Source organism: Rhinolophus ferrumequinum, chromosome 10 (genome assembly GCF_004115265.2).
Source record: "Rhinolophus ferrumequinum isolate MPI-CBG mRhiFer1 chromosome 10, mRhiFer1_v1.p, whole genome shotgun sequence".
NCBI lineage: Eukaryota > Metazoa > Chordata > Mammalia > Chiroptera > Rhinolophidae > Rhinolophus > Rhinolophus ferrumequinum.
This window is the reverse complement of record NC_046293.1, coordinates 89,879,079-89,951,167: the sequence shown is the minus strand read 5'-3', so window position 1 is coordinate 89,951,167 and position 72,089 is coordinate 89,879,079. Positions and strand designations below refer to the sequence as shown.

At 39.6% G+C, this 72,089-nt stretch overlaps 1 protein-coding gene and 1 pseudogene across 1 annotated transcript; both read left to right on the top strand.

Moving 5' to 3' along the window:
• Nucleotides 1–14,372: 14,372 nt before the first annotated feature.
• On the top strand, nucleotides 14,373–66,255 carry DCP1B (decapping mRNA 1B). Its single transcript, XM_033118398.1, is given in 11 exon segments — nucleotides 14,373–14,543; nucleotides 20,092–20,132; nucleotides 24,139–24,266; nucleotides 48,232–48,301; nucleotides 50,601–50,755; nucleotides 58,937–58,960; nucleotides 58,963–59,045; nucleotides 60,655–60,738; nucleotides 60,740–61,498; nucleotides 63,638–63,886; nucleotides 66,158–66,255. Coding segments are annotated over 11 exon segments (1,824 nt in total). The 5' UTR covers nucleotides 14,373–14,393; the 3' UTR covers nucleotides 66,239–66,255.
• LOC117028265 (RNA transcription, translation and transport factor protein-like) lies at nucleotides 35,895–39,107 on the top strand (annotated as a pseudogene).
• Nucleotides 66,256–72,089: the final 5,834 nt, after the last annotated feature.

Sequence of the window (72,089 nt, the reverse complement as noted above, 5' to 3'; positions counted from 1 at the left end):
ACAGTCCTAGACACCCCACATTCCACGAGTGACCCTGGACAACTTACTCAATCTTTCTGGCCCTCATTATTTTATGTGAAAAATCTGTATAATATTAGCACCTACTTCATAGAGTTTTTCTGATGTTTAAATGATGGAATGCATGTGAAGTGCTTAGCATGATATCCGGCACAATGAAAGTTAGCAATTATTTTTATTGATGTCCACCAAAGAGCACTTGCTGATGGGATCCTGTTCCTGTCTACTCATCAGCTTCCAAGTGAAGTAGTGTGTATGACTCTGTGTGTGTGTGTGTGTGTGTGTGTGTGTGTGTGTGTGTGACAGAGAGAGACAGAAAGACTGAGAGACAAAGAGACACAGAGAGAGAAGCTCTCAAAGAATTGTATATGCTTTTCATGTTTGTCGTCAATACCATTTTCAAGATTGCCCCCATGTTGATGGCATAATGCTACATACTAAGAAACATAAAAAGAAATTTAACAAATGATCCCTCTTTACAGAAAGTTAAAAAACATGAGAAATAAATAGAAACATAAAACCATCTACTGATATCTTAAGAATACCATTAAGTGGTACATACTTCATATTAAATACTATTTAACATATTATGTCACTAAAAACTGAATCAGTCTGTGAGTAAATCAAATGAGCGCTGCAGTTAACAGTATCCCTTCACAAAAATAACCTGTTATATTACAGGCCATCCCGATTCCATTTCCCGTCCTCAAGCAACTCCACCTCTGCACCTCCCCTTCTTCCTTCCTACCAAGCCATCAATTCTGCACCATTCTAGGACACATACAGACACATATTTTAGAGGTGAAGCAGTGACTCTGACTCAGGGTGATACCAGCTTGGCTTCTACTTTTTTCCCTTTCAGTAGCATCTTCAGAAATCCCATCTGTTAGTTGAAAGTGATAAATTTTACTCCTTCGTTAGGCAATGTTTAAGGGAGAGTTAAATTTTTTTTTTTTAATTAAGGACTTGGGACCACTGCTTTAGTTGGTTTCAGTTTATTTGCATGTTTGTCGGAGAGCTAGATTAGAAAAGAAAACCCAACATTATGGTAAGGGAAAAGCTCTATCTTTTGTTTTACTATGATTGTTTTACTCACATGTAAATTTGAGTACTGCATTTTTAAAATCAGATTTACCATATATTATGTCACGTTCTCTGTCCATGCCAGCTTTTGGTCAAACTAAACTGAGTTTTCTTCCCAAATTAGTTGAGCGTCTTAAGCTAGAGGGACCAAATTAGCTCTGTAATGTCAGATACTGTCTTGTGCAATGCCTGTGCTGGCATGCATCTCAACTGATGGATCAAACGTTTGTCCACAGCCACGAACTTCCTCTTTCCTCACTCCTTCACTTTTACCCCAACTGCCTTTCCACAATCTAATCCTTTCTCCTAGTAGCAGTGTTTTGGAGCCAACTGGTACCAGCTTGTGAGAGAAGATTGTTAAATTTTCAGAAATTATGTGAGCCAATTGTTAAACATAAGCCAGTATTAAAATTAAATTATGAAAACTTTCAATTAAATAAATTACATTAAAAACAAAGGGAAGAAATACTCGAAAATTCATCACTTCCTAGCTAGTTTACCACATTACACCATTATCTGTGTACTCAGAGTTATTTAGGTCTATTGCGTCTGTGAGGTAGAAATACTACCCAGTACGTTGTATGCTACTGTGCATCTCTCCCCAAGTCCACCTTCCCAGCATGAAAGAGTTCATGCTGTTATTTGAAGTCAATCACAGTGAGCATATTGAAAGCAGAGAAATCAGCAAACCGACACACAAGCCCTTGTTGTGTTGTGTTAATTGTTTAGACCGCGGCTCTGCAAACTCTGGCCAGTGGCTCGTTTATGTATGACCCTGAGGTAAGAATGGTTTTTATATTTTAAGGGTTGCTTAAGGGAATATTCTGAAAAATATTCAGAACCTCACTTTGGTCAAGACATCAGTACTGTGTCGTGTCAGTTTAGAAGGCAACCAGTGGTTTTTCTAATTTGTCTTGCCCTGCCCTCCAGCGAGACCCTGAGCCTCCTGCCTCCTTCTACCTCCACACTGAGGATGAGTCTGGCACTAAGACTAACTGACAATGGAATGTGATGGACACAAGGGACATGAATCCAACCAGCTCACTACCAGAGTCACATTAGCTCCACAGACCCAGTAATGGTAAAAATATGTTTTGATGGGTAGAAACATTAAATAAGTCCCCCCTAAAAAAAACCCCACAAATAAACCCCATCATCACATCAGGATGTTAAGTAGATATTTGGCAATTATCCAGGTAATTGGACCAGCATAAGTAGCCAGACCACCATTTTTCTCCTCTCTCCCTGAAAAATCTAGGTTGTACCCCGGTTTTCGAATGTCTCTGTTGACAAACATTTCGGTTTACAAATTTTATGGATCTATGGTATCATTAGACAATAAAACTCATGCTAAATTTGCAGTTTTAGGGGTTGATTTTAAAGGTCTGGAATGGATTAATCCATGTTGCATTACTTTCTATTGAGAAACTGTGCCTCGATTTTCGAATGTTTCCGAACTCGAATGGTCTTCCGGAATGAATTACGTTAAAAAACCAAGGTACCCGCTATGGAAGGCACTGTGGAGGTTCCTCAAAAAATTACGAATAGAATTACCATATGATCCAGCAATCCCTCTCCTGGGTATCTACCCAAAAAATCTGAAAACATTTATACATAAAGACACGTGTGCTCCAATGTTCATTGCAGCTTTATTTACGGTGGCCAAGACGTGGAAACAACCAAAATGTCCTTCAATAGATAAATGGATAAAGAAGTTGTGGTATATATACACAATGGATTACTATTCGGCAGTAAGAAAAAATGAAATAGGACCATTTGTGACAACATGGATGGATCTTGAGAGTATGATGCTAAGCGAAATAAATCAGACAGAAAAAGCAGAGAACCATATGATTTCACTGATATGTGGTATATAAACCAAAAACAACAAAAGAACAAGACAAACAAATGAGAAACAAAAACTCAGAGACACAGACAATAGTTTAATGGTTTCCAGAGGGTAAGGGGTAGGGGGGTGGGAGATGAGGGTAAGGGGGATCAAATATATGGTGATGGAAGGAGAACTGACTCTGGGTGGTGAACACACAATGTGATATATAGATGATACATTACAGAATTGTACAACTGAAATCTATGTAACTTTACTAACAATTGTCAGCCCAATAACTTTAATTTAAAAAAGAAAAGAAAAGAAAACCAAGGTACCACTGTATTTGGGAGCTTACTGATTTACTTTGCCCAAATGATCTGCGTAATTACAAATCTGTGTCCTTTTTTCTTAAGGGTGGTTACTCACCTCTATATCATTCTGAAATCCCTAAATGCATGCTAGTTCATGAAGGAGCTGCCCTCAAAGGCCAACCTAATAAATATCACTAAATTCTTTACATGTTACCAAGAAGGCAACAATGAAACTTCAAAGCTGAAAACCAGCAGAAGCAAAACGCTATAGTTTCTCTACTCCTTACCTTTGCCCCTGTGTGCCCAGGTTTCTGCCAATACCAGCATTAGAGTCCTGCTGTCCTAGTCTCATTTAGGCCCTTTGTGTCAGATTCCCCCTTACAGATTACCCTGTCGCCAGCGCAACCTGTTTTCTACACCGCAGCCAGAACCATCTTTCTGACACTTAGATATCACTTCTCTCTTTAAAAACCTCCAACTTGGCCCCATTACCCAGAGAATAAACTCCCAATTCCCAAAGTCTAAGCCAGGTCCTGGTAAGTCCCCTAGCATCTAGCTCCAGTTTCTCTTTCCAGAGTTCTGTCCTTAATGAGCAGGCCCTTCTAAATCAGTGGTTCCCAGACGTTGATGTACTTTAAAATCACCTGTGAGCTTCCAAACATCCCAGTGACCCGGTCACACCCCATTACAATCAAATCAGAGTGTCTTAGCAGGTGAAGCCAGTATCTGGCAGCTTAGGTACGGTAATACCAAAACTACAATAGTATTTTGGCCACCCAGATTGCCTGGAGGACTAGAAACTGTTCTTAGAATGTTTTTTCCAAACCTGTTGTTATAATAAACACATGGTACAATAATTTGTTTTAATGTATCTCAACTATTAAACTCTAAGCTCCTGGAAGGCAGGGTCTGTCTTTAATATTTTTGCTTCATTGATAATATTTAGATAGTACTTGGCGCCTAAGCAGCACCCAGCAAAGGTTTGTCAAATAAAATAACAAGTGAATGAACAAGTAAATAAATGAAGTATAACAAGCAGGAGCCTGGACTACAGTCAAGTTTAAGAGGCCTTAAAAATAAGGAAGAATCTTCTTCACCTAAGAAACGAGGCTATTCATGTCTTTTTTATAAAGAGTGTGGGGACAGAGTCCCAGAGAGCAGTTTCCAGACTCTTAGCCTCACATGGAAAGGTGCTGGCTCAGGTGGTGAATGACCTTCAACTGTGATTGGTTGGCCATCAGCTGTAACCAGTTAGCCAATTGGCTGCTGATGTAAATGCCGTAACTGCGTTGATTGGTTGGTTGGTTGGCAGGCAGAAGAAGTGAATGGCGGTCTGCAGATCGTGTGGATCCTACTGCATGTGCCTCGCCGAACCGCCAGCGAGAAAATGATGGTATGACTCCCCTACTTATGGCTCCGTGGGTGTTCCTTTTTGGCCTCACCATATCCTGCGTTCTTTTGTGGAGAGCAGGACCAGAGACCCCGCATGACACCCTGCATGACAAAGGGAATCATTTTAAAGGATGGAGCACCCCATATTCCACTGAACTAATCACGATAGGCCTTGAAAATGATCATGGTAGAAAGAACATGTGTCATGCAGGGACTCTGGTCCTGCTCCCCACATAAGAAAGCAGGATGTGGTGAGGCCAAAAAGGAACACCCACGGAGCCATAGATAGGGAAGTCATACCACTATATTCTCGCTGGTGGCTGGGTTGGAGACACAAAAGCAAACATCTGCCAGTACCCCAATCTGGGGGTCTTCCTGTACCCCAGTCTCGCTGGTAGCTGGGCGAGACACACAGGAAGTAGGATCCACACGACCCACAATCCGCCATCTGGTTCTCTGCCTATCAACCAACCAAACAGCATAGCCATGGCAGTTATATCAGTGGCTAATTGGCTAACTGGTTACAGATGATGGCCAAATAGTCACAGCTGATGGCCATCTACTATCCGAGCCAGCACCTTTCCAATGAGGCCAAGAGTCTGGAAACTGCTCTCTGGGACTCTGTCCCCACAGCATGGCTTGGAAATCAGGGGACCTGAAGTCTAGTCCTGTTCTGCTATTACCAAAAACAATTTCAGTAATTTGCTTTTATGAGTGCTTAATATGTTTCAGGTGCTTTACTTGTATTTTCTTATTTAATCCCCAACAACACTCCTACAAAGTAGGTATCATTAGTAACCTCGTTTCATAGAGAAGGAGACTGAGGTTTACACAGGCTAGGTAAATTGCCCAAGTTCCCACACTAGCGGAGCCAGATTTGAACCCAGGCAGCTTGTCCTCGGCACAGAGGCTGCCACCCAGGCTGTCCAGTTCTTCATCCTGGCTGCTCTAGCCAGCCTGGTTCACGTGGTCGTCACTGCCTCTGATGGCCTTTAGAATCACTTTGAGGAGATTTACCAGGGCCCAACCTCAGAGTTTGATTAACTAACCTGGGTGAGCCCTGGTTGTTGGTACTTGGTTTTCAATTCCTTCCAGCAGTTTGAATGTGTGACCAAGGTTGAGAGCTTCTGATCTCTGCTCTCTCTGCCCTAAGCTGGTATGCCTGCACAAAAGCCAGCTTTCTGGCTTCGGTTTCTTCCATACAAAGGTGGCTGAAACCACTTATCCTAGTGATAATTCAAGTTTGAATCCTTTGGATGTATCCCTGCCCCTCTTCCACCCCCAACATCATGCCCAGGTGAAGAGGAGGCTCCTGGCATCTCCATACATGGACTCCCAGTCAGCCTCCTCCTGGGTCTTTCAGCCCCCACTAAAGAGAAATTGAAGCTGACATTATAATACACTTTGTGGGCCTCAGTGAAGGAAATAAAAGCTGCCTAGCTCCTTAGGAAGAATCAGGAGGAATAAACATAGCCCAATGAGTACCTGTTGGTCCTACTGAGGATGCTCTTTCAGCCCTGGGGAAAGGGACAAAGAGCACAGGTGATTCCACTAACTGGTCAAATAGCCCTTTCATAGACTTCCATGGTCTTCTCCACCTGCCTCAGAGTGATGTATGGAGATATAGAAAATCCAGCCTGTCCTCTTCGGAAGGGAATCCCCAAAGAGAAGCATAAGTGAGGGCTGAGCCAATGGAAACTACTGGTGGTTCAAGCATGTACTAATCACATAGGTGAATACCTGGGCCAAGACCTGGTAGTCCCCAAGGAGGAGGGGATTGCCCTTGGGAGGGTCTCTCTTAGTCTGCTGTGCTCCGAAGACAATGTGGATCAAGGTGGCTCCAGGATGATGCCTACGGAACTATTCAGACACAGATCTAGCTCCTCTGTAAGGCCAAAATCTCAAACCACCCAAGAGAAGTCTTATGGTCTAAGAATGACCAGGGCCCAGCCTCTAATTCTTGGGGCCATTCCGCCTGGGTCTGGGCACAAAGACAGGATATGCAATGCCTTTGTTTTGTTCAATTTGGCAACTCATTTACAGAACTAAAACCTCTCTGTGCCTCTGCCATGTGCTCTCTAATATCCCTAGTATACTAGATACTAGATATACTTAGTATACTAGTATGCTCTCTAGTATCTTTTCACATAGCACCGACCCTATATATGTGTCCATTTTTCCAAACTGCAGGAGGGAGTGGCACGCCTGTCTTGTTCAATGCAATGTTGTCAGCTCCTCGTCCAATGCCTGTCCCTTCATAAGAGCTTGATATTCATTGAGTGAACAAATGATTAAATGTGAAGGTTATCTGACAAATGAACACAGCAACACTGGCTACCCCCTTCCCTGGCAAGTGGTGAGACAGGAGCTAATCTGCTTATGACAAGACTCTCTCAGTTTAGACTACATATGGCTTATGTGGGTTAAATACAGATGCTTTTCTGACAGTTTCTTGTTTTCTTATAAAGCCCGCATAATTCTTATGCTCAATAATTCTTAATAACAAAACCAAACTATGGCTTCAGTGTTTGCAGTTCTTTAAAAATGTATTAATACCAAAGTCCATGAGAGGCTGTGACAACCACGTGAACCAGGCTGGCTAGAGTCATGGCCGCTGCTCCTAGAGTCTCCCTAATGGCAGTGAAGGTCAAAGCCCTGGAGAAGGCCATTTATTACCAGCAGGAAATGCAGAAAACACCCTGCCCTTTACTCTTCACATTACCTCAAGGAAAACAAGAAGCAACGCTATCATCTTATTCGTCTACAGAGGAAGCAGAGCCTCCTTTGGACACTCAGACTCTGATTTTAAAGCCTCATATCTTATGATTACATCAAAACACTTAAAGTGTTTTAAAGACTTCTTTCAGCAATACTCACAACAGTCACAAAATAAATGTTATTATCCCCTTATTACAGATAAGGAAAACTGGTCTGGTTTCTACGATTCCTTTTATAATCACAGAAATGGGGAAAACCAGGGATGGTGCCTTGCAATGCACAGGGCTAGTCCCACTGCCAACCTGCCTGAGCACTGGAGACAGTCACTGCAGACCCTGAGAGCACCCAAGATTTCTGAGCACATCCGATCTCTGTAGGTCTGTATGTGCATTTTTATACAGTGCTCCCTGTCCCAAGGTGCCCAAGGATATCACAGAAATAAATTAGGGGCCTGGCAATGGTGACAATGTAAAAAATTAAGAATCACAACCATTAGTAAACTAAAAAACGGGGAGCAGTAATTTTGTACTTTGCATTGGTACATGAGTGTCTTCATAAATGATAAAGGACTGATTTTTGTTCTGAAAATAAATGTAAGTCTCTTGTCCAGGATACAAACCTTGCTGTCATCGAGAGCAATGGTCAATGACTAAACTTTCCTGGAGCCCTACCTTTGCACCAGGCACGATACGTTCTAAGCACTTCACATGCATTATGTTGTTTGATTCTCACAACAACCCGAAGAGGTAGGCAGTATTATTGTCACTAATTTTTTGGATGAAGAAACTGAGGCCCAGAGTTTTACAGAACCCTTCAAGGTTACATAGCTAGGAGGAGGTGAGGCCAAGATTTAGACCTGGGTCTCTTTGACTCAAACGCTCATGTTTGGGAAGCCAGTTGGCTCAGTGGTTAGAGCGCAGTGCTCATAACACCAAGGTTGCCGGTTTGATTCCCACATGGGCCAGTGAGCTGTGCCCCCCACAACTAGATTGAAAACAACAACTTGACATGGAGCTGATGGGTCCTGGAAAAACACACTATTCCCCAATATTCCTCAATTAAAAAAAAAAAAAAACTCATGCTCTTAATCATTATACTACATTGTCTCCAAAAAACAAAGACATTGTGCCACTCTGACTAGAATCAATTCTCTGTAGTTTAGGGAGACTGAAGGAATCCCAAATCCCAGAAAAATCAGTCAGCTAAAGTTACTCAGAAATATTTTTGGTCCTTAAGGTATTCCCTAAGTATGAGGCGAAAAAATATCAGGGACTTAAATGACACTAGAGTAGAAATACAGTTCAGATCCAATTACAGTGGATCTCAAGGGGGCTTCCATGTTCTTATTGTGTCTTGGAACTTTATTATATTAAATATTACCTTCTCCAACTACTAGAGGACTCACTGATCTTTCTTCCCTTCCTCCAAATTCTGGTACTTGTCTATACATCATAATTTAACCCTTGATTATATATTATCTTTTATTGTTTGCCGTTTTTTTCATGCATACTAATCTTTGTCTCCTCAATAAGATTTTACATTACCAAAAGCTATAAAGTAAGCTTCATACTTTGTCACCCTTTCCAATCTATTGTGTGCTTACAATGTGCACAAACAGGGTGCCTACAGAGCATACGGAGGTCCCCAGTATATTTATTGACTTGTTTGAATAATAGACTGGGGGTCTGTCATGCAGGGTCTCTGGTCCCGCTCCCGCTCTCAGCAAGTGGACACAGAGTATGGTGAGGCCAAAAAGGAACACCAACAGAGCCATGGATAGGGGGTTCATACCGCTATATTCTCGCTGGCGGCTGGGTTGGAGACACAGGAAGCACAAGCCACACGATCTGCAATCCGCCATCCGCTTTTCTGCCAACCAACCCACAACCTTGCCAGTGTAGCCACTGCAGCTATATTAGTGGCTAATGGCTAACCAGTTACAGCTGACGGCCAACTAGTTACAGCTGATGGCCATCTGATCACAGCTGATGGCCATCTACTACCCAAGCTGGCACCTTTCCATGTGAGGTCAAGAGCCTGGAAACTGCTCTCTGGAACTCTGTCCCTACAGGGTCAGCAAATTTTTTCTGTAAAGGACCAGATAGTAGACATTTTAGGCTGTACAGGTCATCTTGTTTTTGTTGTAGCTACTGAACTCTGCTGTTGCAGGGTGAAAGCAGCCATAGCAACACAATGAACGTGGCTGTGCTCCAATAAAACTTTATTTACAACTCAGGCAGAGGGCCAGATTTGGCCGGCGCTCTGTAGTTTGTCAACCCAATAGAGCCTGTTTATGATAGGCTTGAGGGACTCGGCAGGGAAATGTTCTCATGTCTCAGCATTATGGCAGCAGATTCTACACCTCCCCTCAGGCCTCTAGCCTGAGTGTCCTAGTGTGTAGTGTCCTAGCTGCTGACCAAGCCAAGTGTTTTTCCAAAATTTTTCCCCTTGGACTTAAGTTTAGTTCAGCACAATATTTTGCAGTCCATTTTCCTCTGGGGCTTCATATATCAGTTTAAAAAGAGAAAAGAATCAATCACAAACTTAAGAGCTGACATGATAAGTTGTAACAACAATAAGTAATTAGAAAATTTTTCAAATGCATTCCACCCACGAGTCCCTGACACTTTTTCCAGACTGCTTTTTGTGGATTGCCATGTAAATCATCCTAGACGGTTTGAAAAAGCATTTCACCTGGATTAAAAATCTGCAGAGAACTCATTACCCCTTGCAGGAGGATATCCAAAACATTCATCCTCCTAAAACAACTGCTTTCCTTTGAGAATGAGAGAATGAAAGAAAGAAAGGAAAGAAGAAAAGAAAGAAAGGAAAGAAAGAAAGGAAAGGAAAGGAAGGAAGGAAGGAAGGAAGGAAGGAAGGAAGGAAGGAAGGAAGGAAGGAAGGAAGGAACCCTTTCTCTTAAAGTGTTCAGCCCTGTTTTGTTATAACATTAAAAGTCCGTAACGGGCTGCTACTCTGACCTAATTTCAATACACATTAAGATTGCTCATTATTGTTTCTGGGCTTATCTACGGGCTTGTAAAGAGAGCTGCATTTGATATAAACAGAGGTGATTCAATAGAGAACTACAAAATCTGGAATTGGCAGCACCCTTCTAATTCAATCCCTTTATCCCACAGAGAAGTGAAGTGACTTGCCTACAACCGTGTACTCTCTGCTCGAGTTAAATAATCCTAAAGCCATCCCCATGTGACCTCAGTGCTCCTACGATAAACCAGGCAGCTCTGCACACACCTACTTAATGTAAGAGGCAATTCAGATGCCCTGTTCTCAGGGACAATCTACTAACAAGCCGCTCCACACCCCTGTTCTGCCCCAGGACAAAACTCCTTTATATGAAATCAGCCATATTAAATAACGACTTTCTCAATTACGTGACACAGCGCCACTTGTGTTTTTAGAGCTATGGCTGATACTGTCTACACAACTTCCATTGTTCCTTCCACAGTATACTTGGAAAACAGGATTTGTCTTCTGCTCTCTCAACTCACCTTTCCTCATCTTGCTAACCAGGTGCTGAAATTAGTTACCACAGTCAAGCATTTGCATAATAAGTTTATTATCTCTTGATGTGAAATGAAAGGTCCTTCCTCATGTCAGCGTGTTCTGGGCATTGGGAAGCAACTAAAAAGAAGTTAGGACAGAGATCCTTTAGGCCCACCAGACGCTCCCCTGACTCTTGACAGTGCCAGTAAAATGAATTGATTTTATGGGACCAGTAGAGAGAGGTAAAGGGAGATCAAAAGAGAATGTGCATGGATGGTGTCCCCACTCCAAAGAGTGGCAATTACCCCAGGCCTTCTCGAGGTCAAACTAGCCGAGACTTAATCCAGACAGCTGCTGGGCCTAATTGAAAAGTTCTGGCCCTTTTTCCAGTCTCTAGCAAAGGCTCACCCAGCAGGCCTCTTCCTTCCCCACATCTGCCCCTTCTCATTCTGCTCCAAGTCTCTGATTCTTGTTTCGAATCTTAACCCCTTTGCAACCTTGTGGAACACAGAGCTATATCTCCTATATTATTTCTCCCTGTTTCTGGTAAGTATATGTTAGCTCACATCCTCTAGCTTATAAAAATACTGGGAATGAACTGCCTTGGGAATTAATGTGTTCTTTATCCCTTACGCAGAACTTTGTTAAGATGATTTGAGCTTTGGCGAGGTGATAGCACGTGAAGGGTCCTTCCTGGGTTTCTGTTAGAAAGAATGATGATGGTGATGGTTATAAGAAGAAGAACAGCTTTCTTTCATTTGCAGACATTTAACAGATTGCAATTTTTTTCAGGTGTATTTTCTCACTTGATCTCATTTACCCTGTAAAATTGTTAGGGCAGATGTTAGGATTCCCAAGTTATAGGTCAAGTCACCCGCTGAAGGTCACACAGACAAAAAGAGGTTAAACTCATTTCCCTTTTCAGGGTGTGCCCTTTTCACTATGCTCTGCTGCTTAAAAAAGAAATGAACTCTGCATTGCAAACAACTGATAACACACAGCTGTGATCTCTTTCCCTCCACTGGGAGAAAGAGGGCATTAATTTTTCACTTCTGTCATCCCTTAGTGTAAAATTCCTAGCAAAAAGGGCAATTCATACAGGCAACACAAGTCATTTTAGAATCACAGACTCCTACGGATATCCTGGAAGCTCTTCTTTCCCTCCATTCCAACACATTTCTACTCCAAGACAAATGCAAACACTTAGAGGCGATTTACAGAGTAAGGAAAAGAATACTGAAAAAGCACACTATGTGTTTATGTTTTTAGATGATTATGCCATAAAAGTCAATTTAAATTTGTGTACAAACATTCATATATGGCTACAAAACCAAACATTTTTCAGTTCTATTTCTATTTGCAAACAATTTAAACATCCTGTATTCTTACAGTTAACCATGATTGATTAGATGGTGAATTTTACCTTAGTCTTTACAGTGGTATAAAAGTCCCAGACCCAGACATTATTTTCTTTTCCATCATACTACAAACTTGTTTTAGATTTTGGTATACAACTTTATAATACCAAGTGTTAGCACAGATTTTCTCTCATAATGACAATTATAAAATATACATGAAACCCCAAAGTTACCAACATTTGTTCAAGGTACCATGCATGAGGTGACTTCTGAAAACACAATGGAAGCATGCCTGCACTGTGGAAGTCAATAGAGGCTGAAGTTATAAGGATTAAAGAAGAATTTGCCTATTTACATGGTCTTTTACTAATATAGGGACTGCGATTTAGTATATTTGAATAAGTAATGACAACCTGATTTTACACAGATCATTCAAGTAGAAAATAGGTAGGAGTCTGTCTTCATTCTAGAAGTTTTGAACTTGAAGAATTTGGGTAAAGACAAATTTTAAAAAGAGAACAAAGCTATGTATTTTTTTCTGAGTGTGATTTCTAATCTTCAAGGTGTTTTCTTTCTATTTTCCTTTACAATATGGAAAGTTTAAAAAAAAAAAAGCTTTCCATTTTTTTCCTGTCTTTCTCAGAATGTGAACTCAGAAAGAGCAAGACTTGCTATTGTATGCTCTTTTATCCCAACTTGGATTTCAGTATTCTATAAATCATGAGCTTAAAAAAAAAATTAAAAAGTTGAAATTTAATGAGTAAATTCAACTAACTTGTGGTTCAGTTCAATAGAATAAGCATTTACTAAATCTCCAGTCAGCACAAAGCATTGAACCAAGTACTAGGGAGACAACTAGGGTGTACCCATGCTCCCTGAAATGATCAGAAGGTAGACTTTGCCCATAGGCCCCAAGACTCAGGGATAAATTCCTGGACAAAAGAAATGTTAAAGGTTTATTGGAAGATTTTAACAAAAGTATACCTCCTGTTATGCATATACCAGAGTGATAAATATTCCCCTTTCTCCCAAGGTGTAAACGGCAAATTCCTCATTACAAACTTTCCGAATGCCCACTGACCTCATCAGAAAAGACTTTAAGTATCGAGAAGTAGTCAAGCTCATGGCAGTGGATATACGTTTTCTAAACTTCTAATTCTTACTTGAAGACTTAAAAATTACCATTGGCGACAATAATTGTCTCTTGTTTTCCTGGAAGTGGCAGGTGCACGTTATTTCCAAAAACTTGTCTGTCAAATATCTGCCTGAATAACCATAATTTGTCCATCTTTCTTTCAAGTAAAGAGTGTTCCATGAAAATAAAAATCATAACACTAGTTCAGCTTGCAGTTCAAGCAGGGAAGTGTTTTCCTGGAGACGAATATGGCGCTTTGGTCTTCGGCACACGTGCTTTGTGCATACTTCCTATTTTTCCCCACACAGAATTTAAAAAGTGTACCAAAGGGTTACTTTAATAAAATTAAATTTTTACTATTTTATCAAGACCACTTTCAAGTGACACTAGCTTTCACATTTTGGTGCCTATGCCTTGATTCCTGCTAAGATACCTGCACTTTTACCCACCACTATTTTGCACCATTGGTGCAAATGTCAACACAGAAAAAGAGTAAAATAAGTGTTAGTGTTGTCATGAAAATGGTTTTGACCTGGCAGACCCCTTGAAAGGGTCTCAGGGACCCCCTGGAGTTTCAGGATCACATTTGGAGAACTACTGGGTGTCAGCGCATGCAAAAATCACAGTTCTTTCTCTTCTGTTATTAATGCTTGACGCTTATTTATTATTGTAGGTTTGATCACTGAGCGCCAAAAGAAAAGACACACCAAGGCGTCAAACACATCCAAGAGATACATCCTATCGCGCGTGCAGCTCTAAGGCTCACCAGGAAGAAAACAGCTGGGGACGGAGTGGGGGGAACTCAGACCTCTGGCCCGGGCTTGCGGTTGCCAGTGGCAACGATCGTCAGCGGGAGGGAGCGTGGCCATCGATTAGTTGCGTCTTGCGTCCGTCGCGGAAGGAAGGGGATGGCTGAAGAAGGAAGGCCTCCCCGGACGTGTGGTCGCCGCGTGTTCTCGGTGGCGAGGCGGCTCGCTCGTTCTGCGATCTATTAGAGTGGCTTCCGAGGGCCCCGGGTTGATGTCGGGGAGGGCGGGAAGATGGCGGCCGTGGCGGCGGGCGGCCTGGTGGGGAAGGGGCGCGACATCAGCCTGGCGGCCCTGCAGCGCCACGACCCCTATATCAACCGCATCGTAGACGTGGCCAGCCAGGTGGCTCTGTACACTTTCGGCCATCGGGCCAACGAGTGGGTGCGTGTGGACGCGACGGGCCGTGCAGGCAGGGCTGGGGTGGGGACGCGTTCGTCTGACCCGGGCTCGAGCCCCCGGCGGGGAGGAGACGCGAGGCCGGGAGCTAGATGGTGGTGGATCGCGGGCCCCGGGCCGAAGCTGCGGAGCTTGTACCCCTGGGCCCCGGGGACTGGGAGGAGGGAGGCCGGTCTGTGGAACCACCTGCACCCGGGGAGATAGCCCACGTTGGGAGACCAGACCGGTCGGGGACGGGACCCTGAGAACGGAAGGAGAGGGAGGACTTGAGGCCGGAAGACCGATGTGCTCGGAGAAAGCGAAGCGGGGTTCTGTTAGCGGAAAACGGGCTGTAGAGGCAAGGAGAGGGGACACGTGAAAGAGGAGAGTTCTGGTTCTGGAACTTCAGTCCCAGATGGGACAAAGAGAAATCAGACCTTGGCAGAAGGGGAGAAAGCCGAAGTTGCGAAGTCAGGGAATAATACACCAAGAAAGAAGCAAACGTCGGGAAATAAAAGACAAAATGGGGCTGGGTCTAACACTTAAATGGAGGCTGACTCTTGGAAAGATTATTACACACAGCCCACCAAGACCAAACGTGAGGTAGATATTTGAGTCCATTTGGGAGCCTAATTATTTTAATGCTGTTCTCAAAGCAGAACCCTAATAAATAGCAATGGAACGGTATTCGGTTTTTCTCAGAATTAGAAGCGGGGTAGGAGCTAACACTTGAATCCTGTCGCAGGAATTATTGCGTGTGATTTTCTAACCCACCCAACTGGAATGTAGAGAGATGGAATTTTTTCTTTTCCTCCTAGTGATTCTTGTCCAAATAATGCTAATCCTTCAATTATATCACTGTCCATCCATTACTTTTAAATAAGTTGCAAAATGGCATAAAGCACAGAGCCTGGATGAACAGACTGATTTCAGATGATTTTTTTAAATGTATTCTCCAAGACAGTAACAAATACCAAAATTTAAGCAAGAAAAACATCCATATTGAACAAACTCATATATTTTTAAACACTCACATTCATTTATATAGCCTAATTATTCACCTGAAAATCACTAACAAAAATTAAAAGGTAAGTCCTAACATAGGAGAGAAGAGAACGGTTTTGCCCTAAATTCTCAACTGAGGAAAGTTACTGAAATGGGGCAAGGAATTTAGGGCTGCTCTGCTAGTAGCCGAGCAAGAAAAGAAAACAGGGAGAGCTCTTTAATCTTCATTCTTCTGTAGCAGGAAGTATACCACTTGGTCAGGAGAGAGGTTATTTCTCCTTAGTTTTCAGAGGAAATTTGCTGCCTGGGTCTTCATATAAAGGACATTGAACAGCATGGTGCACAATTTCATCAATGGCAACCTACAAAAATGCAAAGATACTCTCCATATGACTATCACACTCCTCTGTAAAAAAAAATGCCAAAGGCATAATGTCATAATTCTGTCAAGGTAGTTCTGTAGTAGAGAGTAGGATGTGGGATGTATAGTTCTATAAGCTGACTTGACACTAGGATTAGAGTCTGGAGAATCCTGAGAAATTAACATGTAGAAGAAAGCATTCCTCTTGAATACTGATTGTTTCTTATAGGCTTTTGACAGGATCTGTGAGATAGATACCTGTTAAAATAGTTACAGAGGTTTATTAGAGACCCAGTGAAGCCCGTCTAAAGCCTCATGAAATGGCAGAAGTGTCACAATGCATTTTTTACAGGATCATGTTTTCCTGCTTCCTGGACTTGCTTCAGACAGGGCATAATTCATTCAGTAAAAGGTCATTCTTTTCAAAGTAATCTTCAAGGCTGTGTGCTAGCCAGAAAAAAAAGAGAGACCCAGTTTAGCTGCAGACCTAGTTTAGTTGCTGGGGGTAAACAAATTGTCACCATTGTCTCCATATGCCATCACTCAGGCCTTCTGGATGGGAGCCTTTTGAATGTAAACCTAATAAAGAACATTCTTGAGAATGAAGGAGAAAGCGAATGCAAGAAGGCAGGTAGGGTGTACAGGAAAGGAGTTATTATTACACTGAAAATAGATGGAGAATGACATGCATTCAGAGCAGGAGAAATTAGGAAGGAAGAGTGGACAGAAAATGAGCTGCTTTAAGAAAGGTTATGTCATGACGGGTTGGAATATTTTAGAGCTGGACCTACTTCCCACTACCAGGAAAGACCACTTCCCCAAAATACCTGTGTGTCAAAGAATATCCCCCTGGTGTTATTTTTACCGCTCAGCCCTTAGAGCAGTAGTTCTTAACTGGCATTGATTTTGCCTCCAAGCAACATTTGACAGTGTCTGGAGAAAATTGTTGGTTGTTGCCCTGAGGGAGTGTATTGTGTTACGGACATCTAGAGGGTAGAGGCCAGAGATGCTGCTAAATGTCCTACAAAAGTGCTGAGCTCGAGAAACTGACTCAGTAACCAGTGTTCTGTTGTTTCTAGCTAGTGATTTTCTGAGTTCTGTGTGTCAAAATCTCTGGCTATGAGGCTCAAGCATTTGCTGTTTGCTGAAAGCTTCCTAGGTGACTCGAATGCTACATACATGGCTGAGACGGATTTACAGGGTAGATGGAGACCGACTTTTTCATCATTTAGAATAAAGAGTAATATTGCATTGAGTTGTTTTAAATGTTTCAAACATTGTGCTGAGTCCCAATAATTTGCAAATTAGCACTTTTATATTCTACTTATTTTAAATTTTGAACTGCTTAATTTTTCAGCACTTGTTGGATTATTTTTAATAGAGTATACTATTAGATCATTAAATTGAGCTTTTCAATTTTAAGCTAAAATTCCCCAGAACTGCGAACTAATACTTTAACATAAAAGTCTTCCTTGCTGCTTGGAGGCCTGAAGCAGGATCTAATAAAGTCGTGTTTTAACTATTTCACATACTCCCAACCCTGGGCTTTGTCCAGAAAGGAATAAATTAAAAGTCTGGTTACCTAGGATAATGCAGGAATTTGAGATGTTTTAGCCATAATAGACCAGAGTTTACACTTCCAAAGCCCCTTTTATCCAGGTGTCATAGAGCCTTTGATGAAAAATATGTTTTTTCTTGTTAAAAGATCCTGAGTGGTGTAGGCTGGTTATCTCTCTTCAGTGGAGAAATTGAGACATAGAATAATAAACTGTTTAGCCCAATATGACCTGGCGAGAACCCCACTACAGGTCCAATATTATAATCACTGAAACACATTTCCTTTCTGTGAACAAACTCATGCTTTTTGTGTGTGATGCTATATGTAAATCTCAGTTTTAAGAATTGCTTGTTGTGAATTAGTAATTTCAGAAGCGTACTTTTTACATTTCTGATTCTGGATTTTTCAAAACTAAAATTGGGTATTAAAGCCTTTTTTCTTAAAAGGTAATTTCCATTACTATTTCATTAAGAAAGGAAACAAGTCAAAACGTTTGGCTTTATTTGTGTAGATGCATGTAAATATCCCGATTTGGGTCTCTAAGATGAAACAGTCCAAGGTCAAATATTCTAGACCGGAAAGTGTTTTGACCTTGTAGCAAGAGACTGACAATGCCTATAGGTTCAAAGCCCGAGTTCCATCACCTATATCTCGGCTTCAGTCTCCTGACTAATAAATAATACTAAATATTTAATTTTTAGAAATTTATTCTTAAAGGCATTGTGGGCTGGTAAATACTTGTCAACAGTACTAATTAAACTTTAGGGACACCCACAAATACTTAGACTGTTCAGGTAGCATTTCTTGTACTGTAGTAGCCATTTTCTCAATGATTAATATTGTGGTGGTTTGAGTTTAAGTATTCTTAGAGCTTCAAGTTTGCTCAGGATATACATTTCTCAACGGGTAGCAATTAACCACATTTGTTTACCCAAAAAAAAGAAATAATAATGTTTCTGTGTAATTTTTTTCATTTTGACTTGGTATTTTTCAAAGCACAGTGGCAAATGGGCCCCATTTGAGAAATAAGTATACTTTTCACAGTACGTTGGAGTGATTTATACAAATTTCATAGTAAATCCAGTTTAAGAATGAACTCCTTAGCTTTCTTATTAATGTTTATATATTAAAGAAAAGCCTGGCTAAAATTGTTTTAACTTATAAATTATTTCTAATTGTATAGAATTCATTTCATAATATTCTATAATGAGGATTAAAAATCTTGTTACTAAGTAATTTACTCCTAATAGCTATTTGCTCTTAAAACACAGTGTTTTGTGATGTTTGACATAATTTTGGCCATTGTGGATTTTGTTTTCGTGATTCCTAATATAGTTCTATGGGTGGAGAATATGTTATTGAACTAAGGCCGTGCATACATCAGACTCACCTGGATAGCTTAATAAAACCCGAGATTGCTGAGCGGAGTTTCTGACTCCAGTAGGGCTGGGGATGGGCCCAGCATTTGCATTTCTTACAAGTTCCCAGTGATGCCTCTGCTGCCAAGGGGACCCAGTGAACTGTGAGACCCGCTGAGCCGCAGTGATCAAGATGACTGCTAACATTGAGCTTACAAAAGCGTCACGCTTCCAATTTTGTGTGTGTGTGTGCCTTTTAAAAGCTATCATTTTGATATTATGCCTTTGTTCTTAAAGAGTGGGTTTTCACCAAAATTGCCAAGTAAACATTGAACGATTTTGGTAACGGGTATTAACAGTAAAATACTGTGAGATTCAATAGAATGCTGACATTAAACCATGTAAATAGCAAACGTACATTTTAAAATTCTGACTTATGGTAGTCTGATTACTAGTTAACCAAACAAATGGGTATTTAAATTTTTTTTTCAAATGCAATGTATTGATGAACATTCTTATCAGGGCCTGGTCCTGCCTTTGTTGAAGTGGAAAAGAGCCTTTTCAAGTGAACTAAAACTATACTTTACCACTTCTCCCAGTTTCTTTCAGGCAAATTTTTTGAGTCCTAGCTCAGTAATGTTTCTAACTTGATTTCAAAAATCAGAACTTGACTCTAAATATTCCACACCCAGTAGGTGATTAATTGTCTGAAAACTCCAGCCTCATTGCTGTCTTCTATGTAGTAGTCAGAGTTATTGGCACATCATCTCCTCTCTTGGGTGACAGGATGTAGCAAGAGAAAATGAACCCAGAAAATAAAGAGCAGGGTAATGAGATGCAGACATCAGTGATTCTGCAGCTTGCCATATACCCAGTTCGGAGGGTAGAGGAAACGGCAGCACACTTACTACAATCTCTTCTTTCTAATGAAATCCATGGATCACAGTTATTTTCTTACTGTTTTAGGCAAAGGTGTGTTGCTATCCCTGTGTTTGGTAAGGAGAGATAATGATAGCTTACTTTATAAATGACAAAAGGAGAGTGACTGTTTCCTGCTGCTTAATCAGCAGAGCCACAGTCTAGTAGAGAAACTGCTTTTCTCCTTTCTCTAAGAATAACCCCTCTTAGATTAGATGGTGCTTAAATTTGGCCCTGCTGGAAACTGGGTAGAATTCCTGTTCCGTAAGAAGTTTCTGTTCTCTAACCTCTGTGAATGTTTACTGTTGATGAAAATATACGTATTTTGCTGTGTGTTTTGTTTTTATTTTTTAGGAGAAGACTGATGTGGAAGGAACCTTATTTGTTTACACAAGGTACGAGTCTTTTAGTTTTATAAAGAAACTGACCGTCATTCTTAATTGTAGTTTTATTTCAAAGAGAAGTAAAAGAACTGAATCTTAATTTTAAGTTTTTAGTTGACATAAGGAACGGAATACTGAATAATGCCACCTGGGATAGTGTGAGGCATACTAATTTCAGAATATAATTTAAACTTCAATATAGATGAATCTCTGTGTTCTTTTAAAAGTAGCATTAAATACTCTAATTCAAATGAATGATACCTCATTCTTGAATATAGTGCATTGGCAACAAGCTAGAAGCACACTATTAAGAATATTGGATTATTTAATCGATATTTAGAAAAGAGTTTTATTGATGTGTCTCCCTCCCCCTGCCCTTCCCTTTTTAAAGAAGCATAATCCAAAATTAAAGAGGTCTTTGAGTCCTCCATTGTCTAGTTAATAGAGTACATTTCAGGATAGGTTTAAAAAATGCTTTAAATTAATTATTGATAAATTTAATAATCAGCTCATGTTAGTAATTTATCAGATATTCTTAATATCACACATGTACACAGAGACATACATATATTGTCTTAATAGCTGAACTTTTTATTCACATAAAATGTCATGGCTAAACTCCATCACTCTCAATGCGGTACAAAGATAAATACAGAGGCCTAGTACAAACCCTTCCAGGGCTTACATTTCACTGGGGAGACAGAAAATACACACACACACACACACAAGTGTATATTTTTTACACGTACACTCATATTTAAAGATGAACCACAATGCAGACAGGCTATCCTAAGTGCCAGCTGATGGGTTATAAGCAAGACATTGGCTACCTAGGTTGTGGGAGGCAGTCTCCAGTAGAGGCATGGAACCTATTGTGATAAAGGGACAGTCATAAAAATGACTGGTGCAGAGAGCTTATCCTGGCTTATATTAATTAGAAGTTGACAGTGAGGGTAAAGCAGTTTGGCTGGCTTAGAATGTTAGAATAAGGATTTCGAAATTTATTTTCTTAGCAGTATGGAGTCACTGAAGGTTTGCAAACAGGAGTAACAGAATGACAGCAAAATGTGTCGGGAAAGTCTGTATCAGCGTTGTGAGGGTGCATTGGTTCTGGAAGAAACGAGTTAGGGAAAGACATTGAAAAGATGACTGCAGTGGAGTAGATATGAGCTGAAAGTATGGACCAGAGTGACAGAAGTTGTAATGGAAAGGATTTATTGAAAGACTATATATAGAGGGGATGGTGAAATTTTAAAATAACGTTAAGATTTTGAAGTGGAAGTCTCAGAGAATGACATAATCATTGATGGACTGGAAAAATAGGAGGTCAGGAATCTGGTTTGAGGACAAATTTTAGTTTTATTTTGAAATAATGGTTTTGGACTAATAGCAGGACATTCAAATAGAGACATCCAGCCACTCGCGATAAGGTCAAGGCTGGAGATACAGTTTGGAGTCATCTGCCTGAATTTGGTCATTGAAACCGTGAGAGAAAAACATGTTCTCAGAAGGAGAGAGTATAAAGAGGAAGCTGAGGAAAATTAATGGCTAGTTTTAGAGCCAGCAGGTACAGAGATGAGTCGGCCATGACGGTAAAAGCAGAGCTAAAAGAGTGCAGAGGCCAGATGCGGGCACAGCAAGAACAAGAACGGTGCAGGCAAAGCGCTAGTCTGTGCGTGGAAGAGGAAGTGGGAGTGGAAAGAAAGGACGAGGGAGGGCTTTGGAGTATGTTAGGAGGAGGGCAGTTTATTCAGTTTCAGAAGCGCGGTGGGAGTGCCCAAGAGTCACTGGCTGTATTAGTTTACATTATATTCCAAACATTCCAAAAGCATCAGAACACACCACCGAGTGAGTTTATTCAGTATAGACTACTCTTGAGAATTCCGAAGTGTGAAAACCAAACAATTGAACTTTACAGTGCACCACGCACATGATATGCGCATTCTCATTCGTTCCCATAACAGTATTATTCTTTTGAGAAGTGAAAGGAAAGATAATATTTAATATGCATTAATAACTTTTTAGGGATTTTTTAGTAGGGTTATTATTATTATTATCATCATCATTATTTTGAGTACATACGAGTAACAGATTATACAAGTGTTTTCTCTTGTACCCAAACCAAATATAGGTTTGTATTTTCAGAGACTTCTTAATTTACTTTGAGTTCCTAATGGAGCTGTCAGTTAAACAAACCATTGAATTGGGAAACAGATCCTTCCCTGTTTCTCTCTGTCTTCCCCATATCTAACCCCTCAAGAATAGGAGCCCTTTCTACTCCCTCCCTTCTTCCCCCAGAGGGGCCAAGCCCCATCCCCTGCCAGATTCTAGTGTGTTGAGATCTTTCCTCAGTAGAAAAATGACAGAAAGCTCATAAAAATCAAAAGGAGTCTTGGGTACAGGTATGGAGCTGCCAGTGATATATTTTGCTTCAGAGCAATTGGCACATTACCCCCTGAGCCCATTTGATAAATTAGGAGATGGTATAGTACCCATACTATTTCAGAGCGGGGTCCTGTTGTGATAATGAAATACTTGGAGTCCAATTCTGATTCTATATAAAAACATGTGATCCGAATTTAAAAATTATTTCCTTCTTTGTTTTCTCTCATGTCTTCTTTTCTGTAACAAAGTTCATAGAGACACCCACTGGTCATTTCTAAACTTGACACTTCCAAGGGCTCTCTGTCAGAGATTGTTGGAAGTCAATTTTCATTCTTCCTCAGAATTTAAGTTGAAATGATTGTCATGATTATTTCTGGTTTTGATTATAAAGCCTACCACTACTTTACCTCTTTGTCAAATAAATTAGGCAAGGATTGCCGTCCATCAATTTTAAAATTGGAGGACTCAAGGAAATTCTGTAAGTGGTGATGTAGCTATACTTTACTTATCAGCATCAAATGATTAGAGGTGAAATAAAACTAAGATATGAATACCTTTTCTTCCTATTGTTCATAACATTTCTGTGGGTTTATTACCCCGGTGCCCTAGTTTAAAGTAAGTAAGTGAATTCTGCTTTCACTTTCAGTGTGTATGCACGTAGTGTTTCATTTGTTACCAGAAGTTGCATTGTTGAATTGCTATATGGCTCTCACCCCAGGGTATACATATATGTTGTTGTAGAGTTCATACTGTATACTTTGGGTTCTTTCTACCTGACAGAGAGTAGGCACCAAGGTTTATTTAATGAAATGAAAAAGAGTCACTAATGCCACATTTTTATGACGAAAACTTTATAGTAGTTGATCCGTGGAGCTGTTTGCTTTGTATTAAAGAAAACAAAATATCTGCTCTTTGCATCTAATTATATAAACTTTTAATTATACTGTATTTCCTCACAAGTTCATTGACCAGAGTTTCATTATTTCTCTAAAAAAAATTAATGCAGTTTTCAATTTCAGACCAACACCAACATTTTCTATGAAAAATTTCTTTATTGTGATGTACACACTGTATTATCAAGATTCTTTAGGGAGGGGGGTGGTAGATGAGGGTAAACGGGATCAAATACATGGTGATGGAAGGAGAACTGACTCTGGGTGGAGAACACACAATGTGATGTATAGATGATGTATTACAGAATTGTACACGTGATACCTATGTAAATTTACTAATAATCGCCATCCCAATAAACTTTAATTTAAAAAAAATAAAAATAAAAATATGAAAAAAAAAGATTCTTTAAATGTAATTTTTAAAATAGTAGTTACTATCTCTGCCTTAAAGGAATTTACAATCTAGATAGGGAAACAAGATATTTATACACATAGTAAAATAAGTAGGGCTTGATTTTACCAAAGGATCAGTAATGCAGACATGCTGCATGTGTTGCATAATACGTTAATGGTATTAACCAATAGTGAAAAATCATTGCTTTGTGTGTGTGCAGTCCGCTTACACAAAGTTGTATATATATATGAAAAGGTTGAAGACCTGTAGGAATGTAGTTATACGAAAAGTGTACTATACTGAACAACTTGTCTTTTGATATCCTCCCAACCCTTGTGACTCTTAGGTCTGCATCTCCAAAGCATGGATTCACCATTATGAATAGGCTGAGCATGGAGAATAGGACAGAACCCATTACTAAAGACCTGGATTTCCAGCTCCAGGACCCTTTCCTTCTCTACAGAAATGCCAGATGTGAGTCTTTCTTACTGCATTGGGTAGTTTTATTTGTGCAGTTTGGCCAAGTATTTAAAATTGTACAGTGTATGTCTTTGTGTTTGTTTGGTATCAGTGGTTCTAGCGATTGGCATTGGCTAGCGTGGGAAATGCATTTCTAATTGAGGGAATAGCTGCCTATTTGGGAACCTTTAAGTGAATATGATGTTGTAACTATTTAAACCCTGTCTTCTGCAGTTAGACCACTTTGTAGTGTGAACCCATCGGGCTATAAGCCTGAGCAGGGCTGGGTGAGAAGTTCTTGGTCAGGAGTCTGCAGAGGGAGATGTAGGTGGTGCTGTACAACACAGAATTAGTGATTCAGCTGGCTGCACTCTTTTGTATGTGTCGCTTCTGACTGAGCCTTCTTCTGAGAATATGTTTGAATGAGAGGGATGATATTCTAGAAATGGCATCTTTTAAATATATAGTTAATGAAAAATAAAAGTCCGAAGAGTTTGGGTTCTTAAGAATTTTATAAGACTTTGTAATGTTAAAGTTATATTAGAAAACTAAATGGTCCTTGTCAGATTCTAAATGAGGTAGCAATTGCCTATCCAATATTCTGTTTCCATTTTACTCTTGTATCTTATCTGAGCACTTGTGCTGGACTATTGGGCAGCCCAGAGAAAAATTGATGAAAAATATATAAACTGCAGAAGCATTTCCATATATAGAAAACGAGAGCATACTAATAAATATATAAATGTTTCTGTGCACGCACAGGCTCTGTGCTTTGTGGATAATTTTCAAAAAGACCTTGTAGTTAAATGTTTTCCGTACATTTTCTACCCTACTCTTTGAGCTCAAGATACAAGGGTTTGCCTACTATATACTGTTCAGTGTAATCTCAATCATGTAATACAAGTAATATTTAATGTTTAAACCCCAAAGAATTGTTTTGCAGTAAGTATAACATCATTTTAATGCTATATTTTCTTATATTCACATATAATTATCATGATAGGTGTCATCTTATTATTTACAGAATATGGTTGACACCTAATAGTAAGTCCTATGAGTAAAAAATTAGTAAGATAGAGAAATATTTTGTTTTCTGTTCCTCTTTTCTGGAAAGTGTAGTTTAATCAATGTTAAGTTGCAGTTTGATTGTTTGTATGCTTATAGTAATGTCAGGTTTTATTTTCTTTTTTGAGATTACTAGATTCTGTGTTGAATGTATAATTCAAATCCTGATAAATAAAATAACCACATAAATATAAAATAAATGATTTAATTAGTGACTTAAATAATCATTTTGGTAGCTCTTATTTTGGATAAATACTTGGTCTATTTAGTATAGGTATTTTAAATTATTATATTACATATTGTATATTATATCATATACTATATCAAAAATGTAAAAATACAAACTCTTTAATGTGGTTGATTTTAAAATGAACTTTCCTAAGTCCCACAGGATTTGTCTGATAGGAAATATTATTTGGATCTGATAAACATATATGAAGCCTTATCTTGGTTCTAGGCCAATGCTGTCTAATATGGGAATCTATCTGCCTGTGGCTATTGAGCAGTTGAAATGTGGCTAGTCCAAACTGAGCTGTGCTGAGTGTAAAATAAACACTGATTTTCAAAGACGTAATACAAAAAGATGTTTAAAGAATCTCAATAATTTTATATTGATTTACCTGTCGAAATAATATTTTAAATATATTGAGTTAAATAAAATATATTATTAAAATTAATTTCACCTGCTTATTTTTTTATTTAAAATTACGTATATGGCTCACATTTGTGGTTCACCCTATATTTCTATTTGATGGCATTGCCCTAGTCGTTTTCATTTAATTTACCATATTTCATAATCACAACTTTGTAGGGTAAACATTTTCATTGCCATTTTGCTGATGAGAAAACTGAGGCTCAGTGAGGTAACAGACTTGACAGAAATTCACAAATTCTGATTTCAGTTTCATTGTTTTTTCTACACTACATGTACTGCTCTCTCTACTGTTAACATGAAAGCAAATTGAAGGCAACCTTTGGAATGCATATTAAAATGTTTCTAATGAATTTCTATAAGAAAGAAATGGAATCAGTTGTATAACAAAGAATGGAAGGGAATAGCTCTATTTATCTTTTTTTACAATAATTGTTTTATTTTTCAATCAGAGTTGACATACAATATTATATTAGTTTCAGGTGTACAACATAGTGATTAGACATTTATATAACTTATGAGGTGATCATCCTGATAAATCTAGTACCCATCTGATACCATACATAGTTATTATGATATTATTGACTATATTCTTTATGCTGTACTTTACATCCCCATGACTATTTTGTAACTTCCAATTTGTACTTCTTAATCCCTTCCCCTCTTTTACCCTAACCCCACCCCCAACCTCTCTGCTAGCTGGCAACCATCAAAATGTTCTCTGTATTAAAAAAGCATTTGACAAAATCCAACATCCATTTATGATAAAAACTCTCAGCAAAGTGGAAATAGAGGAAACATATCTCAACCTAATAAAGCCCATATATGACAAGCCCACAGCTACTGTCATACTCGAAGGTGTAAAGCTAAAAGCGTGCTCCTTAAGATAAGGAAAAGACAAGGATGCCCACTTTCACCATTTTTATTCAACATAGTACTGAAAGTTCTAGCACAAGAATCAGACAAGAAAAAGAAAAGACATCCAAATTGGAAAGGAAGAAGTGGAACAGTAATTATTTGCAGGACATGATACTATATATAGAGAACCCCAAAGATTCCACTAAAAAACTATTAGAACTGATAAAGGCATTTAGTAAATAGCAGGATATATAAAATTAATATTCAGAAATCAGTTACATTTTTATACACTAATAAACTATCAGAAAGAGAAATTTAAAAAATAATTCCATGTATAAGTGCATCAAAAAATAATAAAATACCTAGGAATAAATTTAACCAAATATGTAAAAGGCCTGTACTCAAAAAATTGTCAGACATTGAAGAGAGAAATCAAGATACAAATAAATGGAAGCATATACCGTGCTTATGAATAGGAAGAATTAATATAGTTAAAACATCCATGCTACCTGAAGCAATCTATAGAGTCAGTCCATCCCTATCAAAACACCAACGGCATTTTTCACAGGACTAGAACAAATAATCCTAAAATTTATGTGGAACCATAAAAGACCCCAAATAGCCACGGCAATCCTGAGAAAGAAGAACAAAGCTGGAGGTATCACGCTGCCTGATATCAAATTATACAAGGCTGTAGTAATCAAAACAGCATGGTCTTGGCGATCCCGGAAATAAACCCAGGCCTATATGGTCATTTAATCTATGACAAAGGAAGCAAGAATTTACACTGGGGTGAAGACAGTCTATTCAGTAAGTGGTGCTGGGAAAACTGGACAGATACATGCAAAAGAATGAAACTGGACCACCTTCTCACTCCACATACAAGAATAAACTCAAAATGGATTAAAGACTTACATGTAAGACCTAAACCCATAAAACTCGTAGAGGAAAATATAGGCAGTAAACTCTCAGAAATTACCCTTACTAATATTTTTACTGATATATCTCCTCAGGCAAGGGAAACAAAAGAAAAAAATAAATTACATCAAACTAAAAAGGTTTTGCACAGCAAAGGAAATCATCAACAAAACAAAAAGACATCCTACTAAATGGGAGAAGATATTTGCCAATGATATATCCAATAAGGGGTTAATATCCAAAATTCATTTAAAAACTCATACAACTCAACACCAAAAAAAAAAAAAAAAATCCCCAAACCATCCAATTAATAAATGGGCAGAGGACCTGAATAGACATTTCTCCAAAGAGGACATGCACATGGCCTTTTGAACATGAAAAGATGTTCAATGTCACTAATCATCAGAGAAATGCAAATTAAAACCACAGTGAGTTATCACCTCACACCTGTGAGAATGGCTATCATCAATAAATCAACAAACAATAAGTGCTGGTGAAATTGTGAAGAAAAGGGAACCCTCATACACTGTTGGTGGGATTGCAAATTGGTGCAGCCGCTATGGAAGGCAGTGTAGAGATTCCTCAAAAAATTAAAAATAGAACTACCTTATGACCCAGCTATTCCACTCTTGGGTATTTATCCAAAGAAATCCAAAACACTAATTTGAAAAGATATATGCACCCGTATGTTCATTGCAGCAGTATTTACAATAAGACAAGGTATGGAAACAACTGAAATGCTCATCAATAGATGATTGGATAAAGAAGATGTACATATATACAGTGGAATATTACTTTGCCATAAAAAAGAATGAAATCTTACCATTTATGACAACATGGATAGACCTAGAGGGTATTATGCTAAGTGAAATAAATCAAACAGAAAGACAAATATCATATGATTTCCCGTATATGTGGACTCTGAAGAGCAAAATAAATGAACTAATAAAACAGAAACAGACTTGTAGATACAGAGAACAAACTGATAGTTACTAATGGGAAGGGTGTTGGGGCCTGGTTGAGAAAGGTGTAGGAATTAAGAAGTAGAAATTGGTAGTTACAAAATAATCATGCACATGTAAAGTACAGTATGGAGAATACAGTCAATATTATAAAACCTGTGTAGTGTCAGATGGGTGCTAGACTTCTCAAGGGGATCACTTAATAAATTATATAAATGTCTAACCACTACACTGTATACCTGAAAGTAATATAATATTGAATATCAACTATAATTAAAATAGTCACAGGAATATAAAGTACAGCATAGGGAATATAGTCAATATTGTTAACTATATACAAAGTCAGATGGATAATAGACTTGTTGGGGTTATCATTTTGTGAGGTATATAAATGTCTAATCACTATGTTGTTTTGTACACCTGAAACTAATAAAAAATAAAACCAAAAATGTTCTCTGTATCTGAGTTTGTTTCTGTTTTATTTGTTTATTTTGTTCTTTAGATTTCACCTATAAGTGAAATCATGTACTATACCAAATCATATGGCATCTGTCTTTCTCTGTCTGACCTAACTCTACTCAGCACAATGCCCTCTAGATCCATCCGTGTTGTTGCAGATGGCAGTATTTCATTCTTTTTTTTATGGCTGAGTAATATTCCATTGTACATATGTGCCACCTCTTCTTTATCCATTCATCCATTGATGGATACCCAGGCTGCCTCCATGTCTTGGCTGTTATAAATAATGCAACAATGAACATGTGGATACACATGTCCCTTCAAAGTAGTAATTTGGGTTTCTTCAATAAATAACCAGAAGTGGAATTACTGGATCCTTCATTGTCTCTTGTTATAGCCTTTGTTTTAAAATCTATTTTGTCTGTTGTAAATATTGCTACCCCAGATTTTTTTTTTTCATGAAATATGTTTTCTCATCCCTTTATTTTCACTCTATGTGTGTCTTTAGATCTGAAGTGAGTCTCTTTTAAGCAGCATATGTAAGGGTCTCATTTTCTTATCCATTCAGCCACTCTGTCTTTTGACTGGAGCATTTAATCCATTTACACTTAAAGTAATTGTTGATATATATGTAGTTATTGGCATTTTGTTATTCATATTTTTGAATATTTTTTTCTCTTTCTTAAAGAAGTCCCTTTAAGATTCCTTGTAATACTGGTTTGGAAAAAGCTAACTCCTTTAGCTTTTTCTTGTCTGGGAAGCTCTTTATCTGTCTTTTGATTCTAAATGACAGCCTTTCTGGATAGAGTAATCTTTGTTGTAGGCACTTGCTTTTCATCACTTTGAATATTTCTTGCCAATCCCTTCTGGCCTGCAAAGTTTCTGTTGAGAAATCAGCTGACAGTCTTATGGGAGCTGCCTTATAGGTAACTAACTGCTTTTTTCTTGCTGCTTTTAAGATGCTCAATTTGTCTTTAACCTTTGGCATTTTAATTATGATGTGTCTTGGTATGGGTCTGTTTGGGTTCATCTTGTTTGGGATTCTCTGTGCTTTCTGGGCTTGTATGACTTTCCTTCGCCAGGTTTGGGAATTTCTCAGCAACTATTTCTTCAAATAGGTTTTCAATTCCTTTATCTCTCGCTTCTCCTCCTGGTACCCCTATGATGCAAATGTTGGTACACTTGATGTTGTCCCAGAGGCCCCTTAAACTATCCTCATTTTTTTGGATTCTTTTCTCTTATTGCTGTTCTGGTTGGGTGTTTTCTGCTACCTTAACTTCTGAATCGCTGGTTCGAGCCTCTGCTTCATCTAATCTATTGATTCTCTTTATTCTTTATTACATTTATTGTATTCTTCATTTCTGACTGGTTCCTTTTCATGTTTCTTATCTCTGTTTTTATGTTTCCTTTCTTTGTTAAAGTTCTCACTGAGATCATTGAGCATCCTTATAACCATTGTTTTGAACTCTGTGTCTGGTAGATTGCTTGTCTCCATTTTGTTTAGTTCTTTTTCTGGAACTTTGTTCTGTTCTTTCACTTGGGACATGTTTCTTTGTCTCCTCATTTTGACTGCCTCCGTGTTTGTTTCTATGTATTCGGTAGAGGTGCTACCTAAAGCTATCTCACAGTCTTAGTAGAGTGCCCTTATGTAGTAGGCATCTGCTGGGCCCCAGGGTCACAGTCTTCCTGGTCACCTAAGCCTGGTGCTCCAGGTATTTCCTTTGTGTGGGTTGTGTGTGCCCTTCTGTTGTAGTTGAGTCTTGGTTGCTGTTTGCACATCAGTGGAAGAGATTGACCCTCTGGCTGATTGGTTGTGAGGGCTGGGCGTGACTACAGTGGAGGAGCTGTTGTGCAGGGGCTGACCCTACAGAGCAGGGTTCACTTAAGCAGGGCTCTGGTGCCTGCCCAGTCTGCCTTTTGGGTGTGTCATCCATGGAGGCAGGGGTGGTGCTCTGGCTTGATTCATAACAGTCCCAAGGCCTCGTGTTAAGAGCCCCACCACAGGCTAAGTTTAGCTGCAACCTGTGCCCTGGCATGAGCCATAAAGCAATCCGCAGATGGCTGCCACCCACACTGGGCTTGGAGGTGCCTGGGAGAGGCCAAGTCTCAAACCAAGGCTGGCTGCCACTAGTGCCAGGTTTGAGGCTGCTTAGCAAGTGGTAGGGGGCATGTCAAGGCCAGCTGTTGCTTGTTTGGGTTTTGTGATGCTTTGAGAGATTTTAGGAAAATCCTCAGCATGAACCAAGACAGGCCATTTGTATGGAAAAGCCATTGGAAGCATCTTGGGTGGGCCTGCAGGTTGGATGGGGTGGATCTCAGTGAATCACCAGGGCCGGATGAATGGTATTAGGTTGATGGAGACTCAGATATGGAGGCCACCTGCATCTGCAGGCTGGGAGTGGGAGGGCTCAACAAAGAAACGATGGCTTCTGCCAGCACTTCTGTCTGAGAGAAAGCTGCCCCTCCAGCCCTCACCCTGAAGCCAGACAATTCATTCCTCACCGTGTGTCCCTGGTGCCTTTCAAGCTGCTGCCCCAGCACTGGAGCTCAGAGCAAATGGGTCCTTCAGTAAGTCCATGTGTGGGCCCTTTAAGAAGAATACCTAGGACTGTAGCGGCCCTCCATCTCACTCAGCCACAATCTCTGCTGGTTTTCCCAGCCAGAAGTTGTGAGGACTTCTCTTCCCTGGGATATTGGTGTGGGGATGGGACCCCTCACTCCTCTGGGAGATATCCCTCCCAACTTTTAATGCCACACATGGGTGTGGGATCAGCTCATTCTATGCCTTTGCCCCTCCTTCAGTCTCGAGGTGGCTTCTTCTGTATGTCCTTAGTTGTAGGACTTGTGTTCAACTAGACTTCAGACTACTTGGTTGTTCTGTAGTTGTAATTTTGATGTGGTTTTGAGAGGAGGCAAGCACAGCATTTACCTACTCTGCCATCTTGACTGGAATCATGGATCTATTTATCTTTATGGTTTATTTTGTTTTGTTTCCCTCCTTAATATCTAGTACTGATTGCCTTTGCAGCTGTAGTCATTTGGTTTTGGTTTTGTTTATTTGTAGATGCCTTTTCAATGTCTGACATCAAAGATTTACAAAAGGGGTTTACCCAAGGTGCTTCTAGAGTCATAAATACCTCAGTGTTTTCAAATAATTAAAATACTCTATATAATGATTACAGATCATTTATATATTCTGTGAGGACTGTAGATTCATTCATCACTCTTTTGACAATGAATCCAGCTTCACTGAGGACTGGTTTTTTAAAATTCTACCCCTCAAGATCTGTAGAGTGAAGAATCTCTCTTGGCATTTCACTTTGGCCTTTATATGACATAGGCCATATTTAGACATTTCAAACAGACAGAGGTAGAGTTGATAGAGGTTTGTGTTGAATTTTCTTATGGAGTTTTTTAGATTCACGAGGTTAAAAAAAAGGAGATAACTATCCCTCCCTTAAATTGGATAATAAAGAAGAGCAAAATAAAGAAGTGAAAACCTCAATCTCTCTTCATTTAATGAAAAATATAACTTTGATAAATAACTTTGGGTTTTGACCAAACACGAAATATATAGTTTTATTACAGTAAAGGTTTTATACATTTTATACTTTGTTGATTAGGATTTGACCTATATAAGCTTTAAAAGTAAATAAGATAGCTGTTAAAAGTTAGGACAAAAAAATTCATTTATTCAACAAACATTTACTGAGCATTTACTGTCTGCCAGGTACTATGTCACTGCTTTATACTGGTTATTTAATTCTTATCACTTTTTCTTGGAAATACTATTATTCTTGTTTTATAAATGAGGAAACTGAGGTTAAAGGAATGAAGTAATTTACCATGGCCCATGACTATTTTGAGATGGAAACAGCATTTGAACTGAGAAAGCTTAACTTCAAAAGCCCAGGTCCAAGCAGTGAAAGTACTAACACGTGAAAGATGTGTTTGAGCAAGGTTTACTTTTTATGAAATACTTATCTTTTTAGGCACTCCAAAGTTTAAAAAGCAAGTTCCTTTTTTAAAAAGTTGAGAATCTATTGTATTGCAGTTATTAGAGAGTAGAATACCAAATAAAGACTAATGTAACAAAAAGCTGAATTTGACCTTTTTTTTAATATCATTCCCCTTTAATAACCATTTACTGTGTTTTCCATTTCACAATTAAATAAGATCTTGATATATGGAGATATATTTTAGAAATGTATTCCCCCAAATATACCATAATGTTTAAGATAAGTTGTAGCCAGCAATGACAGATACCCTGTTTCCCTCAAAATAAGACCTAGCCAATTAGCTCTAATGGGTCTTTTGCAGCAAAAATTAATATAAGACCGGTCTTATATTATATTATACTACATAAGACCTGGTCTTATAGTATAGCAAAATAAGACCGGGTCTTATATTAATTTTTGCTCCAAAAGACGCATTAGAGCTGATTGTTCGGCTAGGTCTTATTTTAGGGGAAACACGGTAGATTTCAGAGCTAGGCCAACAGGTTGAATATATCATTGTCTGTGGTTACAGGATTAGAATGAAATTCTTTTGAACTGCTTGATTTCATCGAAGACATAAGCCTAGAGCTTAGAGCAAATCACAAAGGGCGAAAATCAAGATATTTAGGATCAAAGCTGTTTTAGAAAACTCCTCCTCAGTTTTGAAATGAATTTACCATATTGTGTAGTTTTGTAGTAAAAAATAAATACAATTTAAACCCTTTATTGATATTTGTAGGGTCTGGGGAAAGCTGCTATAAATAATGGAAAATGATACACTGAATGAAAATGATAGTCACAGACAGTTCTTATCTTTCAAATAGGCCATGTCTCTTTTAAACTGATTAATGGACTTTTGGTTAAACATGGCAGAGTGAAGCTCCCTCCTCCTTTTCATTCCACATCCATTCCAGTTCTGGCTTTCATTACCTGTTACTTGGAATATTTCATAACTACTCATAAGAAAAGATGAAGTTTCCAGCACCAGGCAAAAAAGAGTAAGTTCATTACAACATATCTCTCCCATTGGTTACAACTGAAAGTTACGGACAGAATAGTAAAAAAAACAAAACGTAACTGAGGATTCTGAAAGTAAGCAATAGCAGGCATACTGGGAAGGGAAGTCAGAACGTGAAGAACAACAAGTATGGTGGTGAATTTCCTGATTTTATTCTTTATTTCTTTATCTCCTGGCTTTGACTCAGGAGTGGGTCAGGTCACAGAATTGTGCACAAGAACAACAAAAGCCAAGAGAAGCTCCTTCTTCTAGTTTGGGGACTAGAGAAATGGACTCCTGGGAGCTACAAAGTATGAAGAGAATAGCCCTCTTTGCCCCTTTTTTCTCTCCTAGCCCTACTCTGAAGCCAGTTCCAATGCAAAGTTGAACTACCACTGTGTCAGTGACGGTAGTGACACAGGCACCCGAAGATCACAGGAAATAACCTGTCTCTGCCAGAGAAACTGGAAACAAGGGCCCTTGTGGTCTGAAGAGGGTGGGAGAAATCCAATGATATATTTTCATCTTTGTTTTGCTTCACCCTGTGAGCAACCCAAGCTATGCACACTCCCTGACATTGTGAGAATCTAAAACTCTGAAAGAAGTCCTCACTTCCTACCTAGAGGACTGGGAAAAGGGTCCCTGACAGCTGGACAATGGGGGAGACTCTAGAGTAGAGAGCTGGATAAAAAGATCCCCTAATTCTGTCTCTGAACTGACACAAGTCCTTGCCTCTCTCATGAGCTTCACACACATGTAACAGAGCAAAGAAACATTGCAAAGGCTTTGAGCACTAACGTACAATATAAACCATTACCCAAGTTCTAGACTAATGTGTAAGTGGTTTATCTTTATGGGGCAGACACAAACAGCTTTGAAAATGGAACTGACATGGGAACCATTGCACACAAAAGGCAAGACAGAACTGCCGGTCTAAATCTAACCTAATTGATTACCTTCTCAAAACAAAACAAGAAAATCAACATGCTCTGGAGGATTTTAAGAGGACTCAGTCTCACCATATAATCCAAATGTCCAAGATACAATGCAAAATTACTAACGCAGAGAAAAACCTGACTAAATCTCAAGGGGAAAAAAAATCGACAGATGGCCACCCTGGGATGGTCTGGCTGTTGTAATTATAAAATAATGGTCGTAAGACAGCCTTTATTACTTTTCCATGAAGTAAAACTGAATACTCTTGAAATCTATGGAAAGATGGAAATTTTCCGCAGAAAAATAGATATAGAAAAGGACCAGATGGAAATTTTGGAATTGAATAATAGAGTATTCAGTGGATGGCCTTACTAGCAGAATAGAGATGACAGAAGAATAAAAAATCAGTGAATTCAAAGATCAGTAGAAATTATCCAATCTGAAGAATATAGAGGAAAAGGATTAAAACGAACAAACAAACAAAGACCCAGGGCCTCAGAAATCTGTGGGGCAATATCCAGGGGTCTGAATTTGTGTCATTGGAGTCCCATGAAAGGAAAAAAAGGCTGGTGTACAAAAAATATTTAAAGAAATATGGCCGAAAACTTTCCAAATATATGGCTTCAAGGAACTCTGTGAACCCCAAACAGGATAAACCTAAAGCAAACCATGCTCATAAACATAATAATCAAACTCCTGAAAAACTGATTTAAAAAAAAAAAATCTTGAGCTGTCTGCACCTCCTCACCTCTCCTCTCCCAGCCGAAGCCTAGGGAATCAGAGGGAGAATCGGGGCCTATGTTCTGACACAAGCTGACAGCCCTCACCTTCCACAACCCTGCTGGCTTCAACTACAAAGATGAAACAATTTAGAAACTTTATCAGTTGGCTTGAAGATCAGAAAATCAAACACAACAACATTGAAGACAGAGGTAATTTAAGAAACATCCATAGCTGTGATTGGCCAAGTTCTTTGAAAAGTATCTCAAAGATGTTAATTGTCCTTTTTAAGATTCAAGATGGACAAGTAGCAATTGACTGGCTTCTTGTTTTAGCTTGGTTTAGATTTGAATATGGTGATAATGCTGAAAAATACAAGAACTTTGTACCTGATAATACAAAAAAAATGCTGACAATGCAACTAAAAATGTAGAGCCATTGTCAATTTGGATGTAAATAATCCTGATTTTAAGTCTTTTGTAATGGCTTTGGCTAACGTTCTTCAGATTCAGAGTCATGATGATTACCTGGAAATGCTTAAGGCAATTTGCATTTTGGTCCAGGAGTGACTGATGCAGGATGCAGTTGCTAAAGCAGATGTAACAAAAGAGGGCTTTCCTGTTGCTTTACATAATCATATTCTTGGTTTTGACACAAGAGATGCAGTTGTTAATGAAGCTGCTCAAGTTCTGCAATTGCTACATATAGAAGAGCTCAAGAGAGCTGCAGACAAAAATTAATAAAGCCATAGTAGCTGTTCAGCAATTATTGCTGATCCAAAGACAGACCACAGACTGGCAAAAGTTGAACATTTTAGGATTTTATTCTCTCACCTACTTAGTACAGTTGGGAATCATGTACGCTCTGGCATGTGTTTGGAAATCAAATGTCACATTTTCGAGGGAAGAATCCTAAAAAATTAACTATGTTCTAGAGATTAATCATCATTGATTTTTCTTTAATAAAGTTTGGGAAAGTGGGGGGGGGGGATCTTGAGAGCATCCAGAGGAAAGTGATACATTACATACAGGGGAACGAATGTTTTGAATGACTACAGATTTCAGGAACCATGGAGTGCAGGAGACAGTAGAGCAACATTTTAAGGTGCTGAAATAAAAGAACTGTCAACTTAGAACTCTATCTCCAGTGGAAATATCCCTTAGGATGAAGGTGAAATAAAGACATTTTCAGATAAAGGAAAATTGAAAGAATTATTTGTCATCAGACCTACTCTAAAATAAATGCTAAAAGAAGTTCTTCAGACTGAATAGAAGTATTAAATGGAAAATTGGAACTGCAGAATGAAGGAAGGTCAACAGAAATAGTAAATATATGGGTAAATAGAATGGACTTATTTTTTTCTCAAGTTCTTTAAAATACACATGACTGTTGAAAACAAAAGTAATAACATTGTCAGGAGGGGTTTTAATGTATGTACATGTGATACATGTGACAACTATAACATATATGGGAGGGTAAAGGGTCCTATGTAATTGTAAAGCCTTATATTTTATTTGAAGTGTTAAAGTAAAAACTAGTAGACTTTGAAAAGTTAGGCATGTGTATTGTAATTTCAAGTATTCCAAAAGATGGCAAGAAAGGAGGTAAAAGCATAGCAAAAATAGGGAAGAAAAACATAAAATAAAAAATAAAACAGTAGCTCTAAATCCAACCATATCATTAGTTACATTAAATGTAAATGGTCTAAACATACAAATTAAAAGACAGATTGTCAGATTGGATAAAAATCATGACCCCACTATATACTGTTTACCAGAAACCCACTTTAAATGTAGTAATATAGGTAGGTTAAAAGTAAAAAGATGGAAGAAGGCATACAATGAAGATACTAATTAAAAGAAAGCTGGAGTAGCTATATTGATTTCAGACAAAGTAAACATCAGAACAACTACAACAAAAAAATTACCAGGGATAAAGAAGGACAATACATAATGATACAAGGGTCAGTTTACCCAAAATACATAACAATCATTAATATATATGTACCTAAGAAAAGAGCTTCAAAATATGTGAAACAAAAAGTGATAAAATTGAAAGGAAAAATAAAAAAGATGTGCAGTTACATTTGGAAACATCAGTCCTTTCTGTAATTGCAGAACAAATAGACAGAAAACGACATTGTTCAGGATATAGAAGACCTGAACAATACTATCAACTAACTTGACAAAATTGACATTTATATAACATTCCATCCAACAACAGCAGAATGTGCATTCTTCTTAAGTGCACATGAAACATTCTCCAAGAAAAATTTTATGATGGGTCATAAAGCAAACCTTAAAAGTTTTTAAGAAATTGAAATCATACAAAGTATGCTCTCTGAACACAAAGGAATTGAACTAGAAATCATTAACAGAAAGGTATCTGAAACATCCCCAAATATTTAGAAATTAAACAACACACTTCTAAATAACCCAAGTCAAAGGAGGAGGAAAATTTTAAAATATCTGAGCTGAATAAAAATGAAAATACACATCAGATGAAACTGAAGTGGGCTTAGAAGGAAGTTTATAGCATCATATGAGAAAAGAAGAAAGGCCTTAAAATGAATAATTCAAGCTTCCACCTTAAGAAATTAGAATGAGAAGAGCAAAGTAAACCCAAAGCAAGTAGGAGGAAGGAAATAATTTATATTAATTCTAAAATTGTTATATGTGTATATGTCTGATGTTTTTGTCCAGCTTTGAAGACACTCTGCTTGGAGTAATTGAGAAAGAGCCACAAAGTTGCTTAGCTTTCCAAAATTCTTCCCTGTTCCCTAGTTGGTGACAAAGATGGAAAAATCTCACCTCTCAGCTAATGCAAAGCAGTAATGGAAGCTGAACTGTGTGGCTCACTCTTTCTATGGCTGAGGGTGCTAAGGAGTCCGTGCTTCTCCAGTCGTCTCCTGGACTTCAGCCACCTGGAGGGATGAAAGGTCTCCCAACTTAACCAGTTCTAATATCTCAGAACGTTATCTATTTTCTTAACCTTGGAATTAGTTCAGGCGATTATTACAAAAGCAATTTGAATGGTTAAAAGTGAATCCTGTATATATTTATTATTGAGAAAATGAAAGCCATATTATCTGCCCAGAGATAATTGAGAGTTGATTTTTCCATTCTAAGGTATTTACTGGTATATCGATAGCCTCAAGTAGTAGTTGTTAACCCTCTTTAGATCACACACCCCTTTGAGAAGCTGATGAATTTCCTTCACGCCTGCCTGCCTCCCTCAGATGATTTCTGATTGCCTACTGTGTTCCAGGACTCTACGCTTTGTACTTTCTGACCTCCAAAAACATCTGTTTGCTTATGTACACACCATTTTGCATACAATTTTAGGGATTTTATTGAACTCCTGAAGCCCTCTAGAGTCAAGAAACATCTTTAAAGTAATTATATGGCTAAAAATACTTAGCATTTTTACTAGACAGAATCTTAGATTTGCAGGAATAACAATAGAATATCATTGTATTCACAATATAAGATTGTGAAAGTAAACTCATTCAAATCAGTGCAATATGGAATGGAAGACAAGGAATCTGACATTTCGTATTTCACCAGAATAGGTAACCTATATAATCCTGAGGCTCATTTACAGTATGTGTGAGGAGTGGTTAGTTGTACTAGATAACGTCCAAGGACGCTTTCGACCAGCTAAGTCTGCTTAGTGAGAAAGAAAGAAGGCCACTGAAATTAAAATATTACAATGTGATCACTCTGTATCTATATCCTTCATTGCCATTCTATTACTGTGTTCCCCCCCCCAAAATAAGACTGAGTCTTATATTAATTTTTGCTCCAAAAGACACATTAGGGCTTACGTTCAGGGGATATCATCCGGAAAAATCATGCTAGGGCTTATTTTCTGATTAGGTCTTATTTTCGGGGAAACACAGTAAGTTGGTGCAAAAGTAACTGCAGTTTTTGCAATTATTTTTAACAGTTTAAACTGCAATTACTTTTGCACCAATCTAATAACTGAAAAATGATCAATTATGTATCATTGCCCAGAGAGCTGATGTGTTTTAATATATGATTAAGGGTTACACATCTACCATGACTTGAGCAATGAAACTTGTCACTCTGACCTTAAACCCAGAATTACTTTTTTGTACTCTTTGTCAGTGCCCAGCTCATGCTGAAGGGAAGCGATCTAAACTCTAAAGGAGACTATTCATCTAGAGAACTGGCATTCTGTCAGTTAAAGAAGGCTCTGAAAACTCTCGTGTAAAGCAAATTTTACTTGGGAGCCTTGTGATATCTCTTGGGTTTCATGTCTTTGTTTTTCCATGTGTTGAGTTGTGATACCTGACAATTCCTTGAAACACACACACACACACACACACACACAATATGGGTAAACAATACTTCTCTTCACCCTGACCACCCAATTCACAGTCTCTACATTTCCATCACTTACGATTGGGAGACTCATTGTATATGGAACCTTTACATGAATTTAATGGGGAAATGTGTATGCATCTCTAAACTTATTTAATTTAACAATCTGGCATGCTTAGGTGAGGATGAACCCATGTGACAAAGTAATATGTGATGAAGTACAGATAGATACTCAGTGAGAGTAATATAAAGAGTAATATTGTGGCTTAGAGATGGACTGTATTTTATATTTTGTTTTTGCGAGCCCAGTTTGACAAGGTAGAAGTCTAAATTTTGGCAGAGAAAACCTGGATTCCAAAACGTTTCCTGAAATGATTAATGAGTGAAGCATCTTTCAGTTTCCCTACCCTAACACTGTGGTTTGCATATAGTAAGTGCTCATTTTGGCTACATTAGGGGTTCGTGTCTGTACTTTTCTAGTCAGTTTTAATATTACTAACTTTTGTCCAAAAATCACTTAGAAAATAGTTTTAAAATAATCAATTTGAAACAACTGGGTTAATTTACTTCTTACCCCACAGAAGGAAACATTAAAATTTTTTTCGTGTTCTTTATGGGTTTTTTGGAGAAGGAAAACAATTTTAGCCAAGAGCTGGTGTTAGAATTATTCTATCTACAACCTAAGAGCTCTTATTTAATAGTAGGAACAAAACATGATTTAACTGTTTATAACATAAAGATTTTTGGGAAAAGTAGTATCTACTACATCCATAATTATAGAATAAGGTCAAAATGGAAAAAGTGCCGAAAGTCGGGCTCACTTTTGTTCAATCAAAAAGTAACATTAGTCTTCTTTTCCAAGACCACTGCTATATAAAAATCTTGGAAAGCTTTTAGTGATCATATGTGTTTATAGTTATGGTATTTTCAGCAAAGCTATTCCTATAATCATTAAACACTTGATTAAATAATCTGATTCAAATATGAGAAAGTCTGTTTTTCACTGGAATGAATTTTGACCTGTATAAATACTCTGTTTTATGTTTAGCTGAAACATATATTTCTCACTGTAGTTATATGAGACTAGACTCATTTTGCTACATTGACATTCACTTAAGATAACACGTTTTCGATATGTTTGTGTTCCTGGAATAATTAATATTGCATATAAATCTTATATTTTTAAGATAATTTAGGTACGTGTATATGTAAGCTTCAGATTACTATCAGCAGACATGATTGGAATATGAATATCTTATTTTTTTCTGCTAGATCAAAATACTGGTAGTTATACTCCGAAGGGAAACGCATGTGATTGTGCAGATTAATTGCATTCTTTGGGCTCTTCATTGCCAGTGCCTGACAGGTAGTCAGGAAGACTGGGATATGGTAAAATTGTTGTATAATGAATACACATAAAATGAGTATATTAGTGTCTACTTAGTGCTGGATCAATAGAAATATACAATCCTAGGGAGCTCATACCCTAAAGACAGAATCCCATCAAATTTGGAGCAAAATAAACCCTGAGTGAAGCTGGAAGAACAGAAGGGGCGATGTGAGGAGAGCCCCTCCCCCCCATGCTGTGATCCTTGGTAGGAGGTATGATTAGTCGATACAGCGGATCTAACACATTCTGTCTGTGATGTTCAATTAAGCCAGAGTAGTGATAACTATTAACATGAGCAATTAATAGGAGCATTGATGGCGTACGATCTTGAAGTCTTAGATTTCAGTTCAACCCCGCAGACATTTGTGAAATGTCTGCCACATGCTAGTCATTATGCTGGGCGTTGTGACAAAGGCCTACCTTCCAGGAGCTCATAGTCCAGCGGAGGAGGGAACAGTCGTGTCAATACTTAATTATGACATGTGTTTTCCTTTTTTTTACTCAAGGATATACAAAAACTATGGGAGCAAAGAAAAAATTGAGACTGTTTATCCCTGGAGGAAAGACTGCCTAAGGCTGAGTAAGAGTTCAGAGAGGGGGAAAGACACTTTAGGGAACTCATGTTGTTATTTGTAGGCTAGGAGATTTTGAAACTAATTAGCAAGATTCTGAACAAGACGGAAATATAAACTTAAATGACCAACAAAACAGAATAAGTAGTTCTTCTTTATATTTATTATTACTATGGCTTTTTCTACTTCCTAATTTTTAAAAATGTATTCTGGGGCCGGCCCGGTGGCTCAGGTGGTTAGAGCTCCATGTTCCTAACTCCGAAGGCTGCCGGTTCGATTCCCACATGGGCCAGTGGGCTCTCAACCACAAGGTTGCCAGTTCGATTCCTCGAGTCCCACAAGGGATGGTGGGCTCCGCCCCCTGCAACTAAGATTGAACACGGTACCTAGAGCTGAGCTGGCACTGAGCTCCCGGATGGCTCAGTTGGTTGGAGCGCATCCTCTCAACCACAAGGTTGCCGGTTCAACTCCTGCAAGGGATGGTGGGCTGCGCCCCCTGCAACTAGAAACAGCAACTGGACCTGGAGCTGAGCTGCGCCCTCCACAACTAAGACTGAAAGGACAACAACTTGAAACTGAACGGCACCTTCCCCAACTAAGATTGAAAGGACAACAACTTGACTTGGAAAAAAGGCCTGGAAGTACACACTGTTCCCCAATAAAGCCCTGTTCCCCTTCCCCAATAAAATCTTTAAAAAAAAAAATGTATTCTGTTAAATCTCTTAGATTAAAGGAACTTCCCCTTGAAATAAATCAAATTAGGAAGTTAGCGTATAATAAGGAAGATTCCATCTGACCTTTCATGAACCTGGGGTTAGTAGCAGACCTCCAGATTGCCATTTTGGGAGGATAATGACCTCTGTGGGGATTAGGGAGGTCTGATGACATAACATGCCTTTGTTATAAATGAGAACTTTCAAAAAGCTAAATCCGTCTTTTTATTTGAAGATAATAAATTCTTTATAGTTGGAGATACGTATTAATTTAATTCAAATTAGTATGTTTTAGTTGAGAGGTTATTTTTTGTTGTTTTTATTGTATTAACTTTCTAAGTAATTTATTTAGAAAGGAGAAGGTTGTTTTTACTTCACAGTATTTGTTGAGGTTTTCTCCTGTTTGCCCCAAAATGTTCATGAGCATTAGTCACCTATGAAATAGAAACTGCTTCTCATCTACTGTGAGTCGTCCAATATTTTGAGATCATGAGATCACTGATTTGTGAGGTGCAGTAAAACTATGTCATGTGAAAAGAACCAGACCGGGGGCCAAAGATAACAGTGTTATGTAGACTCTCAGTGGCCAGCGAAGCTTTTGTTTTCCCCGATTGTGTCCGTGTTTGGTCAATAACGCTAAGGCAGAGGTGAGTGAAGGAACATTACTTTAAAGGCATTAAAGAGCACGCCGGCAGGAAGCATTTTTAGTGCAAAGCATTCCAAACGGGGCCGAAGTACAGAACCAGCACAGCGTGGCCAAACATAGCCTATGTTTTCCAGCCGTGGGTGCCAGTATGGGCAACCTGCTTGCTGCTGGAGCATTTACTGCGTAAAAGTACCGCCAGTACTAGAAACTGCGGTTCCATTATTCCCTTCTTCTTTCTTTCCTTTTCCTTTGCTCCCTCTCTTCCTTCCTCCCATCCTTCATTTTTTCCTTTTGAAGGTCCACATGAACCTTGGTTTAAAAAAGACTAATTTCCATCTCATGTAACTAAACCTACAAATCAAACATAAAAATTGTTTTAATACTTTTTTTATTTCATCTGTGAGGCTGAGGGAGGACCATATTTTAGCGACAACAGATTGACCCAAGAAAAATGACTTTGCCTAAGTTATTTAGACTTGTTAGACCACACGTTACTCATTACAGAAATAGGTTCTTGAACTGCACACTTTTTAGCTAACTTCCAACTCTAAAATTTCGTACTTCTAACTTTCTGATTTTTAACTATCTTGGAATCTTTCAGAAAGGTGATAGCTGAGTGTGTGTGCTAACCGCCTAATGCCAGTAACTAGTCATCAATCTGGTCAAACTTATAAAAACTTGAACTAGATAAGTGGTATAATAAATAAAAAGAAATTGTATTTAAACAAAGTCTCAAAAATAAGTGTTTACACCAAATATATGGTTAGATGTTCTTGGTCCTTATATCGGGCTTATTATTCCACTCATTTGAGAAACATTTCATGAATGAAATAGGGTTTGAAGGAATTTTTTAATTTTGGGTTTATCCTTAAGTGCCCAGAAGAGATTTGTGTAATTTACACTGCCACTTTTGCTTTCCTAGTAAAAAGAGAGAATTTAAATGACTTTTTGCTGCATACTGCCTATTGTTGAGAGAGACAGAAAGAAGCATTACCAAATCAGATATCCTTATTCTGCCTATTTAAATTTTGCCTATGTAATGATGTATATCTGCTTACTAACGGTACAGAAAATATGTCTTACATTTTAAAGTTGCACAAATATTAGCATGAATCTTTGTTAAAAGATTGCAAACTACCAGTCACGATTTGGAGTTGAAAGGTATTTGGAGTAAAATATGAGAAAAACAATAAATGTCTTAAAAGAACAGATTGTATAGAAATATTTACTGGGAGCAGAATCTAGATGAGGTAAATCCCAAGAGAAGGTTCAGAATGAACTAATGGGCTATGCTAAGAAGAATCAAAGGGTTCCAAATGAGTGTGCATTTAAAGCCATTTCATATTGCTCTGATGACCTCTTTACTAGCCTCTTAAATTTGATCAGCTTTAGGTTTTCTGCTGAAGAAATTAAAAAAGAAGAAAATATTGTGAAATATAATCACCTTGCTTTCTCTCGTCAGACATGAAATCTAACGTGGAAATTTTGCTTTCCTTAATCTTTCTTGCAGAATTAAAAGAAAAGGAAAAGATTGGTGTTTTAATAGATACACAGAGGCAACATTGCATCGCCTGTTCTTCAGACCCTGCTTTTTTCCAATTGAGAATTTCCAAATCATAACATAAACCAGGACAGTGCAATTTTAGGCAGGATTTCACAACTGTGCTGTTAAAAATCCTGTGTTAAATACAAAGAGGAGGGCCAAAAGATGGGCCCTTAGAGCGGGGACTCACACATTCTGGGTGTCATTAGGTATCTCAGAGTAAATTTCAATGTGTTCTTCCTATTCTTTACTCCACTTTGGGGTCTCTTACCTCCAGGAGGGGTGTAGAAATAGTTGAGTTGAGCTTCATGCACCAAAGTGCCCTTAAACTTCCCCTCGGTCTCAGACGGGTGACTGGGAAGCGGCTGGTATGCAGGCGTCGCGGGCTGAACAAAGGCTCGAAGCATGGCGAATATCCAGATGTGCGCAAATAGGCTGAGTTTTAGAAATAAGTAAAGATCCTGCTTGTGAGCTTTTCTCCTTGTGATTTTTCAAAACCTAGAAACCATTCCCGCAGAAACATCTCAGTGCTGTCCGGTTCCTGCGGCCACGTCAATCACTGCAAATTTAGGTTGCAGGAATTCCTTTTAGAATCCTGAAAAACACAGCTCCTGCCTTGGTTCTTTTCAACCTTGTCTTTTTCTTTCTTCCCTGCTCTGCTCACTGCCTACCTACGGGTGGGCCTCTCCCCGAGTGGCTTTACAGGAAAACGGGGCTCAAAATGTGAGGTTACTGGTTTCCGTCCGCCTGTCAGCTCATCACCTCCCTAAAGCATGATGATCTCTGGTTGTCGTATGTCACCGCGAGCTACTCTGGTACACCCTCTTGTGCAGAAGAGTGATAGGTTTGTCCAGGGGTCGGGGGCCTGGGGCCTTGAGAGACAGAAAACTTCAGCCGGAATGTGCACTTTAGTGTAACTCACTGCCCCCTTCCCAGTGGAAGGCAGCGCAAGTGGCAAAACTATTTTAGGGAGAAAAAAAATAGGCCCAGTTGTACATTTTATCTTGGTGCTACCTTTCAGCAGCCAGGCCTGTTGGTAAATCCGTTCTTCCCCCCTTGGCTATTTAAATTTTATGTTCAAGCTAAATATTAACTGGAATGAAAAGAGCTATTTCAAAATGATCCATTTTAATCTGAAAGTCATGTTGCCTTAGAGATAAACGGTCAGGTCCTAAAGAAATCTCCAGAATGTCTTATATAACTTATAAACCCAGTCTTGCCTTCATTCTGCTTTGACATGTGAAAGATGTTTTACAGCATTTTCCCTCCCTAAATCTGCATTTCAGTTATCTCATGGTAGTGACATTGTCAGACTACTTTTCTATTTGTATCAACAGTTTCCTTGGCATCCTACCCTTATGAAAATCTAGTTCCTTATGTCAAATGCTACAAATGTGTAACATCAAAAAAAGTGACACCCAAAATATTTCTACTAATATGTTCTACTGATGAGACACAAATGGCTGGTTTTCCCTCTGCCCTTGGGCCTCAAATTTTTCAGTTATACTGTTTGTCTCCCATGTTACCCCCCTTTCTCCTTTGGTAGTTTTGGAAGACTCAGTCTCCAACGAAAGGGCTGAGTAACCAAAAAATAGCCTGGGCTCCTAGTCTTGTAACTAAGATAAAAACCACCCAAACACATAAACGTATTTACACTTATTGAGTAGCTGAACGTCAGTGGCCCACTTCACTTTTACTTAAAAGACCGTGAAGCTATAGGAGGGTCAGTACACAGGAATCTGTGTAGGCAGTCAGGGTAGGCTTAATGTTGATAGCCTGGAAACAACCTGGAATAAAAAGTTTCAGGATACATGTTTAATAATCTTGAGATGAAAGAATTTCTTTTTGACGTAAAGGCTGCCACGGCCCATAGGCTTCAGAACTCAGATGTTCCTTTGCAAAAGATGGTCCCTGTGTTAAAGGGGAGTATGTGTATATATTTCCAAGGGGATAAAATGGTCCTATTCAAGAAACAGCTGGGGGTTTTCTACTTTGTCCCCCTTCACACATGTAAGTAGGTAAAATAAAGATTCCTGGTACACTAATCATACAAAAAGTTAAAAACTCATTGCCACCTTTTGGCAAGTTAATAATTCAGATTTATAGGGTTCCTTTTTAAGATGTCTGCTTAAAATAGCACTAAAAAGACATTTCCTGTACCTCTTGATATCTGAATTATTACTGACAGGAAGCAGAAATTCCATACCGAGGCACTGGTTAGGTGAGTGGGGGAAAAAGTTGTAGTTAAAATATCACAGCTGTTTTAATGACCGAATAATAGTCATATAATTAAATGTTTTGAAAGCTTAAATTAAAAAAGGTTTTCCTTTCAAAAATATATTTTGTTGGTTTTCATTGCCCTGTAATAACATTGCTGCTCTTTTCAATGAAGATTTTTTAAATGTATGTGTAGTTAATGTATTATTTGCATGATTAATACTACCAGGCGCTCAGCTAGATATTTATAAATGTATTTCGGTACCGTTTAGTCTTTGCTATAAAAATGATGTAGCTAGGCACATACTAAAGTATACAATTTATTTGAGAGTTGTTAAATGAATCAATAGCAGCTATATTTCATTACATTTTTCTTTCAACACTAAATGATAGTCATAGTCATTTCTAATCTTTCAACAGTTGTAAATTTTCTGTACAGACATTTTGAAGTCAGAGATTTATTACCGCATTTTATTTTTTTCCTCCACCCTATCCTAGCTTACATCTTACAAAGCCAATTTCTCAGTTAACATATTCCTGGGAGAAGGAGAAGGGAGAGACTTCTAGGCCTAATTTGTGCATAAGCTTTCTGAATACTTAAAATAAAGATGAAATGTGTGTGAGATGTGCAAATGGAGTATAAAAACATTACGTTTCAAAGCCAGGAGCTTAGAAATTCTTATTTCATTTCAATCTCTATTCATTCATGAAGGGGCATTTACCGAACGCCTATTATGTTCAAGTGCTGTATTTTAAGGATAACATACTTATTGGGTGTGTGTGTGTGTGTGTGTGTGTGTGTGTAAGACCATTGCAGATTTCTCTGTGGGCTTAAAAAAGTTCCAATGCTAGGTTTTCAAACTTTAACTCTAATGATTGGTTTCATTTATTCAGTAAGTGTGTATTTTCCTTCAAGATGGAAAGGAAGTTCTTTTCCTTTTTGTAGTTTTGAAGATGTTTATAATTTGTTTGATGTGTTCTTTTGCAGTGTCCATTTATGGGATTTGGTTTTATGATAAGGAAGAATGCCAAAGAATTGCAGAGCTTATGAAAAGTAAGTGCTGAAAGGATAAATACTATTTTTCAGGACCTGGTGTTTTTATTTGTATTTCTAAGTTTGTGTAACTACACTAAATATATTCTGTTATATATATTCTATCATATATATATATATATATATATATATATATATATATATATATGAAAAGGACTGTTCTAAGAGTCCATATATATATATGGACTCTTAGAACAGTCCTTTTCACAGTAGTTAGGAAAACATTTACTATTACTTTATAAATGGAAAATAGGCATAAATACAACTTTTTACTATTTATCAGGTAAGATTTACCATGTGGAATGGTTCACTTCATTTTCCCTGCATACATGAAATACATGGAATATGAGTTGTTCCAGATGGCAGTTTTCCTTAATAACTTCCTTATTTGTAAATTAACAGTTTTTTTCTTTGAAAAGTTACCAATATGTCTATTAGTAAAAAGAACATTCAGAACCATTCTAAAAGGCTGCCTCAGGTTCTCTAAGACCTTTCATTTCCTTCCTGCCTAAACGCTTTCCTTAAACTGCACACACTCAGAATCTCCTCACATCTCAAATGCTCTGAGTACTTAGGGTAGTCTTTATTTTCCATTTCTTTGGAAATATCTGAGTTAATATTAGTTTAGTGATCAAGAGACAGTCCCTCTCTCTCTCTCTCTCTCTCTCTCTCTCTCTCTCTCTCTCTCTCTCTCTCTCTTTCTCTCTCTCTCTCTCTCTCACTGGTCTATTTTTCTTTTAATCTCATGCTACCTTGTGATTTGTGCCATTCTGCATTTTGGGAAACTTAAATGACTTTCTGACTTGGCCTCTCTCTGCTTCCCTGATTGCGTGGAAAGGAGGGCTCAGGGAAGCATGCTGCCTCCTCGTGATTGGTCAGTTCTTTGATCTCCGCTTGAGCCCAGGCTGCTGCTGAGGCGTGCGTGATCTCCCTGCTGTTTATGGGAGGGTTTAGATCCTCGGAATGAAATGAGTTTCCCACAGGTGCTGTATCAGGTGGTGACTAGGCCGAGCACACAGTGTGGCTGCTACCCACACGATTTGACAAAGCGGCTCCGTCTGCAAAAGAACCATTTTCCTATTTTAAATCCTGGGCAATGAAATGACTAAAAGCTGACTCCAAAAAAGAAACATGAAAGCACTTTTTTATAGATAATCATTGATTTCTGAAAATCTAGCCCGTGATAGCTAATTTTGGGTAACTAGCTCAGGTTGCAGATGGTGATTAAGTGTGTTCGAACTGCTATTTACCACTGTAACAACTGGTTCCTAGAACACTGGTGTTATTGTAAACTGTGCAATGGATAATAATAGCAGGATTTCATATAGATTAAAAAATACCCTGTATAGCTCAGCCAAGAGGCCGTGTTAACATTGTTAGCATTCTGCAGTGATTGTGTAACAGCAGGAAATTGATTGTTGACCAGCAACAAGCAGCTGATTTGTGTGGATTCCCAGCCCTTCCTCAGTTAGAATTAATCTCTCAATAAATTCTCTGATCTCTTTGACGACAGACTTCATGGCAATTTTAAAAGAAATTGAGCTGAAAGTCAAAGCACACAAAAGGAAAAAGTACGTTTCTCAACGTCACCCAGCAGCATATAGGAGCAATCTGGTCTCCCTTCTGTATTATTTTCAGGAAAACAGAAGATACGCCTCATTGCTGTTTTTTTTAATGCCCTGTCTTCTGGGATGGAGTCTTTGCTGTGTTTCTAAACGGCCAGAGGACTACAGGATTTGAATTGCTGGAATTAACCTTGCTTTGACTTTAAGGCACTTTGCAATAAAGGGGAAAATCTGATTTGCCATGCAGTTTGCTCAGTGTTTGAGAACGCTCAGTCAGGTTTCCTCAGCAATTAATGAGTCCTTTCAAATGCTCTAAATGAGGAGTTGGCAAACTTCTTCTGAAAAAGCCCAGATAGTGAACATTTTCTTTGCATGGCCATACGGCCTCTGTCACAACGACTCAAGCCTGCCATTAGTGAGCAAAAGCATATAAACAAATGAGCATGGCTCTATTTGTAACTTTCTTTACAAAAAAAACTGGGGGTTGGGGGGAGGCAGAGCCAGACTTGGCCTTGCAGATTGGAGTTTGCCCACTGCTCCTCTGGATTCATGTATTAATATCTAGTCAGTGTACTCAGGACTCAAATCTCATTTTCTTCTCTCATTCTTAAACAGCCTTATTTCTAATATAACTATAATAGAATAGGATAAAAACTACTGGGTGAGAATTGAATGGTTTTAAAAATCATTTGTGTTGAATTGGTTTTCTTGTGTGGCCCTTCCCCTCTACTTTTCTAGCCTAACTCAGTATGAACAGTTGAAAGCCCATCAGGGAGCTGGAGCAGGAATCTCCCCAATGATCCTCAGTTCAGGAGAGGGCAAGGAAGTAGATATCTTACGAATGCTCACCAAGGCCAAAGATGAATACACAAAGGTGAGTGTCTGTCTTCCCTGCTGATATGTGCTTAATTTCCACAGTGGAAATATGCTCCTTGAGAAAGACCTACTGCTATTCCTCCACCAAATAAAATTATATGAAATAAAATCTTATTTGCTTTTAGTAGGCTAAAGAAGATTGTATACTTTTAAGTGAATTAAAAGGTAACCTGAGAAATCAATCACCTTCATATATACAAATAGTATCCAATCAGAAGATTTACTAGAAGACCCCATTTACAATAGCAACAAACTAACATAAAATCCTTGGAATAAAATTACAGAAACAAGCAAAATCTACATGAAGAAAACTTTTAAACATTCCTGAAAGGCATAAAAATAGACTTGAAAAAAGGAAATATATGTCCTGATCTTGGATAAGAATATAAAACTTCAAGTTCTCACTTCCCCATAAATTAATCTATAAATTTAAGATGATTCCTAAACAAATACAAACTGGTTTCTTTTCTTTCTGGAGTCAGACACGTTGATTATAAGGTTCATGTGGAAAAGTACACAAGGACAAATACCTGGGAAAACCTTGGCAAAGAAGAGCAATACTGGGTGGGAGAGAAGGGGGAGCAAGCTCCCTGATACCTCCTACCTGTTATTAAGACATTAAAACCTAAACACTTCCAACACTATAGTATTGATGGTGCATAAACAGCCAGGTGGACCAGTGGGACAGATGAGAAAGTCCAAACTGAGTCCCTAGTGTATATGAAATTTAGCCATGTTTCTCCCGAAATAAGACCTAGCCGGACCATCAGCTCTAACGCGTCTTTTGGAGCAAAAATTAATATAAGACCCGGTCTTTATAATATAAATAAGACCGAGTCAATATAATATAATATAATATAACATAATATAGTATAATACCGGGTCTTATATTAATTTTTGCTCCAAAAGACGCATTAGAGCTGATGGTCCGGCTAGCTCTTATTTTCGGGGAAACACGGTAGGATATGATATAGGTGAAAATCTCAAATCAGTTATTTGAATAGATTTTTAAATAAATCATGTTAGGATAACTGGTAGCGATGTGGAAAAATACAAAATTGGATCTGTACCTCATGCCATATACCAGGATAAATTCCAAATATATTAGAAATTTAAATGTAAAAATAAACTATTCAAGTACCAGAAGAAACATGTATGAATTTCTTTGTAATCTGGGAAAGGGGAAATCTTTCTATTACATCTCAAAACCCAAAAGCAATTAATTTAACTATTATACATAAAAATAAAAAATAAATGTCGCATAATTTAAAAAACATACATGCAAAGCGAAAAGATATTAAAACTGAGAAGAAATATTTACACCTAAACAACGGAAAGAGGGTTAATTTTTTTATTGTATAAAGCACTTTTATAAAATCTGAGAAAAAGATCAACACTCTAGAAACATGGGCAAAAAAATTAAATTAAGAAAAATAAAAAACCCTAGAATTTGAAAATTAGATGAATAAAGGTACATAAATGAATATCATATTATGACATAATTACTTAGAAAAGAATTAGAGTGACTTCAGAACCCCTTATTTGAATTAAACACCCTTAGTGGATTATATTTTAAGGACAAAAAAGAACTGCCAAGAAATTATCAACTTCGTTCAGTAGTTTTATTGTTAGTAGTAATATTGGCATTGTAATTTTCCCGCTGTCATGGGAAATAATAAATGAGTACTGTTGACCCTTGAACAATGCAGGGGTAGGGGCCCTGAACCCCCCCCCACACACACACACAGTTGAAAATCGAGGTATAATTTTGACTGTCCCAAAACTTCACTAATAGCCTACTGTTGACCAGAAGCCTTACTGATAACAGAAAACAGTTGATTGACACATACGTTATATGTTAACATGTGTTACATACTATATTCTTACAATAAAATGCTAGAAAAGATGTTAAGAAATTCAGAAGGAAGAGAAAATACATTTACTGTATTTATTGAAAAAATCACATATAGTGTTTCTGCGTAGTTCAAACCTGTGTGACCAACTTTGTGGTCAGAACAAACTTTCAGTGTAAGAGAAAAAAATTAAGTTAAAAGTACATAATGTTAAATTTTAAGTGGAAATATCAGAGTTTGGTTGACGTTTTGTTTCTTAAATGTGTAGTTCCTAACACTTTCCCGAAAAGACCTAGAAATAAGTGACAACCTAGTAGCAATAAACACCTCTAACCCCCAGATTATTGTTTCTAAGTACTGTTCCCTCCTGAAAGGTATCAGGGCTCTTTAACGAAACTCCTGATTCCAGGTCTGGGATAGGAAAGTCAAACAAATAGGGTCCTGTGAACGGGGCACGGTATAGTCAGCCTCAAAGGACCAGTAACCAAAGCCTCAGATTCCAACACCAATAGGGATGACGGCAGTGGATTGAAATCCATGGAATGTATGAAATCTATGAGTTCATGGTGATGAAAGAGAGCAAGCAACCAAACATCTAACACAAAACAAAAAATAACTATTGGCTATTTTGGAAGTACAAGGTGTGGGGACAGAGCCAGCCAGGAGTGCAGTTTCCAGGCTCTCGGCCTCAGGTGGAAAGGTGCTGGCTCAGGTAATAAATCACCATCAACTGTGACTGGATGGCCATCAGATGTAACCAGTGAGGCACTGGCCGCTAATATAACTGCTGTGGCTACGCTAGCAGCAAATGGGGGCTAGCAAGAAGATGGTGGCTGAGCTGGCAAGAGCGGATTGCAGTTAGCAAGTGGGATTGGTTGGCAGAGAGAAGTGGACGGCGGGTTGCGGATCGTGTGGCTCCTGCTTCCTGTGTCTCCAACCCAGCCGCCAGCGAGAATATAGTGGTATGACTCCCCTATCTATGGCTCCGTGGGTGTTTCTTTTTGGCTTCGCCATGTCCTGCGTTCTTATGTGGGGAGAGGGAGCTGAGACCCTGCATGGCACCCTGCATGGCACTAGGACACCAGCTCCTTTCTCTGAAAAGTGATAGTTAATGGAAAAGAATTAAGCATTTATTCTACCTGGCCATTATGGAACATATTTCCGGTAACCAGACAGCCCTGGTTGATGAGGGAAAAGTTCTCTATCAAAAAATTCCAAGAATTCCCCCCCTTCTCACTGTAGATGGAACGATAGAAGTTAAAAACACCCTAGTAAAATAATTGATTCAGGCAATGATCATCAGTAATGTTAATGTGATGAGAAGGGTCGATGGAAACTTGACCATGAAAGGGTTAGGCTGCCATCACCTGAACCCACGGATAGCATCATTAAAAATTGAATAACAGATATTGTGTGCCTCCTAATGTGATATAATGTGAAATGTATAGCACCACCTAGAAATATTCTTACCAGAAGAGTTGATCCTGAATCTAAGTCTTGAGCTCTAACTTTCTAGTTTACAGAAAATGAAAGCGGGGAGGGGTGCAGGGCGGGTAGAAAACAAATTAAATGGCACCACCAGGAAGCAGTCAGAAAAAATCCCGAAGGACGTGAGACCTACTGAAGGCAACTGACTGGGTTTCTTTAACATGCCTTTGTTAACTCTCCTGATTGTTAGACTGAGGAGTACAAAGAACATTCCTTATTCATCTTCCTGTCCCTAGTCTTCCTCAGAGTTCCTGGTACATAGTAAGTGCTAAATAAATGGTTGTTGAATGAATGAATGACTATGAATAAACCAGAGTTTCATTACCCTTTTATCATAGGGCTTGGAGAAGGATACTTGAATCTCAGCTTCAGTCAGTAACAACTATTTCTATAATAGGTGTTTATTTTGTTTAATTCTTCATCAGTCATTAAAAAGTATGCTAATGACTTGGCAACTAGTCAAATAATTATACTTTATTAATTGTATTATGTGAGACACACTAAAGATTAATCTTAAAACGTGACATTTTACTCTCTAGGAACTTAGGTTTTATGAAGACAGCATAACAATGGCCAATAAATAATAAATGCAAATATTGAACAAAAATTATGTTCTTTTTTTCTCCTTCTCTCCTCTTAACACACACACATTGTTTATAGTTTAAAATGTTTTGACATCTCAAAAATCTTCTGTTTGGGGACAGACTCCTCCTCCCTGACTAGCCAATTCTTAGAGCCAAGAGCCCAGCCAGAAACATGCCTGTGATATGCAAAACTAACATCCAGAGCCATCCCTCCTCTATCTGGCCAGGTCTACCCTGCCTACCCCAGGGGCAGTATTCCTTGGCCCTAATTAACATCTCAGGTCAGGCCAGGCCCCTAGGGACCAGCCATGTAGTTGAGAGCCTGCTGAAAGGACTCAAACTAGCCAGTCCCGAGGTGCAGAAACCCCTGCGAAGGCTTTGTCTTTGCTTTCCCCATGCTCCTGTTCTCTGCCTCCTGACCACCCTGAGGCTTCCCCATGTGGCCCTATGTGATGGGCTGTGCCTCCTGTGTCTGGGACCTGTGAGTATAATAAACTTGTTTCCTGAGCCTCTCCAGTGCCTACTCTTGTAGCCACATCTGTCTATGTCATAAAAGAACACAGTGCACGCGCGCACACACCCTCACTCAACATGGCTTTGGAGACTTCACTTTATACTATACCTGCAACTTGGAATGGTTTTGCCCTTCAGACTCTACATGTCCTGTAAGGCCCAGTTAAAATGACACCTTCTACATGGAATTTTCCTGGGTCACTTCATTCAAGTTAATTCTTCTTCCCACTGAACTCTCCAGTCTCTTACTATTTAGAACTTACTTTGTTCTTCCTTATTCATTACATTTAAGTCACCTTGTCCCACGACACTATAAACTTGTTGAGGTCAAAACAAGGTTTTGTTCTTCCTGTGCCCCCACAGATTGGTTCTTATAATGCTGACATGAAAGTCCACATATTAATCAGTGTATAGACTATACTTTTCTATAAAATCCAACACATGTTATAGATAGAACACTTATTGCTCCAGCCTGTGAGATAAATAACAGAAGACATTGTTCCTGCTGCCATTCACAGCCTGGTGACGTGATGTAACTTTCTAGAAGCTCCTGCATGATCATTTTATTCCCCTGGTCTAAATTCTTCTTGGTTTCTCATCGCCTGGTATGTGAACCTGTGGACTCTTCAAGCCTTCCATGGCATGGCCTCAGACTATTCTTCTAAACCCATTACTTTCTACTCCCACTGCCCCCTACAAATATTTGAAACTCCTCCCAAACAGAATAATTATCTTACTTCCTCAGAGTGCCTTCGTGCCTTTTCCCATGCTATCCCCTCTCTTCTTTACCCGTCAAATATGATCAGTTTTCAAGGCCCATTTCAAATGTTCTTTGTCCATCTTGTTATTTCGGACCTCCGCACCCAGATATGTTATGCTCCCCCTTTAATGTCCATTGCATCTTTATATTTGCCTTATGTTTGTGTCGTCTCCTCTGTCACACACCATCAGAGGTTTCAGAAATGTGGAGATCAGGAGCAAATTGGTTCTGAGATATAGAAAAGGGGAGAAATGGAAAGAGGGTAAAAGAGAAAGCAAGATTTTTCCTCAGAACTCATGTTGTGAGGAAATTTTCCATTATTGGAAGTGGTCAAGAAGAGACTGAATGATTACATATTGGGAATAGTGTATGCAGAAGAATTTCACTTCTCTGCATAAGTATTAAACTAAATGACTCCTGACATCCTCTCCAACTCTAAAATTCTGAAATTCATGAAAATCCCGAAAAATAAGAGGAGGAAACATTTTGTGCATGAGGTATATGATGTTGGTAAAGGGAAACCAAGTGATACCAGGTACAACTTTTTATGTGAAGTTAAAATCATTTGAAAACCTTATTTGGATCAATATTTTATGCTTCCTCCCCTAAGAAACAACTTTCTATAAATTTGCTGTAAAGTAGCAATGATGTCAGTTTGAGCATTATCTCCTTTACCTCTTTCCTTCCAGTTGAGATGCAAATGAACACTAAAATAACCCAAGCTCAGTAAGAAAAAAGTAGGCCAGACAGGATCTATAGGCTGCATAGATGGTTCTGAGTATTCAGGAGTGGACTGTTTTGTGTTCTGTGGTTTTAGGCAAGAATTAATAGTTCTCTTCTCGATATAGCTGTGACTTATTTATGAAATTAAAGAAATTATTAACTGTTGTTGAATTTTTTCAATTAACATAAAAAAAAACGTGTAAAAAAAAAATAAAAGACCACCCATAATCCTATAACCCAAAGATGTCTACTTTTAACACTTTTAGTATATTTTCTTTCGGACTTTTCTCTTGGCATAGGTAGGTGTATGTGTTTATGTGTGATAAATAGGATTATGTGACATAGTTTTTGAGGCTTTAGAAAAGTGCCTCAGGTTCTCTATAAAGAATCCATTATACACTTTTTTCCAAAACTGGTTTTTTTCCAAGTATTTTAAAGTTATTTGGGTCAGGAGAAGAATAGAAACTTAAACAACTGGAAAATGAGCTACATACTATTGAGGTGGATGATGTTTAATTCTGACCAATTTGATAGAGAGTGATTTTTATATAAAAGCAAGGCTTCATACATACATAGAGAATTACAGTGACTTAGAAAACAGCTTCTGGCAATTTTACTTAGAAAAGTCTTACCTGGGGATTATGCACAGCAAGAGACAGAGAGCCTCTTGGCCTGTATAGATATATGCACAGTGAAGGTGGGAAAAATCTGGTTTTCTTTGCTTGAAATTCAAGGTCCCTGAATAGACAGAATAAAGAAGTACAGGGGGAGGCCAGGTAGCTCAGTTGGTTTAGAGCGAGGTGCTCTTAACAAGGTTGCTGGTTCGATCCCCACATGGGGCACTGTGAGCTGCACCCTCCACAACTAGATTGAAACAACTACTTGGACTTGGAGCTGATGGGGTCCTGGAAAACCACACTTAAATAAATAAAAGTTAGGGAAAAAAAAGAATGAAGAAGTACAGAAAGAGTCATTCAGAAAAAATAAGCCACTTTTTTTTTTTAAATAGCAAGCAGAAGTTACGGCTTTTCATGCTAAAATTTTGTAAGTGACTATATCTTAGGTTGGATTCTTATCTTGTATTGGTTAGCCACATCTTGGAAAGCCAGGCCAGCTGGTCCATGCAGCCATACCACTAACCACCATCACTCACCTAAGAAGAATTAGAAATAACATTTCATGACTCATAAGTGATTCCACATCCCATTTAATACTAGTGCCAAATCCAAATTATTGACAGAATTCTTGGAAGAAATAATTAGTCCTTTGTACAGTTCATTTTACAAACCTAAGTGAACACAGTGGTAATTGACACTGGACCTCTAAATCTTTGAATTAGCAAATGCAGCCCAGTACTGTAAAACACACTAGGAACCTTGGTTTCTGAGGGACAAGACTGTTAATAGCTCATTCCAGGTCAGGACAGTGTGACGTGCTTTCTGGCCCGAGGCCCTGGCCGTGGAGTCTGTAGTACAGAAGGTAGCGTGTTTATGTCGGTTGTTTTAATAAAGTTAGACACGATGTCATTGCCGAGCTCCTTTTGTCATGGATCCTGCTGTGTTAGCAATTGTATGGTTGGTTAGATTAACATAGGATAGATAATGATTCAGTATTTGAACTGATGAGGCATGTCTCTTCTCCCTTTCTGAATTTCTAATTTGTAGTGTGTGGCTCAGAACACTCAGATTTGAAATTATTCTGTTTATCCAAAAAAGTCATTATTATTAAATAAAGATGAGGTAGTCATTTTTAAATCATTGGTTTGAGTCAGCTTTACTTTTTGGTTTGTGGACCAAAAAGGATTTAGTTACTTTGATGATGCAACTCTCCAGTTTTAAATCAACTGCTAATGGGTGAATAAAACCCTACTGCAATCCAGACATAGTATTTCAGGATAGTTTTCGTCCTTGTTTATCATTGAACAGCAGTAGACTCTATGTTTTAAACGGTTCCTTCTTAAAGCATAATCAACGGCCCTCTTTCAAGTATCCAGGTATCTCTGAGCCTCTAGGTATGCAGACTGATGAAGCTGTTGGTAATATTTTAGGGCACTGAATTGTGCAACTAAGAAAATTACATTTGAATTTGATTTATACTCAAATGTAGCTCAATCAGAGGAGATTAAAGGATTTTCCCTTGTACATGAAACTATCAACAAATAGCTACCAATTAGATAATATAAAGAGCAAGAAGGTATGTTCTGTTTAAAAGATTAAAGCTTCTTTTACACTAAAAGTGAGGTTTTTTTTCCATTGCAGTTGTAAAACTTGTTCTGAGACAAACAGATAACCAGCTCATCCGCCACTACAACAATCCCCATCTCATCAAACCAATTCCAGTGAAGCCCCGGGAAAACCAGCCACAGCGCATACCTCAGCCCAGCCAGGTACACTGTTCTCCGTTCTGTTCTGTTTTCTATTACAGTTGACGTCCAATATTATGTAAATTTCGAGGTCTGACAAGTTCACGAACTCATTCTAGAAAAAGTGCTACATACGAGTGTAGCATAGTGGTTAGACGTCAGGATTCTTAAAGAACTTGTACCCAGAGTATAGTCAAGGGAGGGCTTGGTGCTGTTCGAGGATGCCCAAGGTAAATCCAAAAGAGAGATTACAAATTAGAGATTTTTTCATTATTAATAATTTACTCTTCCTCAAAAGGGGTTAACATTTTTACTTTTGGAATTTCCCATATTCTATGCTAATCTCTTATGGACTTGAACTCCTTAGTGGATAATGTATTTTTAGATAAACAACAAACTGTCAGACTTTGTTACTGTCAGGAATATTACCCATCAGGCCATCTTCTGCTGCAGTTTGTGGTTGGTTTGCCAAGGCTGCTAAGAGAATGACAGCCAGTTTACCATTTCTGAGCATCTCCTTTGGACCAGATGGCAGCGCTGTATACACAGAATGGGATTCCTGTCCTAGGGAGTGGTACAAAATTCCCCTTTAGACCTGATGTCATTGGATTTGCATCTAAAATATAAATATGACAGCAGTTTTTGTGTGAGTATAAATATAATATTTCAGAATAGTAAAGCATTAACAAAATTACCAATCTGCAAGTCCCATTATTGATTGTAAATAATGTGGCTATTTCCATTTCTTATGGTTATTCCTCATTAAAGTTTTTTTAAAAGGAATTGGTTTAAATCAATTTTGAAAATGAACATGGAGCTAAAAGACATAAGGACTGACTAATGAAAGGTTGTATTGAGTGTTTTTTAAAAAATAAGTCTTTTCTAATTATCTATTTGCTTTCTTTTATTGTTTGCTTTTCATGGAAATTTTTTATTTTACTAGTGAAACCAGAATATGTTGACTTGAGAATAAACCTCCCGTTTTCTTAGCCCAGCAATACAGAAAGCAACAGAAAGAGATAGAATTGATATAGAATAGGAAGGAAGCAGCTTTGTAACTAGCCAGCCCAACGTAGATTTTGTGTATTTTTGTGTATTTTGTGTATTTGACGATCTTTTTAAAGATACTAGTATATAGTTGAAAAGATCAATTTAGATTAAATTACTTTCCTATCCTAAATTTCTATAATTCTGCAAAAAGCTACCAGGAATTCTGAAATCCTCATATTCCTGTGTATTCACAGCATCTTCTTACTTACACTTTGCAAGGTTAGATGGAATTCCTGTTGAAGAGATTGTTTAGCTCTTAGTGTGTATAATTTTGTATCAGAGTGGTCCCCAGTCTGTGGAACCCAGGCCCACTAAGGACCATGCGCCTATTTCATCAATCAATAGGTACTAAGACATAACAGCTCTCTTGGGAGTGGGAGGGGAGGATGCTGTGAAAATTTTTGGCATTAAAAAGATCTCAAATTTGTGAAGTTTTGTTACATTACAATTAAGTTTTTTCATCCTCTCTTAATTGATCCTTTGTAAGTAGAAGAAATCATCTATTAGGAAAGTTATGTTTCATGTGCTCCTCCCCCCAAATTGTATATAGACCCATTTGGGGACATTTTTATGTTTTCCAGAGACCTTAGACCCTGAACCCCAACACTTGTCCTTGACGGCGCTCTTTGGGAAGCATGACAAAGTTCGATGTCAGGAAACTGGGGAGGCCTGGACAGATCCTCCACCAGCACCACCAGCAGCAAGACAAGCTTCCAGTTAGGCAGGGGGTTGTGCGTTCCCTGTCCTATGAGGAGCCCAAAAGACACTCACCCCCCATTGAGAAGCAGCTCTGCCCAGCCATTCAGAAACTCCTGGTCCGGAGTGCAGACCTCCACCCATTGTCAGAGCTTCCTGAAAACTGGCCCTGTGAAAATGGCAGTACCCATTCTGCTGGGGAAGTTTTTACTGGACCTGACCAGCCAGCGTCTCCCCAGACCACTGGCACTTCTCATCGTGTGCACAGTGCTTCCAGAACTCAGAACTTGTTAGAAAAGCTTCACAGTGCCCCAGGAGCAGTGAAGAAGTACGACCCCAGTGCACCAGCACCTGCCAGCTCAGCTGCCCCAGGCCTCAGCTCAGCTACGACTGCTGCCACCCCTGCCGTTCGGCCACAACTGGTACACTTCAATGGCTCCCTTCCGCCTCAAGCACTAGGATGTCAGGCTCATGGAAGAGAACAGCCTGCATGCCCAAGACAGACGCTCCCCGTCCCTGGCAATCAGGCTAGCGCTTCTGGAGTGATCTCCCCTCACGAGTTACTGAAAAAGCTTCAGATTGTGCAGCAGGAGCAGCAGCTGCACGCTTCTCACCGACCCGCCTTGGCAGCCAAGTTTCCTGTGGTGACTCAGAGCTCTAGACCAGGGAACCCCTTGGAGTCCTGGATTGACAAGACATCCAGCACAGAAAGGCAGGCCCCTCTCTTCCAGGTAAATATCTACTGAGGGAGGGGGGCGGGGTTATTACTATAACGCAGTGAAATTTACAAGTGGCTTCTGTGCTCTGGGGACTTCTCTGTTTAGAACAGGGTGCCAGAGCCACTTCTGTGCATCTGATTATCACCTTAACTTCTTCCCTGGAAAGAGAATCTTTTCTTTGCTAAGCAATCTGGGAGCTTCCCTCCTTTCAGAGATGCTTTATTTGTAGAGTTACGTCTTCGCAATATTACCAAGTCTGAAGCCATGGACATGGACATGGGGAAAATTACCCTAATCTCTGACCATGCAAACTTGTGGTCTGCTTTGAAATCGTTCTGGGATATCAAACATCTGACCTCTTCTTGTGATTTCAGTCCACAGTGAATTGTTTATCCCTTTACTCCGTAACTGTTTCTAAGCAACACTCCCTGCCAGCCGTTGTGCTGCATGTGGTACATCGTGATGAGGGCACAGACATACTGCCCTGCAGAGCCCACAGCCCTGGGGGCGTTTGAAGTCACAGAAAAACCAGTTAAGGCCTGAAAGGTGCAGCCTGCTGTCATTCGTGGCACAGTATAGCTTAATGAAGGGCAAGAGAGGGAAAAGTATGCATTCACCATACCCGCCCGCATACACTAACTTCCAGACAGGAGGAAATGGTCTATCCTTCAAGGAAGATGGCACTGTATGTTCATCCTAACTTAGAACAGTGAGGAAACCACAAGCTAGTCCGTTGCCTGGGGGTGACATCCGGAGATCGGACTTTTCTTCCCCATTTGAATTGGTACAAATTCACTGAAAATGCATTGGGTTTAAAAATTAGGAAGTTCTCCCTATTTATTACATATGTCATCTTTGGTGGTTTGAAATGTTTTGGTAAGTAGCTTAAAATGATTCCTCAAAAATCTTTCACTTTTTTGGAAAACAAAGATTGTGAGCACATAGCATAAGTCTGTGTCTGACGCCCAAGTGAGAGTGCTCCTGTTTCTTATTTGTTAAATCTCAAATCCGGGTACCTACTGCTATAGAAACAGTGTTTGTCATTCTCCCTTATCCTCATTTCAATGTAATATTGTCCCCTTTTTTACATCTGATTTTTTCTCTTTGATGATTTAGGTTGGACACTGGGAATATTGGGATTGATGGTTTGACATAAATGTCCACACACAAAATTCCTTTTTCTTCCCAGTGCTCACGGTGGAGCCAAGTAATAAGTACACACTGTCAGCACACCCTGCTCTTCTTAACAGTGCTGCCCACCCCCATCCCCACCCCCTGCAGGAGCAGAAAGGGACAGTTAAGGAAGCAAAGCTACCAAGGGAGTGATTATAAAGTCACAGCAGCTCCTAGATGGCTGCCTTGTGTCCCCTCCTCAAGTTCTCGTGGGGCATTCGGAGGTGGATAAGTAACATTCCTTTTGCTCACCTGAGTTAGAAACAGATGAGAGAAAGCTGTAGGAGGCAGGCAGATACGGATCACAAGGTCACTGCATAACTGGGAGAGACATTGGAAAGCTTGGTTTTAGGTCTATTCACTGAGTGAGGTGACAGACTGGCCCAGGCAGACAAGTCACCTGCAATAGTGGGCACGACCAGCCCCCAGGGGCTGCCCCTGCAAGCTGAGCACGGGAAAGCAGAAAGCTATGCTCTCTGCAAACAGGCATATCCTATTGGGAAAGGGCCCGCCAGGGGTGGACCCGAGAATCATGCCTCACCTCCCTCCTGGTGAGAAGTGAGTCAGGAGGCTGCTTTCATGGCTGTTCCTCCACGGAGAAATCAGGCGTGGAGATGTGTGTGCCTCCAACTCAGCTCGGCCCAAGGAAAAGGCCAGCAGTCCTAAATGCATGTTGCCACCTGATGATAGTAAAGCAGAAAAACAAAACATGACTTCAGAGGCCAAGCTTTATATGCAATGGGAACAATAGTCGCCAAGCAGCCTGTCAGAGCCGCTTTGGAACAAGGGAAGTAAGTGTGTGGAGCGCTGAGCAGGAACCAGCTCTCCTTTGAGCTTTTCCCATCTGGAAGTTGTCAACCATTAAGGTTTAAACTCAGCTTTGTGCCCTCTTGCGGGTGAGTGGCCTCTGTCTCTGTACCTGTCGTTTCAATGAGTCGCTACTTACTTCTGCCTCCTGTGTCTGTTTGCCGTGAGCAGGTCCTGTCCCCCCCGCCCCTGGCTCCGACGGTGGCTCCTTCTCTGCTTATGGCCCCCATGGTGTTCACACAGCCCACCGGTACCCCACCAACGCAAAGGGACGGCGGGCTCCTGCCGCTGGGAAGCTGGGACCCAGCTGCCGCCTCCAGCAGCCTCCTGCTGCCTCTGCAGAGCCCGGGGCCCTCCGTACTCACCAGCAGCCCACTTACCAAGCTGCAGCTTCAGGAAGCACTTCTGTCCCTCATTCAGGTAGGAGGGGCCGTCGTCCGTCTTCTTCTTCTTTTACCGATCCTGCTGCCCTGATGGGTGCCACTCTGAGTGAATTAAGACGCAGCCGGTGCCTACTCAGTACTCCCCAATAATAAGAGGATGAGGAGACAACTCACCCTGAACCACAGTGGCTCTGCACTTAGCTGGATGACATGCAGAATACGAACTGCGGCTCCTCAAGGGTTTTATAATCTGGAGAGCCGCCTGAGTCCTCCAAGCCGTCACCTGTCAGAAAAGAAGGAGGCACACAGTTTAGAATTAGGCAGCCCCTGAGAGGATTCTAGGTGCTGTGGGGCACCAAGGGCCAGCTGGAGCGAGCGGCAGCGCTTAGGGGATGGTCCCAGCTGACCGGGGATGGCCAGTAATGGCTGTGACCGCCAAGAGCGGGGCTTACAAACAATTTTGAAGGCTGCTGATAAGAACAGGATAGAGTGACGGGACTTTAGCAGCCACTAAAGGGACTTTCATAATATGTCTTCCTTGCCTCTATGAAATAGTAACAACAACAACAAACAGCTACCGCTTCCATAGAGCTTTGTGCCGGGCGCTGTTTCATATGCTTTACGGACATTAATTCATTTAATCCCTATGCAACAACCCCATTATTTTTCCTGTTTTAGAGACAGGGAAAGGAGGCTAAGTGACTGGCCCGAGGTCACACAGCTAGTGAAGGGCAGAGCTGGATCCGGCTGGCTGACTCCAGAGGGCTCCTCCCACACTGCAGCGGGTGGGGTGGGGCTGGGGAGCACGGCCTTGGGTGGGTGGGCGCTCAGCTCTCCACCTAGCAAAGCACATCCAAACATAAACTGGCCTTGAAAAGGGGAATGCTCCTCCCCAGACAGAGTTTAGACACCTCAGTTAACGTATTTAGGTGTACTTGTGATAGACCGTCTTTAAGAAAATTTTTGTGGTACTTTGCTTAAGCTTCAGATAGCTTTTAGGAAGTAGGCTAGCACTTTTGCAGTTGTCTCATACTTCTTAAAAAGAAGATGATCTCTATTAGTAAAAACATTTTTAAAGAGAACGTATTTTAGAATGTAAGGAATGGGGTCTTAGAAGTCAGCATCGGAGTGTGAAAGCAGAATAATCTGCTAAAGACAGCCAACTGATTGTGCCTTACTCACAAATATCCGCATATGAGTGTTTGCCACCCTTTTAAGTCATTTGTGATAAGTTCATGAGGACTTAGGTGGGACATCTGTGAGCAATACAGGAAAAAAGACCTTTACATTGGAATTTTACAGTTCATTCCATTTAAATCACATTGTTCCAGAGGTCTCTGTGCAGGAGCCAGGACTCTGAAGACCTAGCTCAGTCCCTGTGTGTTCCTAGTTAGAAGGTATATTTATGTTCCCTCCACTCTCTGCATACGTTTCATTTTCCCCGTGTTTTAAACATATTTTCCTGATCAACTGTTAGAAGGTACTCAGTCTGTGTGTAACCTTGGCCTGTTGGTGGGACAGTCTCATGCACAGGGACTTTGTGGCAACTTTGTAAGAAAAACAGGAATAAGTAGTTCTCCTTGTTGCATGAGAATAATGCTAACTGTCGGGTGGGGGGTGCCAAGAGAGGATGATGGGAAAATGAAATGTGGGTGAGTTACTAAAGCTGTAAAGGATTTGTGTGGGAGGGAGAAGTCTCCAGAATTAAAAACAAAACCACTGATTAGACCCGTGACTCTCCAGCAGCCCTTAGCGGGCAGAAAAGCCCAGAGACTGCCAGTCTCACTACTGTCCACTTAGCACGGCCAAAGCTTTCCATAACTAATGGGAGAGTTGTACTGGCTTTGATCAGATACCAATGAAGCATATTGCAAGTAAAATCCTAACTAACGCCAAAAACAAAATATACACTTTAGAGGACCTTTAAGAGCCACTAGCAATTCCTAACCAAACTGTGAGAACTGCTGACATGGATCACCTCCTCCCTATCCAGCCTTTGGGGATCTCTGTTTTCACCAACAGACCTGGGCTTTTCACGAGTGACCCTCGTTCCATATGCCACGTGGTTGCCCATCGCGCTGCATGCAACACACTGGTTTTCAGTTGAAAACCAGCAGCGAACTCTGTCCGGCCTCACCTTCAACCCCACCTAACATTCACATATGCAGTTCACAACTACCGGCTGTTACAGCAAGCAGGTAGAAACGAGCATCTTAGGATCAAAAGGCCAGTTCAGCCCAAGCGTGGAAGCCTTTTGTTTCTGCCAAACAAATCACATTCCCACGGGTCTTTTGATTTTGTTTTCCAGAATGATGACAACTTCTTAAATATAATCTATGAAGCTTATCTCTTCAGCATGACACAAGCAGCCATGAAAAAGACTACGTGAAAGCAAAGCATTTTCAAGGTCCTCCAGCTCAAGGTTCTTTCATGTTAAATGGTGTTACCCTGAATGTTTCTGCCTTTTTTTAAAAAGTATGTATAATATGAAGTAAAATGTTTCAGCCTTTCTTTCAGTCAAGGTGTTTTATTTTGTGTGGTTTTTTTTTTTTATCACATCCTTCAGTATACCTGGTACTAAGAATTGAGTGGGTAGAAAGTCCTTGGCTCATATTACACAGTAAATGCCACACTTAAATTATTTTTTTCTTACATGCATGGGGCCATTTCTAGAAGATTTAGCCTCTCCATAGGGACGGCTGTTCTGGAAACTTGTTTTCTTTTCTAATACCTCTGGTGAACACAGAACGTGTATCGCCCGTTCCCGAGCTCCTTGTGCTACAGTGCACGCCGACCACCAGGTGGCAGTGTCCACTCACAGACGAACCTGCATGGCCCTTACCCAGCCTTTGGAAGTAACGCTGGTTTTTCGGACAAAGTAAACCTTTCATTTGCAAAAGTCCAATTTGCATGTTTTCCCCAGGCCTCTGAAGGGAAATTATTTCTAAAGGTATTTATAGCTGATTTCTAGAGGACAGCTGTTCTAGGAGCCCACAAGTGGCCCAGATTTCCAGTAACACTTCATTTATCCTCACTCATGTTGTTTCTTTTGGACTCAACCAGCAGAATATGCCTGCCTGTGCTTCCAAATGAACATTTTTATCATCTTTAGCAAAACGTGCTGAGAGGAAGGTCACAGAAGATTTTAAAGCCTTTTCTTAGCCTCTGAGGATAGATAGTGGATTGTTCGGGACATAATGATATGGATTCTTAAAGCTTGAAGCAGATTGATTTTTGTGTTCACAGAGATGAGGAGCTTAATCTTGGAAGGAGTCAGAAGAGCCCTTGCCAAGTTGTTAAGGCCCAAAAGAGTGGGCCTGGGGATTAGTCCCTGCTGAGTATTAGTAATAAATAAAGCTTTGCATTTCTACAGCCCTTTTTATTCCTGGATCATAAAAAGATCTCTACAGGACTGCGCAGAAGACAGGTTTTATTCTCATTTTATAGGTCATAAAAAGAGGCATGGGGAAAGTAGGTTTCCTCACAGCTTCTGAGGCCAAGACTTGGGCTTTCAGCTTCAGACCTTAATTCAGGCACGACATCAAGCAAAGGGTTTATGGGAAGACCACCTCCCCACGTCCCACAGGAGTGTACTTTGTCTTCTGAGGAGGAGAGTTGGGCGGGAAGTCCATGGCTCTCACTGAACCCTTGTCTTGTGCCATACTCGGGCTGAGGGGCCTACTGGCATCCTCCTACATTTAGGAAGGGACTTTTGTTTCTTTGATATCTTGTACAACATCTAACACTGAAAAACTCACATGACTTTCTAACAGAATATTTGGAATTATATAATTGCTTATATATTTCAGTATTCTTATAAGGAGAATGAGTCGAAGAGAGGGACACACATGGATCTGTTATCCCCAAATCAATGACTGTGCCCGCTTCAGCAACACATATACTAAAATTGGAACAAAATCAACAATATACTTCACTGCTGGCCAACCTTTTTTTAAAAAAAAAATCTCTTGATCTTAATTACATGTTTAGAGTTGCTTCTCTTTGCTAGGGAGAAATTAATTCCATTTTAAATGTTTCTAATATATTTGGGGTAGCAAATGGGTAATCTCATGAAATATTTCTTTTTTTAAGTCAGCATTAAATCAAATGAAATAGAAATATCAAGAGTAGCACCTAATGTGAAAAAGTGCACATGAAATTACAGAGGAAGGAACCGAAGCCCCACGCTCAGAGCTACACTGCCAGCTTCACTCGGGCCTTTTTAGGTCACCACCATGGTGATCTGTTTGAAAATAATAAGTTCCCCATCCTTTACTGGAATGATCCACTTTAAAAGTGATGGCCCAATTCATTTCGACCAAAGTCTAAGTCGCCCTCTTAAGGGGTACTTGGTGATGGAGTGCTTTTTCTTCTATGTGGCAAAGTAGGTGAGAGCTTCTTTGTACAAAGAACTTTCTCTAGAGAGTCCAAGAATAGATTAAAAGGCACCCAAAATAAAATTTCATATATAAATTAACTTTTTCCTACTCTCACCCCAAATTTTGAGACCATCACAGACGCCACTCCTAGGTGTCTCTGGCTCCCAGACAGCAGTTTTAAGCTAGTAGAATCTCAGATGGAACCCTGAGATTTTGCTCCTAAAGCAGCACTATCCAATGCAGTGGATTTCAACCTTGGAGACGTGATGGAAGTCAGTTCTGCCTGGTGTAGGGGATAGATCACACAGCCTTTGTCACACAGACTTGCATTCAGTTCCTGGACAAGTGAACTTTCACAACGCACTGATTTCTGATTTGTAAAATGAAAGTAATACCCACTTCACAGGGTCCTTACGAAGATTAACTAGGAGCAGCATATGTAAAATGGCTCCTCCTGCCATGTACTCTAGAAGGATGGATTCCTTTCTACCCCTCTGCCTTGTCTGTGTGGCCAGTCCTCTGACCGACCATTGGGATGAGGCCTGCTGCTGCTGACGTGGTCTTCATCTGCCAGCCACCATGACTTAAGTGTTCAGGCTGATACCGACACTTACGTATCTATGGTTACTTTACTATACCCTCTTCTCCTCATCATTCCTTTATCAATAAAATGAAAATAGTTACACTTATCCCTTCCTTCCAAAGAAGTGCCTTGAGCTCTGTAAGACAAAGATGTAAGTTTAACCCACGATGGTGCAAGATGTGATCAAACAATACAGTGAATGTTTAAATTTAAAAAAAAAATATTACAATAAAAGACACATTGCCATTAATCCCCCTCAGAATATCCCCCCTCACTTTGAACACACTTATCCCATCATTCTTGCCACTTTCTGAAGCAGTTCTGGAAGTCCTCTTTCATGAGTGTCTTTAGTTGTGCTGTTGTGGCTGCCTCAATGTCCTGAATCATTTTGACTTTGGGGAAGAGCCAGAAGTCGTGTGGTGCCAGATCCAGTGAATAAGATGGATGAGGACACACCGTAATGTTTTTATTTGACAGAAACTGCTGTATACCAGAAGCGATGTGTGACACGGAGCATTGTCATGATGGAGGATGATTTACGACACACTTTAAAACACACCTTCTCCAACCGTAGCTCACACCCGACTTACTGCACTGAACAAGTTGAAACGTGTCACACACTGTTACTAAGGTTCAACGTGCCGCTTCCCGGATTGAAGAACGCTGCCTTTCCATTGGATGGCACTCGGCAGCAGCATTCACCATATTTTGTGATCACAACAGAAATGCTCCATTACACACATCACTTCTGGTACTGCAATTTCTGTCCAATAAAAACATTACAGTGTGTCCTCATCCACCTTATTCACTGGATCTGGCACCAGGCGACTTCTGGCTCTTCCCTAAAGTCAAAATGATTCAGGACATCGAGGCAGCCACAACAGTGCAACCAAAGACATCATGAAAGAGGACTTTCAGAATTGCTTCAGAAAGTATTGTTACTGCTCTACATTTATGAGCAAAGTGCCATTTTAATTGCAAAGTCAGAGAAGGAGTGCTATTTAATAGAATTTATAGTCCCCGAATGGTCTCCTGAAAAGACAGGTGTTGCTCAATCTCCCCATTTAGAAAGCCAGACATGGCGGCCATTGCAGAATGAGAGAAACGTTTGTTAGGACCTTCAGAAACTTCCTATTATGTCGTCCCAGCTCTGCTGATACCCACAACTGGCTTCTTCCAAGTCAGTCAAAAGGCAGGTGGGCCCAGAGCAAAACCTTCCCAGGTTGAGGCTCTCCCATGAAAGGCACACATTGTTTGCATCTGGTAAGTTCATCCTTCCCTCAAACACAATTAGCCCAACACCTTTCTCATGTCCCAGGGACACACTCCGCTTTCTTCCTCTTGAATAAGGAGGGTGTAAATCAGAGAAGAAAGTGTCTTTCCTCCTAAAGAAATTCCAACTATTGAATAACATTAGCCCTCTTTTCTCTTGGGTGCTAAAGAGAAAACCAACAGTTGACACATGTTAAGGCTTATATTCCTGGGTGTTAAATACTAAAGATGGGAGGTGTCACATCACAGACCAGGCCTCCGAACACCAGGCTTCACTGGGGTTCAACCATATGTCAGTACAAACACAGGAGAGGAGAGGAGCTCAGTGTTGAACTCTAAAGACAGTTCTTTGTTCGGTGGGGGTGGGGGGGGGTGGGGTGGAGGTGTAGGGTGCAGTGTTAGGAGTGATATTTTCAGACCCGATGGACACATTGGTTGCTCACCCCTCCTAGCAAGTGAGAGACCTTCCCCATAGTGCTCGCTCTGTTCAGACACATGCCTCTCAACAAAAGCAGCTTGCTTCCCAGGCTTTGGAATGTCAAGCCATCTTTAAGGTTGAATGTATCATTTGCAGCCAGCAGGTTTCATCATGCAGAGTTGCCTGGCTGCACAGGTTGCTGGATCTTACCAGTATTTTGCTGAATACTTGATTTTTAGGTTTCAAATGCACACCATCCTCCTCCCTCTTACTATTAAGGGAGTGAGAGAGGTGCTTACAAATACTTGGTATATTTAATTCAACCTTGAGTATCTAGATAGATTTTTACCAAATTGGGTTATGAGTAATGCCTTCCAATAGCTCAGAACCTTGAGAAAAGTACACAAATAAAAACTGTGTGTGCAGATTATGGTCTTAAAACATCAAGGGGGAGGTTGAAAGCAGAGCACTCTCTGTAACATTCGGCTGGGCAGAGCAGGCAGGCACTGTGGCTCTGAGCCAGCTAGCGCAGTGCAAACCACGCAGCCCGGCTTTCTTGGACAATTAACTAAGGGCACAGAGGAGAGAAAGTAGAGAGTGTTCTAAGTAGGCACGAGAAAGGGTGGGAGACCCTACAGTTGTAAACCAAAAATCTAAGAATTTCCCTGAAAGTCTGAGGACTAAGAGGAGAGGCACTAAATATCTAGTTAAGATGGAACCGCCCAACGAGGTTGGCCAGTGCGGAAACAGACAGACACTCAGGGAGGTGGTGGGAATCCACATGCTTCGTGAGGCTGAGCAGCAATAAGGCTACCAGTGTAGAAGCTCGATATTCTCAGGGGTCTCATGATGGAAGCTGCAAGTCCCGCCCACAGGCAATTCTATAGAAGACATAACCCAGTAAAAGGAAGCTCCAGCTCCTCTGAGATTTTTCTCACTTCCTACCACCTGGCTTGTAGGTGACACCAACCATGCCTTTTCTCAGCACAGCTAGAGCCTCAGTGATCCATTAAGGAGCTCCAAAGACCAAGATGGCAGCCCCAACATCTAGGTTGCCGTGAGCTCCTTCTTTCCCATGATATAGTGTGAAGAACATGTACTTAGAGTCAGAGATCTGGATTCTAATCACACCCCCTCCTGTCTCTTTCTTCAACCAAGTCAGTATCGGGGGAAAAAAAATTATTTTCTGTATGGTTATCATGCAAACAGAGAAATTGTCACTTTGGGTCAGAGAATGGCCATCCATTTTCCACAGTGGCGTTTTTGTGTTGGACAGTGGCCCTATGGAACGTGCCATGGAAGGGGCTGGTTCTTTAGTCCCATCAGCCTCAAAGTTTCGGTGTATCTCAGCTTCTGTGTTGCCATTTATGGCTCTGTCATAAATCTTTCCAGAATTGTTTGATGCCTCTATTTTTCTGCCCGTAGCACTTTCCAGGGTTATGAGTTCTTTAAGTTTTATCTCCTTCTGTGTACATGGTAGTTTGCCCAGCATGCCCAGGGGCTAAGAAACTGGCTTGGAAGAAAACCCATCAAGAGACCCTGACAGGACGAGGGGCTCTGTTCTACGTGAAATGCCTGTGTGTGTGTG